This window comes from Microcaecilia unicolor, chromosome 3 (genome assembly GCF_901765095.1).
Source record: "Microcaecilia unicolor chromosome 3, aMicUni1.1, whole genome shotgun sequence".
NCBI classification, from domain to species: domain Eukaryota; kingdom Metazoa; phylum Chordata; class Amphibia; order Gymnophiona; family Siphonopidae; genus Microcaecilia; species Microcaecilia unicolor.
In genome coordinates, this window is record NC_044033.1 from 199108212 (window position 1) to 199180300 (window position 72089).

The 72089-nt window shown below is 46.1% G+C and overlaps 2 protein-coding genes across 2 annotated transcripts in view; both read right to left on the reverse strand.

The window, feature by feature from the left end:
- Positions 1 to 503: 503 nt before the first annotated feature.
- TYK2 (tyrosine kinase 2) lies at positions 504 to 47489 on the reverse strand. The gene is given in 39 exon segments (XM_030197078.1): positions 504 to 2778; positions 5166 to 5276; positions 8276 to 8393; positions 9378 to 9550; positions 10679 to 10797; positions 12858 to 13050; positions 13290 to 13387; positions 13669 to 13699; positions 13701 to 13820; positions 14096 to 14250; positions 14422 to 14523; positions 14526 to 14556; positions 16184 to 16311; positions 16847 to 16934; positions 19170 to 19223; positions 19225 to 19290; positions 19292 to 19342; positions 20287 to 20403; positions 20867 to 21079; positions 21355 to 21471; positions 22562 to 22653; positions 22656 to 22740; positions 23748 to 23764; positions 23767 to 23850; positions 23853 to 23934; positions 24930 to 25025; positions 25061 to 25173; positions 25176 to 25254; positions 25256 to 25303; positions 25305 to 25320; positions 27400 to 27563; positions 28613 to 28627; positions 28629 to 28755; positions 37019 to 37030; positions 37690 to 37813; positions 39335 to 39340; positions 40681 to 40702; positions 40704 to 40879; positions 47401 to 47489. Coding segments are annotated over 39 exon segments (3639 nt in total). The 5' UTR covers positions 47462 to 47489; the 3' UTR covers positions 504 to 2643.
- Positions 47490 to 69479: 21990 nt separating this feature from the next.
- CDC37 (cell division cycle 37) overlaps positions 69480 to 72089 on the reverse strand; it is a 15134-nt gene continuing 12524 nt past the window's right edge. Inside the window, exons 6-8 of the mRNA XM_030197079.1 lie at positions 71942 to 72089; positions 71319 to 71390; positions 69480 to 70334 (exon numbers count right to left, since the gene is read on the reverse strand). The exon at positions 71942 to 72089 is cut by the window's right edge and continues 35 nt beyond it. Coding sequence (XP_030052939.1) covers positions 70182 to 70334; positions 71319 to 71390; positions 71942 to 72089 — 373 coding nt within the window. The 3' untranslated portion in view covers positions 69480 to 70181. The remainder of the gene's footprint in view (positions 70335 to 71318; positions 71391 to 71941) is intronic.

The window sequence follows — 72089 nt, forward strand, 5'->3', positions numbered from 1 at the left end:
TTTTGGTTGGTGGGGGGAGAGGGGGGGAGTTACTATATTACAGCAGCTTTACAGAACCCAGTCCACACAAGGTCACATGTTTTCAAAAGACTTCCACATCTGGGGACAGCACCCAACAAGAAATCATCCCAGCTGAATCATTTCACACCATGCAAGGGAAGTGGGAAACATTTTTGGCGTTTCAGCAAATAGAAAGCGTGGACAGCCTCGGTTGCCCCCCCCCCCCCAGGGATCTTTTGGAAAAGTACCATATTGTCCCCTGCCTGCCTCTCCCCAACTAAATGTCTAGTTACTCCCTCCACAAACACTGATCACCATACAAGGGACATTCATTTCAAAGTTGTAAACATGGGGGAACAGACAGCTTGCCCCCCCCCCCCCCCCCCCTTCACATCACTCATCAAGTCTGAAAAATGGAAACGTCTATCTTGTACTGCAGGATTACATAGGTTATTTCTATGGGGGAGGAGGCAGAAAGGAGAGAACTTTTTTTTTTTTTGGGGGGGGGGGGGGGTTGGCAAGCAGGATTTTAACAACAAAGAGCTGTAGTAACTTCTACAATGTCCTGAAGAAATTCAGATTGTTTGATGATCACAGTAATTTTCATTGAAGCAGTGCGAGAATTAGCCAAAGGATACAAGCTTTCACTACCGTACACGTTTAACCAAGGGTGTAATGTGATCTTTGGAAAATGTTTATATTGATTGAGTCTTGTGTTATTACAGCCCAAAGAGCAGCTCACAGACCATAATGCAATATAAAGCACCCTGCGATAACGTCAGGGGACACACGGTTACAGGTCTGACCAGGTGACTTATGATCCCACACCCTCAGACGAAGCACTAAAATGGGACTCAGGTAACACAGGACCTGCTGGCGAAGGACTTGCTCTATTTAATAAAAGAGGCAGAAATCTTTAAAAACATTTGTGGTGGGAAAGCAAACTGGTTTTCGATCCCCACCGTCCCTTGCTGCTGCCTACTGCTCAGAGTGATAGGCTGCAAACCAGGGAAGCCCTAGTTCAAATCCTGCCTCTAACACTCCTTGAGGAAGACCCAGTGCCTTTAGTACCTTCAGACGGTAAGCTCTTCTGGGCAAGATCACACTGTACTTGAATATTTATCACTGCAGTATAGTGATGTAGCACTGTAAAACAGATTAAGTATGGATCTTATCCCGCCCTCAGCAGCGCTCTATCTGAAAATGACTCCTCTTTTGAGGATGACACCTGTGCCAAGTGTGCACATGAGAAGTCTCACAGTGAACGGCAAGACCGAAAGGCAGATGGGAGATTCCTGTGTTTATCCAGCTCCTATTGGCTTAGCAGCATTTCTTGCTCTGCAGCAGAGTTCAGAAAGGTCACTTAACTTTCTACTGTCATGGCTAGCTGTCCCTTGGCGGCAGACAAACCTGTAAATTGTTTTAACTTATTCAAGATGCCCTCCACATCCAAAGCCTGGGATGTTCACAGCATCCCCTTCTTCCCCCCCTCCCCCCCCCCCCCCCCCCCCCCCCGCCCCAGTCAAAAAATATTTGCAGACGGAGGTCTGGTAGTAATATGGGACAGAGACTACAGGCAAATTGCATCTTTACTCCTCAAGACACGAGATTTTTCAATGATAAAAGCGGCCAGAGGAGTTGCATTTCTCAGTCCTGCGGGCTGTGAGCTGGGTGTCCGTTCTTTGGATTATGTCTTAATACTAAAGGCCATTGCTGGTGAACATTTCACTCAGTCACTTAATACACACACGTTATTCTCGCTCTATACAATCCTATCTACACGGACGGATCAGGCCAGAACTTTATATACAAACACACTGCCTCTTCCCGTACAAAAATGAACACAGAAGGTAGCTGATGGCTAAACCTTTCCACATTCGCACTGTCTTCCACAGGGCACACAACGTATGAGATCAGGGAAGATATGGTGACGGCAAAAGGCAATGCTGCCTTCCTGGGGTGGGGGGGCAAGGGAGTCTCTATTCTAAGAACTGCAAGGCAGCCCCTCACTAATATTATATATATTTCCCTCCCTCCTTGTTCTCTTCCACACTATGGCAGCCTGTTGACCCTGTTTGTGGTGGTGGTGGGGGTTCTCCAATAGTGTGACCGCAGGCTTCAGCAGCGGCCTGTCCCTCATTTTCTCACGTTGCAGCCTTCAGTGAAAGTATCACAGCAAAATCTGCGAGGCCAGAATGAGCAAGCAGTCAGGCACCAGGACTGGTACCCTCCCACTGAAGAGAATTCACATTTATAAACAAATAAAATTGTCCAATAAATACAGTCCCAAAATTGTTACTCATTCAAGAAAAAAAGGAAGTTTCAGACGTCCAGCAGGAAAAAATCGATCAAAGTCATTTTAGCAGCCTTCAGCGTCTTACTCCACCTGCAGACCGCTCTTCATTTGAAATGTGGAACAGCTGAAACAGATCGAAGACAAACCAATGTACATGGTGACAACCACACAGGTTACAGCAACGCAACAGTGTATGAGCAGCAAGTAACCGAACAACCGTGGCGAGGCCTAGCCCCCGGCATCTCGAGTGCCTGACACCAGTGATTCCCGGTCAGAAGCATAGAGGTCGTCGTCAGAGAGGCGACCCCAAAATCAGGAGGATCCACTCTTCCCCCCCCCCCCCCCACCTAGCACACGTTGAACACAGACGGGGCCTGGTTTTGGTACTTCTCATGGAACGCCTTCAGGATGGGAATGAGGTTCTGAAAGGTGGGCCGAAAAGAGGCCTCCGACTCCCAGCAGTTCTTCAATAAAAGATAAATCTGAGGAATGAAACAAACAGAAAGGCAGGGGAATTAGAGATTCTGGATAAAATCAGTCCAGCTCAAGAGACCAGCCCTCTGTGGCAGACAGCTCACTTGCAGCATCATCTTAGGCTAATCTGATAAAGTTATTCCAGCCTATAAGAAGGGTCGGTTTGAAGGAAATGCCAGCTGGTCTGTGCCAGGCATTACATAACACTGCAAACTCACTTCAAGCTCATATATTTAGCACAAGTCCATCAAATAGTACCTTTCAAATTTTATAGTTCTGGGCTTGTGATGCTAGGAACTAAAGAAACTTTTTTCAGAAGACCTCAGCTTGGCGGAGTCATGGAGCACTCTTCACTCGTCTTCAAGCATATTTTTATGTCTTTGTGTTTTATATATATTTTTTGTACTTTTAGGTATTCTTTTAGAATTCAAAACCTCAATTGCGTGCAACATTTAAAGAAAAAAGGGGTTTTCTTTGGTCAACATAGCAAATTAATGTCTCAGTAGCCCTTAACTTAGATAAATCACTTCTCAAGGGCCATCTTACATTGGTAAAGAATGGTATAATACCGAGACGGGGACATAACGAAGCAGCCAAACGGTGAAACATGATGTCGTGTCAGCCAACAACATCCCCTTGAGAAGTGATTTATCTAAGTTAAGGGCTACTGAGGCATTAATTTGTTATAAGTTGACAAAAAAAAACCTTTTTTGTTTAAATGTTGCATGCAATTGAGGTTTTGAATTCTAAAAGAAACTACCTAAAAGTACAAAAAATTTATATAAAACACAAAGACATAACAATATGCTTGAAGACCAGTGACGAATGGAGAGTGGAGGCTAAAACCAAAGATTGCCCCGTGACTCCGCCAAGCTGAGGTCTTCTGAAAATGTTTCTTTAGTTTCCAGCATCACAAGCCCAGAACTATAAAGTTTGAAAGGCGTTACATAACTGCACAGCCCCTGCTTTCTTGTAGCAGAGTTTTCAAGATTCAAAGGCAAGAGTTTGCAAATTCTGCAACAACCGCAGGACACGTTTCCCTCCCTTCCCGCAACCTCTTCACGCACTCTTTCGGCCTTCAGTCATGCCCCATCCGCTCGTCAGCAGGAGAGATAGTGGGAGGGCAGTGTTTCAGGCCGCATCCTCCCCTTCTTATGCCTGATGCCAGCGATACACCATAAATCACAAGTGCTGGCTGCGGCAGAAGGAGGAAGAGGCGGAGGATACATCCCGAGCTGTCGTCTCTGCTCCCACCCCTTCTCACAGGTAAAGATTCACTGCTGCTATTGCAGACACTCTGACCCCCTTTTTGCTGGCCTAGAATTGCAGGAGACAAATCCCCCGATCCTCTGCCCCTCTTCTCTTACCCCTCCCTCTGAAGCCGGTTTCCAGCAATTTTCTTCCCTCCCCACCTTCAAACACAAATTGGAAAGCCTTGAAGACTTGGTGATCAAAAAGCTTTTTTAGGAGCTTCTTCTGGAGGAAAGCAAAGGGGTATTTAGATTGAGACGTTTAATGCAATTAACGTGCTAGTCTGGTAACCGTTACACGTTCGTAGCTTGAATGTTTTACTGTAACTCGCCTCGAGCTATTTGGTGACCAGAGCGATCACATCTTGTGTAATGAATATAGAGTTAAAACAGGAGAAGGGGGAAAGGCAACACATCGGTCAGCGTCCCTCCTCCAGCATCTGCGGCCATCTGTGGCAACGAGCCCCAAGGTTCAAAGAATCAGCCGTGGCAGAGGAAGGCAACGCGGCCTGATGTGCTACCATATTCCTCCTCCTCCTCCCCCCACCCAATCAGCATGGGAAGCAGAGGAAGTAGAACACGGCAAGAGCACCGGTCGTTCCTCAGTCCGGCTCAGATAGTGCAACAGAAGGCTCATTCTGCAGCCCAACCCATGGCATCGTAGGAGAAAGAACAGCAGTAACACTCACCCAAACAGTTTTCAATATCACCTAGGGCTATTTTGCATTTTTGAAAGTACCTACTAAACAGCAGCTTGCTGTCCAAATAATGCATGATAGCCATGAAATCCTAGACCCTGATTGAGTGGGTGCAATGCTGCCTGTCTCATTTGTGCCAGCCAGGCATGTAGACCCCAGAGAACATGAGAGATGGAATGATGAAAGAAATCTTCAAAAGCGATGATAGTACTGTGAAACGCTCAGGATGTGTGTGGTGGGGTGGGGCTTGGCTTATAGAGGAAGGTAAAATTAGGTCTTACCTGATTATTTTCTTTCCATTAGTCCTTCCCACTATTCCAGAACCTGTGGGATAATTGTGTCCATCACCTGCTGGTTGAGGGACACAATATCCCACAGGTTTTGAAATAACGGGAAGCTAGCTACATAATGGAAGGAGAGCTTCAATCTGTTCAGGGGGGGCCTCACCTCTCGTGGGCAGTCCTTTGGGCACGGTAACCTCTGGGCCCTGTCCAGTAACTCTATCAACCTCAACACTGTCATCTGACCTTGGGTGACCCCGATCATCTCGAGAAATTTCTGTAGGGATTAAAAAAAAACAAAACAGACAGACAGAAAAAATGAATTGAGGCCAGAATGGAAGGCTCCATGTGCCCAGTACGGTTTATATTACTGTTTTGTGTAGCGGTCAACCGAATTTTTGGTTTCAGCTTCGGTATTTGGCCTTGTTTCATTTTCTGCTGAAACTAAAAAAACTTTGTGTTGTTACCCCATAGTGTCGTTCCCCCCCCCCCCAAACAAAAGAAGCCTCCCCTCCCTCCCCAAAACAGAACTATGCCCCACTCCCTCTCTTCCCCAGGTCTTACCTTACTGGTGGTCTAGTCAGTTCTACCTATGCTGGCTCTAATCTCAAAATGGCTGCCATGAGACCGTTGCTGGAGATCATGGCAGCCATTTTGACAGCGGAAGACTACTCTTGTTTGAGGGGGAGGGGGGGGGAGAGAGAGGAACGGGCTGGATCTGGCCATAGGCCATACGCCATAGCACTGACTCGAGGTAGTAGTAGGCAGTTTTAGTTTCAGCCAAAATCGAGAAGCGAATTTAAGCCACAGATTCGGTTCCGGCAGAAAATGTAAAACGCGCTTTTGGTCACTCTCTAGTTTTTCTTTGCAGTTCTCTGAGACACACCCTGAAAACCTCGCAAAACGCCCCCCCCCCCCCCCTTCAAGCAGTCAAGTGTATTACTATTGGTACAATCTCCAGTTCTACCCATCTTATCTGCCCCCACAAAACCTTGCATTAAAAAATATTTCTTTATGGTGTATTTTCAGAATTGTCTGATAATGTGCTTTCCTAACAGTAGAAACGGGATGAAGTGGTTTGAAAATACAGGCTGCCCTAGTGTTTATCAAATTGCACAGGCTAGGCTTGGCCTACTAGGGGAGTCTGCTCTGTACTACAGAATGGCATGGAGATGGGGACGGGGCAGGGATGGAGACAGAGCCTGTGGGGATGGGGACAAACTTTGTTCCTGTATTTTTATTTGTAGCATTTGTATCCCACATTTTCCCACCTATTTGCAGGCTCAATGTGGCTTACAATTGTTCCGTTATGGTGATCACCAATTCCGGAAAAGAGAAATACATAGTTAAAATATGGAGGTGGCAAAGTGGAATTAGGTAGTCAAATAAATAAAGTTCATTTTCCTAATAAGAAATAAAAGGTAATTGGATAAAACGTCAATCATAGTAGACTAGCTTGAAGAATCAGGAATAAAGAGTTACGTTTTGTGTAGTTCTGGTGTAAATTTTGATAAACCTTTCACAAACAGTGAACAACAAAACAGGAGATAATCATTTTACACTGTTATTAAACGGAATAGCCAAGGGCCATCCTATTTATCAAGAGCACATTTAGTTTTTTTGTTTTTTTGGGGGGGGGAAAGAAAAGCCCAAGAATTTAAAATGCATTTTCTGCTTGCAGCCTGTTAATGAACTGGACTGTTATTTATGTTTGAGTGATGCAGACAACAATATTTTGATTTTTGTTTGGGAAAAACAAGCAAACATGCTGGCCACAACTAGCAAAATTTGCATGGGGGACCCTGTATATTCCTGCACAACTTCTAAGAAGACGAGTTGCTTATTTTTATTATTGTTTTCTATTTGTGATTTAGAACAACAGTTGCACAGCATATTGTTCCTTTTTATACTTGAATAAAAAGATATATAATCATACGTGTTCAAAGAACTGGGGATTAAAATAACTGCTACAATGATCCGGGAGCACCTCCTGGGATATCGCAGGAACACAGACCAAGCAAACTATTGGGAATTACAATTTAAGTTTGTGCTAAGAGCATACATACCGCCCCGGAGGGCATTCCATATGGGGGCCTCACTGGACCGAGCATGCCCCAGATGCTCAGCGGAGGGAGCGACCCTGGGACATATGTTTTGGGGCTGCCCACGCATTAAGAAGTTTTGGAAAGACGTGAGTGGACAGATAAGTGCCATTTGGTTCTCGAGCTGGATTTTAGATGCTAAGCTCCTTTTTGGGCACCTAAGGTTTTCGGGGCCCCCAGTTAGGGGACGCCAAGCATTTGTACTGCGCACAGTAATGGTGGCTAAGAAAACAATCTTGAGGACGTGGCTGTCGGAGGAGGGCCCCACAGTAGCTCAGTGGAGAGGGCAGATGATCTACTTGCTGCATACTGAGAGAACGAGATTGAGAACTCAACGGCCCCCTGTTGTTCGGATGTTTTTGGCCTGTTAGACCCCGTTTTGGCTTACGCTGACATCCCAGGCCAAGGGGCAAATAATGAACATGTGACTATGGCTCTAGAGCACTTAGAGTATGGGATCTGCAAAATAAGAGACTGTGACAGCGAATGGGCAGGGGGGGAAGGGTGGGAGAGGGGGGAGGAGGGAGGGAAGGGGATTAAAATGTAAAAGTTACTGGAGAGATAAGTGGATCCATAGACATCACCAATGTGCTTGCTAGTGAAGATATGTTAACTATATTACAAGACAGAGAGGAAGTTAAGCACTGTTTAGATTTGTTTATTGTGATCTCCCTAATAAAAATTATTGAAACATAATCATATGTGTTCAAGGCTTCTGCAGATGAGGACAGAGCCCACGGGGATGTGGTGGGAACAGAACCTGCGGGCACGGAGACAGGGCCCGCAGGGATGGGACGGGGATGGAAACAGGACCTGCGGGGACGGGACGGGAACAAACTTTGTCCCTGTGTCATTCTCTACTCCGTACAGTCATCTGAGTGAGGGGTAGTGGTCGGTCTATCCAAATACAGGCATCGGAAATGACCTGTGAGCTCCAGGCCTGCACAAGGTACACACAAGCAGCGATGTGCTCTCTTGAGGGGCTCTTACCTGCTCTGCTCCACTCAAGTGTCATAAAATGATTTTAACAACGGGTTCCTGAGGTTCCCCCAACTTAACTTTCATATGCTGTATCGTGGGCCATTGGCACTAAACCACAAAATGGGTAATACCCCTCAATCGTGGTCTGTCTGTTTTGAAGGATGCTGCAGGACCGTGCAGCTGAGAGACTCACCGTAGGGGGGCTGAGATAGGAATCACAGCGAGTGAGGAGTTCATACATTGTCACCCCGAAGGACCAGACATCAGAAGCATAAAAAAACTTGCATTCCTTCAGACACTCCACCGCGTACCTACACAGGACACAAGAAAGAGAGAAAAACCATAAGAGGGACAAGAGGCACAGCCCAGCCCCCACCCCAAACCCCACCCAGCATTGCAGCAGGGCCACCGAAAGACTGAGCTGGGCCAGGGGCAGGGCCGCTGCCCCCACCCCCAGGATCACCGCCGCTGCTGCCTGCCGGAACTGCAAATTCCTTGGCTGGCGGGGATCCCGAGGGGGTCTTTCTTCCTCCAGCGCTCCTTCCTCTGCCGCACTGCCTGCCCCTGCGGCTGCTTTTTCTCTTACGTCGCACATGCTCGGTTTCAAAAGCGAGCATGTGCGGCCTGAAGGGAAAAGCAGCCGCTTGGCAGGCAATGCAGCGAAGAGCAGCACTGGAGGAAGACCTCTTCTGCTGGCGGGGCCTGGGGTGGACCCCCGCCTGCCAAACCAGAGGTCCTGCAGTGTTTGCTCCTCCGGGTCCTCCCCAGCCTCCAAGGGGGGCCCAGTCCTGGAGTTTTCTCTCTCCTGCTCCTGTCGGGATGTAAACACCTGGGTCCCGCCAGGAGCCGGAGAGAGAGAGAAACCCCGGCGCCGGGCCCAAGTAATTTTGCCCCCTCCCCGCCCCCCCTCTCGGTGGCCCTGCATTGCAGTACAAAGGAATAAAAGAGGGCAACACAGCCTGGCATATGTGCCCACACTCCCTGGAGGGTTTGTTCCCTTCTCCCCCCTCTCTATAACACTGCAGGTTCCTGTGCTCTCTCTCCCTCCCTTTCTCCCCTTCCATTCATTGACAATGAAATGTGTGTGCTGGATGAAAAGAAAGTTTAAAATCAGGTAAGTGGGATCAGGCAAAGGGGGTTTAAAGAGAATCAACAAGCAGGATTATAAATCCAGAGCTCACAGCAACCCAACCTAACCCCCTCTCACCCAAAGGAACAGCCCAGGATTTTCTCAGCAAAATAATGTGCATTCACGTGTTCAGAGATACCCTGAAGCTAGAGCACCATGTCCTTACCAGAAGACAGGGCTGTCTCCATCCTCCCGGACTCGGTAGTATTCGTGGCCCTCGGGGATGGCTTTGGCCAGGCCAAAGTCTCCGATCTTCACCGTGTTCTCATTCTCCACCAGCACGTTTCTGGCAGCCAGATCTCGATGGATATAGTGCTGAGAATGCAGGTAGGCCATGCCCTACAGAGAATCCACAAATCTGTTACTCGGACCTCCAGCGCTGGGCGTTTTCTTTTTTTTTTTTTCTGTACAGGTCTTTTTAATATTACAAAATATGAAAGAACAATCTAGTGTTTTATGCCATTATTTCAAAAACTGGAGACTTTGCGGAAATAACTCTGCTCATTGTTTGAGAGTTTATAGATTTTCTGGAAGCAGTGGCCCAGTTTTTTGGATTGCATTGGTAGCCAAGCTCAACATTCAAGAACCAAATAATACTACCATAACAAAATATCATAAAAATATTCCAGAGTGCGATGAAACTTCAAAAATATCTCAGGCTCAATAGAAATTCTCTGATGTTGTCACCTGTAGTTGGTTCTCGAGATTCGTCTCCAAACCCCTGAGTGTCCTTCCTTTTTTAGTTTAAAATTTAAGACGCTGGGCGTTTCTGACCCTGCGATTCCTCCAGCTCAGATTGGCTAGAACTGGGATCCGGTGCTATAACCCTTCATTCCCAGCTGACCTGAAGATTCCCACCCCCCCATCTCCCTCCTCCTTCCGACTCACTTTAGTCTGGTCACGTGCCAGGGCTTTTTCCAGAATTGCAATCACAGGCCTTAAATTCTTACCAGTGTGTGTCTCCATTGTAAAAATGAGTGTGTGACCCCACCCCAACCCCCACTCTGACAAGCTGTGAACTCCGGCCGCCCAGTGAGCAGAAAATCACCCCTAGATCCCTTCAGTGCAAAAAAAACTCAGGTTAATCCAATCAGCAATCGCCAAAGAGGCCCACGGAAGAAAGCGCCATGCAAACATATAACACAGTGACACTTGGAATGACTCAAACCACTGCACAATGGAGGCCTTGAAATCTTTTTGATAGAAAAAAAATATATACCCATAAGAGCAATGCAACTTAAACACAGAACTGAGCCTAACAGAGGGCGTCAGAGAGGTGCACTGGAAAACTTTCTGGGACTCATTGCAGACTACGGTGCAGCGCGGTTCACGTGGATAAAGGTGAGCACATTCCAAGATGTAATACAGGGAAGGCGTGTGCGCTGGGATTCCTTTACACGTGTTTGGGATGCCAGGCAGAGGTAGGAAGAGCGCCGTGCGGCTGGCGCACTGCAGAGAAGCCGTTACCTCACAGATCTGCTGCGCAAAGAGGAGAATGTGTGCCAGGCTGACGTTGTGCTTCGGTAAATAATCCCGCAGGCTTCCCAGGGGCACATACTCCATGATCAGCTGTACCATCTTTTCACCTGCATAAACCAGAGAGCATTAAGACAGAACATAAAAGACACCAGACAATCTCTCTCTCAGGACAGCACCAGGGAAAGATGCACAAACATCACACAGAGAATGATATTAATGGTGTGTGCAGAGACAATCCCCTGTCCCAGAAGGTTTACAATCTAGCCAAGACAGAAAAGTCAAACAAGGGATTCTAAGAACATAAGAATAGCCAAACTGGGTCAGACCAATGGTCCATCTGGCCCAGTATCCTGCTTCCAGCAGTTGTCAACCCAGGTCACAAGTACCTGACAGAAACCCAATTAGTAGCAACATTAGGAATCTGTTTCCACCCATATGTTGAAAAAGGTCAATGTGTCTATGTGAATTACAGTTCAAGGTTTGAAAGTGGCATGAGGGGGAGCACAGTGAGAGCACACGCTCAGGAAGGATAATCTAGCTTCTGCCGACGAATGCCGTAACTCCAGAGTGAATGCATTTGTACCGCGGCCAGTACAGAAACGGCGTGGAAGTCGCTGGAGAAAAGGGGTTATAGGGCTGTGATAATGGAGGCAGATAAGTCGCCCAGACTGATCGTTTCGTGCCAGATTCAAGAGAAAATGGGCTGCAGCATTCTAAGCGGGAGGCGAAGCTAGTTTACGACTCTGGCTTCAGTATAATGTGCGCTATCCCACTAGCCTGATTCAGTTCCCTGTCACGTATGCCCTTTGCTCACTGGTCCCAGCCTCTGCCCACCTTTCGGAGTGCTGTGAGGAGAGAGACAGCGCCCTTTTTCCCTGTGCCCTGCCAGCGAGCTTGTGTCCTCTTCCTTTCTTCACCAATACGTAAGGTCACACAGATATTCATTCAGATATACAGATAAATACAATAAATGAGGTAAACTTGAAAAAAGTAGATTGAAACCTAATAATAGAACTACTGTGAAACAGTATCAAAAATCATTCCACAGTGTGACCTCACCTCGAATATTGTGTTCAGTTCTGGTCACCGTATCTCAAAAAAAGATATAGCGGAATTAGAAAAGGTTCAGAAAAAGAGCAGCCAAAATGAGAAAGGGGATGGAATTCCTTTCGTATGAGGAAAGGCTAAAGAGGTTAGGGCTCTTCAGTTTGGAAAAGAGACGGATGAAGGGAGATATGATTGAGGTCTACAAAATTCTGAGTAGTATAGAGCAAGTAGAAGTGAATTGATTATTTTACTTGTTCCAAAAGTACAAAGACTAGGGGACACTCACTCGAGGAAGTTATATGGAAATACTTTTAAAACAAATAGAAGGAAATATTTTTTTCACTCAACGAATAGTTAAGCTCTGGAACTATTTGCCGGAGGACGTGGTAACAGTGGTTAGCATATCTGGGTTTTAAAAAAGGTTTGGACAAATTCCTGGAGGAAAAGTCCATAGTCTACTATTGAGATAGACATGGGAAGTCACTGCTTGCCATGGGATTTGTAGTATGGAGTGTTGCCACAATTTGGGTTTCTGTCAGGTACTGTTTGGAAACAGGATACTGCGCTAGATGGACCATTGGTTTGACCCAGTATGGCTACTCTTATGTAATTCCCTGAAAGTCTCTTCACACACATTATTACAGAGGCACCAAGAGAACCAGGATTAGAACTCATGACCTCAAACTTTCAGCATTAACATAGTAACATACATATTAACATAGTAGATGAAGGCAGAAAAAGACCTGCATGGTCCATCCAGTCTGCCCAACAAGATAAACTCATATGTGCTACTTTTTGTGTATACCTTACCTTGATTTGTACCTGTCCTTTTCAGGGCACAGACCGTGTAAGTCTGTCCAGCACTATCCCCGCCTCCCAACCACCAGCCCCCCGCTTCCCACCACCGGTTCTGGCACCGACCGTATAAGTCTGCCCAGCACTATCCCTGCCTCCCAACCACCAGTCCCGCCTCCCACCACCGGCTCTGGCACACTTTCCTTTCATCTCCATTTGCAAAAGGAGACAGATAACATCAGTCCTATGCAAATGTTGAAAAGTTCAGAGCTTTCGGCATTAATTCCACTGCATTTACAGGTACAAAATCCTTCTCCCCCCTCACCTTGCTCACTGCAACATCCTTTGTATTTAACAATGTTTTCATGATAGAGGGTTTTCAGAATTTCAATCTCTCGTTTCCAGCTGGTTAGGAGCTGCTGGCTGCATCCTGACTTCAAGGACTTCACGGCCACCATCTCCCCGGTGCCGTCATTTGTGGGGTCGTAACAATACAGGCTCACCTTCCCAAAGTGGCCCTAGAAGGAGAAGTGGTGGGATAGAGGTTTAGAATAAGCCAAGCAGCTGTTTTTAAGTCCTGATTACACAGGTGGCTAACTGACAAACTGACAAGACTGCCCAGCATTCTTGACAGCAGCCATTTTAGGTCACTTGGAAGTACCCGGCAGATCCCAGACAGGAATTCTGGACTGGTCTGGAGAGGACGTTAAGGAACAGATAATTGTTATTTTGCATCTCCCAGGACGCTTTCAGTTACCTCTCCAAGATCACGGATCTTCTTCAAGTAACGCTTCTGAAAAACCGTGGGATCCACATCAGAAAAGTCAGGGTTCACAGAGGTCATTTCTGAAAGATCTTTAAATAAATAACAATCATCACTAAAGTTTTCTCCAGCTCATGAGGAAAAAGATTCAGTGAATTGGTCCCAAAGAGTGAAACAGACCTCCCTCCCTCCCCCACAAAATAAAAATCACATCTGCTGACGACAAATATGTGAAAGTAAACCCTGCAAAGCATTCTGCCATAATGCATCAGACGGCGGCAGAATAAAGCCTGGCCCTGCGGGGGTGAGCGCAGGGATGCCCACTTCTCCAACTGAGCAGCCCTAGGAAAGCGCGAGAGAAGCCCGCACGTACTCTGTGGCTGCAGCTGAGTCAGCTCACGTAGGGACTGTCCGGAAGGAAGGCCTCTCGCCAGTGCTGTAATTCAAACACTGGCTGATCAGGTGTGCTAGCTCCTTACACGAGGGCTCCGGCAGTTTCAGTTTCTTCTCGTAAAACCGCTCCTTCTGTAACCAAAAGAAAAGGCTCACTTCGTATTAAACTCTGCTCTCTACTGGCTAAAGAAATGCATAAGAAGTTTAGATTAGAGCGCCTTTTTCGGATGCTATCTAGGTACTGGACCTGTCTATCACCAACGTCTCGCAGGATTCATGGCAAACGCAATCTGTTCAATCTCACCACAGCTAACCACAGTCATGCTGTGACAGCTACGGCTCTGAGCCAGAGATAAAGCCTGAAAACAGACTCGGCGCAGAACGCCGGACGGCGATGGCAAACATACCTCAGAGGGCGTGCGCTCTTTAAGAGGTACATCTCCGTTTTTAAAGCAGATTTCCACCAGTGTTGTGCCGACGCTCCACTTATCCGCCGCTGTGCTGAGGTTTCTAACGTCATGGACACACTCGGGAGCGATCCAGGGAATCCTCTCTACACGCTCTGTCCATTCAGGGGGGGGGGGGGGGGGAGGGAATATAATTTAAAAAAAAAAACAACAACCCCCGAGTTAACTCATGGATGCTTTGCAACAAAACAAGCACTGAGATTATCCAGAAACTAAGAGAATCCTCCTCTCTCACAAGTACCACCAAGCGGAGAAAAACCAGTTACCTTCTCTGGAAAGGACAGTGAAGCTGATCCCCGGGTTTCGCTCAGTTTAATAACGGGCAAAGCCATCCTCCAGACCTCTCCTGGCAAGTAAGATGTTTTTGCACAGACATTCCCATGTACCAAGTTCTTATCCTCCTGTTCAAATAACATTTGTGTACATAAGCATGAGTATACACAAAGAATATGAGATAGACAGAGAGAGGAGAAAATGAGGCAACCCCTTCTCTTCAGCTTTTACCGCTATGACCCCTCCTCGCCACAGCTGAGATCAGGAAGATTTTGGGTGTAAGGGGGCAGAGGTCACCAACAGAGCAAAACCTGGTATCGTTCTCCTCTCTCGGCCGAGATCACTGGCTCAGCAGCTTCCTCGCCTCGGCCCACCTGAGCCCAAATGTATGTGTGAAAAGCTCGTATGGCATGTAGCCAAACTGATCTCTCTTACACAGCTGCGCCAAGATGGGTGACATACCAGCCACAACACACCATACATACATTGTCTGTTCATTGACTTCAGCAAAGATTGGCTAACCTACAATCAATTCTAAACACAGCTGATCTTTCAGGAATTCTAACAATTTCTCCAGGTAAAGCCTTTGAAAAATCAGGTTTTCGCACCACGCCATATAACCAGGTCTGGACATGCACTGGCTACGGCAGATGAAAGCCTGCCTGGAGGCAGCCCAACCAAGCTGTTGTGATGTACGTGGGATAGAGAGGGCCAGAGAAAATTACTGGTGAACCTTTCTATGGAAACGTGCAGCCTTTCAAAACATTACAAAACTAACTAGGCCTTGGGGTTATATTAAAAATGTTCCACTCAATGTGGAAACTCAAACGCGTGAAGCATTTCTTCCCGAGGGAAACAATTTCACAATCTGATACAAATCAATAGTACTAAGCCACTTAGATTACTGCAATGGAATTTATGCGGGATGTAAAGAACAAACCTTAAAGAAACTTCAGACTGCTCAAAACACGGCAGCTAGGTTTATATTTGGTAAAACGCGATTTGAAAGCGCAAAACCCCTCCGTGAAAAACTACACTGGCTCCCAATCAAAGAATGCATCGCCTTCAAACTCTGCACACTGGTCACAAATCATCTACAGAGAAGCCCCGAGTTGCATGACAGACTTGATCGACTTACCAAGTAGAACTACATCCGAATCAACACGAACCTATCTAAATCTGCACTACCCAAGCTGCAAAAGACAAATACAAAACAACTTACGCATCTAGTTTTTCTTACATAAGCACACACCTGTGGAACGCATTACCAAAGGCCCTGAAACGACATACGACCACCTAACTTCTGGAAAGCACTAAAAACTAACCTGTTTAAAAAGGCATACCCCCACTGATCCAACTTAAATGCCTAATCTCTGCAAACACAACCAAATTAAAGCACGTAATGGACATAACACAACTCTTCAGTTCTCCGATTCCCTAATGTGGCTGTGCCACATGAACTTGATCTTACCACTCACCTTGTATTTGTTCACACCGGAGCTGCAAAGGCCTCTCGGTACTATGTTAAGCCACACTAAGCCTACAAATAGGTGGGAAATGTGGGATACAAATGTAACAAATAAATAAATAGTAAATAACACATACTAAGAAATGTGGCAGAGGCCTGTAGCAAAAAAAATCAAAGACCTGAAGAGTCTGGGTTCAGAACCACTGACGTCCTATTGATTTACTTACATCTAGAGAGAAGGGGGTGTAGGGTTTCTGCTACTGGAGAAAATGGACATAAATGCTTACCAGATAGCTCAGAGCACTGGCCAGCTGCTTGGCCACTGTGGACTTCCATCCCGGAGTCACCTGACCCTTGTTCTTCCGCAGCGCAACATCCAATGGGCCGTGCTCAATAAACTCCTCCACCATTATATCTGGCAAGGAGGAACAGAGTGGGAAAAGTTATGTTAGATTGTCCAGGACACAGCTACTGACGATGGTGCCAAGGGTGGGGTGAGGGGACATCTTTGGAACAGTGTTGCAATGATATCCCTCCTTGAACGTGGGTGGAGAGAGTGTGGCATAAGCTGCAAGACTGATCGTGAGGCACCAAACACCACAGTAGAATCACGACTTTAACAAAAATAGTGAAATGATACAAGTAGGTTATTTTTCAGGCATAAAATAATACACAACACAGCCTAACTGCTTACAAGTCCCCTTTATCCATATCACAAGAATCTCTTTCTCTGTCTTTATCTGGTGGTCGATGGATATAACCCACTAGTTCTGGACTGATCTGACTGATCTGGTACTGACACTAAGGAAATACTTTTGCACAGGGCAGGGGTACAGATGCAGGCCTTAACCACAGCATGGAGTAAACCAACTTGACTGTCTGAGAGGTCGCACTGAAAAAGAAGCAACTCTGTCAAGTGGAAAATGGGACGAATTCTACAGCCACTCCACTTTCAGATCCCCGCACGCAGACTCCATGGACAAAAGCCAGGTGAATGTGAGAAACCTGGTTCATCAGACTCGCTGTTTCGAAAAAAGCCTGGAAGACAGAGAAATCAAGGCACACATTCAAGAAATGTACACAAGGAGAAACTGCAAGCGATGGACAACATACTGGAATGGAGAGGTATCCGAATATTTAACTCCAGAGGCCTGCTCACTGGGGAGGTCTTCCGACAGCCAAGGCAAAGGGGTGAAAACCAGGCTTAATCATGAGCTGGGGTCATATCAGGCATCAGAGGAACTACCAGGATTTAGTGGCAGAGAGTGCAAGGTAAGGGCTTCCAATCAGCACACTGCCTTACTTCTGTCCTCCTGTGACTTGATCTGCACAGGGAGCCTCTGGCTTTGGATAGCTTTGGATATCAAGGGTCAGCCCACCATTGGCGATCTGGGTTCTCCCAAACCCGGCTTCTGGCTCTTGAGGTCAGCAATGAAGGGGGCGGAGAGGGAGACGGATGGGAGAGGACAGAGACTAAGATTTTATAACAGGACAATTATGTACCTTTAAAAATAGGCATACGTGGAGGGGCATTTTCAATATGACATCTAAGTCCAACTTTAGACGTTTTGCAAAAAAAACATCAAAAATATGAATAAGAAAGAAGTTCATTTTCCAAAAAGAAAAACATCTATCTTTTGTTTTTGAAAATACTGTTTCTAACAAGGTTTTGTGCTTTGGCCGTTTTTTTTTTTGGTCCATTTAAAAAAAAAAAAAAAAACATCCAAGTGAAAAACGTAGAAAATCAAGCCATTGGGATGTAGGAGGGGCCAACATTTTTAGTAGGCTGGTCCCCCAGACATCCCAAGAGATAAATGGGGCACCCTAAGTGGACTTTGAAAACATGCTCCCAGGTACACATCTCACCATTGCTCCCTTATCTTGTCTGCTGAGCCCTCCAAAACCCATCCAAACCCTACTGCTCACAGCTGTACACAATAGCCCTTATGAGTGAAGGGGGCACCTATATGTGGGTACAGTGGGTCTCTGGTGAGTTTTGGAGGGCTCACAGTTTCCACCACAAATGTGACAGGTAGAGGGAGATAAGGACCAGAGTCCCCCATGCCATGGTGCACTGCACTGACCATACACTACTCCAGGGACCTGCATGCTGCTCTAATAGACCTGGCTCTAACATCTGAGGCTGTCATAGAAGTTGCTAAATCATATTTGTATTCACATTTGTGTGTGGGGGGGGGGGGTCACTCCTGATTCCCTCCAGTGGTCATCTGGTCATTTAGGGCAACCTTTTGTGCCTTATTCGTTACAAAGACAGGTTTAGCTCAAAACTTCTTAGTTTTAGCCCTGGACAGTCAACAGAATTAACAATCAGCAAGTTCAGTATACAGCCATTTGTCACAAAACAAGCAGAGTAAAAACAATGTAATAATTCCACCATCAATGTTTAACTTCCCACCCCCCTTTCCCCTCCCCTATTCCCTAAAGTTTTCAAACGTTCATTGAAGTTGTGCAGAAGAAAGCAACATAGAATGGTGTCATCCATCAACAACCACCACCAGCAGGCCTGTAAATCTGAAATCCTCTTTTAGTAAGAATTACACTGAACTTCGATAATGCGATGCCAAGTAGGCCAAGTAGGCTCACCCTTCTAACAGCGTCGCCTATTGGTTACTATTCTACAAAATTCAAATTTCAACAGTGATTGATGTCTCCACAGCAACAACCAAAGAGTGGATAGCAAAAAGGGGAGGAGGGGGGTCTCCAACTGTCCCGTGCTAATCCAAGAAGGGACTTCAAGTATTACCAATTCCTTGCTTTAACCTCACCAACCTTGCCTAAATGGAGACCCCTCAACCCCACCCCCCTAGCCCCCACAGTCCTATCTCCACCTTTAAAACCCCAAAACCAACTTCAACCTATCAACCTAGGCTCGGAGAACTCACCCAACCTCTCCCCCCCCCCCCCCCCCCCCGAAGAACCCATAGCCCTACCCCACTCTGTCCCTACCTCAAAATAAACCCCACAGGCTTGTACTCCGATAGCCCCTAAGGTCTAGCGTAAGTACTTAATACCCACATCTGCGACCATGCTTTTTATAAAAGCTGCTTCTGTATATGAAACACATCTTAGACATGGAAAATGTTTCATGAAATAAGCCCTTGAAATGGCTAAACTCGGGATGCCTGATTCTGGAGGGAACCATAGGCTGCTGTGTATTGAGCAACTGGGCTAAATATTGGGCATCTAAAGAATTGGGAAAGCCTTCGGCCCACCCCAAGGTGAATGCAAGTTAACGGCTGAGAATCTGCTCACCAGTGCAATGTCTATGTGGCTGGGGTCCAGCACCTTCAGCACCACACGCAGGTCCCCGACAGTTGTTGTTCAGCTCAGCAGAGAGATGATCCATCTCGAGGTCGCTGCCCTCGGCACACATGGAGGATGCCGTCATAAATGTTCGTGCGAGTGCCCTGGCCCAAGTGAGCAATCTGCAAGTTCACACAACCCACCAGGATGGAGGGGTGGGAAGAAATATTCTGTCAACTCAGGTACCGGAATACATCTACATGTCACCCTCCACAATATTATATGCACTGCAGAGAAAGCCCCAGTATATGGGTCCACACACTGGTGTCAGTGGGAAGGAAATTTCAATAGCCTATGCCACATGAGGAGGGGCCCACCTAATCCCATTGCTGCCCTAACTCGCCATGTGATAGGGCACAGCTGGGAAACCTGAAAATCTTGGATCTAATCCCACCGCTGACACAAACTTGCCATGTGATAGGGCACAGCTGGGAAAACCTGAAAATCTAGGGTCTGATCCCACCACTGCCACAAACTTGCCATGTGATAGGGCACAGCTGGGAAACCTGAAAATCTTGGATCTAATCCCACCGCTACCACAAACTTGCCATGTGATAGGGCACAGCTGGGAAACCTGAAATCTAGGGTCTGATCCCACCACTGCCACAAACTTGCCATTGTGATAGGGCACAGCTGGGAACCTGAAATCTTGGATCTAATCCCACCGCTACCACAAACTTGCCATGTGATAGGGCACAGCTGGGAAACCTGAAAATCTAGGGTCTGATCCCTCCGCTGACACAAACTCACCATGTAACAGCACACAGCTGGGAAACCTTCAGTCTGATCTTATCACCGTTACAAATTCACCATGGGACAGCAAGCTGAGAAACCTGCAAATCTAGGTTCTAATCCCACTGCTGCTACAAACTTGCCGCATGACAGCACACAGCTCAGAAATCTGCAAAATCTAAGCTTTAATCCCACTTATGCAACCTTGAAAATACCATTTAATCTCTCTGGGTTCAAATTTCCTACTGCAGCAGATACCGATATACTTTAGAAACTGCAAGTCCCAGCATGATTTTGAATACCACACTTAATCAGGCTATTATCAGACTCGAACCTGGGCGATTTCGTCCTTCCGGATCTGGTGGAAACTTAGCTGGCTCAGATTCAGAGTCTTGGATTCTGGCCTCACTTTGCTGTCCTTTGGTTCCTTGTTATTATCAAGTGGACATTTCTATAAAAAAGAAGAACCCCCCCACCCCCGACATAAATATAAACAATTGTGCTTTTACAGTAACTATACATTTTATTTATATACATGTTTGCAGCCTACCCTGGGGGGTGGCGGGGTCTATCAGCATTTTCCTGAAATATGACTTCATGTCAGGTTTTAAGCATGTGAGGGGTTTCAGGGTGGGGGGAATGTTCCATAGAAGAAATGTAATAGCTAAATCTTGGGATCTCCGCACAGACAACGTCCCTCTCAAACTGACAAGATAAGTTGTGGGCTGTAACCAGTTGGCAAACTGCCCCTGATAGAATATGACCATCTGCTGCTGTGACAAACATCACAGTACTCAGACATCCCTTTTACTCTTTCAGTTTTGTAGCCTGGGAAATTTTGTCAGCGTGACGCCTTTTTACAAGCGTTAACAGGGTGTGCGGTATCTGTGCAGCGGTGTGAGTGGACCCAGGACCGTCTTTGTCCCATCTGTACCTCCTGATCTGGGGAGGCAGCACTTTCTGACAGCAAAGCTCTCCTCTCCCGACCTCACTGTGTATCCTTTCAGGCCCTCCGTCAGCTCTTTCACGCTGGCGAACTCTTTCTCCCAGCCCTCCAGGACAAAGCTCTTCTCTTTCTTCTGGATCCGGAACTGCTTGTAGCACAGGTCGTTGCCTGCTCCCTTCCCCTGGGGGACCGACCACAGCGATGAGACAGGGAAAAACTGAACAGACACCACGTAGAGGTATCGTGGTATCAGATGCACATAGCAAGTAAAATCAGTTTCTAAAAACCATTAAATTATTTCAGAGGCAATTCAAATACCAGAAAAGTACCAACTGGTCCCTGGCGGTTCAGAAAATGCTTCTCTCCTAGGTGCTGAGGGTAGTAGTGAGCTGCCCTTTCCAGAAAGGGCGTTTGGGCCTGCGGGTCACTGACCCTTCAAGCCATGCTGCGACTTACCTCAGCTCTCTCTTTCTTCATCACCGACATGATCAACCGGTTGAAATCAAAGGCGCTCCATCGAATAATGTACAATCCATCTTCTTCCTCTTCTTTTTTTAATTTGGCTATGATGTACTCTTCCCTGAAACAGCAAATGGATGGGTTTCAGTATGCTGTTGCCTCCCCCCCCCCCCCCCCCACCATCACCAGCTCTTATCAACCCCCACTTTTCAATAAGATCCAATCCTGCCATGAGCTTAATGGGTATATATTATGCCTATAATTGGTGAGGTTGCCTGATTTTCTCCAAATCAGACTGAGATAGTTCTGTTTTGGAACTGCTGTGAGAGTAATCTGAAAAATATTACACTATATTCAGATATTCCTGATCTTTCTAAGGCTACCCAGAAAAGAAGGCAGGAATTCTTGACAGTTTAAATCAAATCAAGAGTTCTAGCTCTTGAAGCCATTTTTTTAATTAAAATTTCCCTGTAATCGTTTAGTTATGATGGAAGGTAACATCATGGACAGGGATCTGAAGACTTCCAGATATGACTCTGCAGACTCAAGCCCCCCACAAAGCTCAATTGGCGACCAGTTGACCAACCGGACCAGAAGCAAATCATTCAGAACCATAGGCTGAGAAGTGTGTCCATCCACCTGCTGGAGATAGAGAATACTGAGGAACTGGACTGGATGCCCGAGAGAGAGATGTCTCAGTTCAGTTTTCAGTTCTCTGTCTTCACCTGCTGGTTGATAGACACAACTATCCCACAAGTTCTGGAACAATGGGAAGCTATGTACTGGATAGCCTAACACAGGGATGTCCCAAACTGGAAGGCCACAAACCAGTCAAATTTTCAGTATATTCCAAATGATATTCATTATAGATATTTGCATACAAATATATCTGATGAATATTCATGAGGGATTATCCTGAAAACCTGACTGGTTTTGTGGCCCTCCAGGACTGCAGTTTGACACCCCTTGTCTATGTCAAGCTTGTTTTCTTTAGATTTGTATTTTTGGCTAAATACATAACCACAATCAATCAATTAATAAGAAGGGTAATGAGCTATGCATAATTCCATCTCTGGTGATGAGGAGGGGGTAGAGGACATCAGCAGCTGTACAGAGCAGCAACAGAAATCTCAGAGCTATCGACCCCCTTCCCAACCTCTCAACCCCCACCCTGTTAATTCTGTAAACTCTTGGCCAGGATCACCTGCAATATTTCCAGGACTTCATGTATGGGCCCGTGGATCCCGTTCAGGATACTCATCACTAGACGAGGGGGGACCACCTCGTGGCACAGGTATGATTGGAATCCACCGTTAGCCTGTAATATCCATCCACTAAGGAGACGAAGGACAATGCCACCTCAGAGGAGGGTAGCAGCAGCTCCTGCAAGACACACGCTCAGTAAGGTCCTTCGCTCACATGCCTACATCGCTTTCCCAATGTGCCCACCCTTTCAGATCTATTCCATGACAGGTTTCATGTTATCCACAAGCAGGCCTACTCTTTCTTCTAACCAGAGCCAACATCAGACACACGAGAGCAGATATAAAGACGTGTGTTCTAGCCAGCCCGAGTAGCAGCAGAGGAGTGGGAACAGAATCAGGGTCTTCTCAAGAAACAGTCTGAGGACGTCCAATATAAAAATAAAACTTATTGAAACAAGACTCTGCAATGGTACCATGTTTCGGCACTGGGAGTGCCTTCTTCAGGAGTCTTGGATAGAGTGTCCAAAAAATTCTTGTGGACAAACTCTTCAGTAGGTGATCTTTTTATGAAATGGTGTGGTCTTTTAAAAGACTGGGAGTGCCTTCTTCAGGAGTCTCGGTTAGAGACTGGTTAATCTTTAAAAAGACCTCGATAAGGTGTACGTAGAGTATGACTTCTAGATGTCACTGGTTTGTAGGAAAGACGTGCCTACAAACCAGTAGCATCTAGAAGCCATTGTCAACAGTACAACTTATTGAGGTCTTTTTAAAGACTAACCAAGTCTCTAAAGAGGCTCATGGTACCATGTAGAGTCTTCTCTCAATAATTTTATTTTATATTGGACGTCCTCGGTCTGTTTCTTGAAGAGCCTGATTCTGTTCCCACTCCTCTCCTGCTCCCTGTGACTTTACGTGGGACATTGTTGCTCTTTCCACTCCGGTGGTTTTTGTTGCTTTAGCCAGCCCCAGTACCATCAACCAGCTTTACCTAGGGCCTGTTGTGGTATCGAAGTCTCTTCCAACCCTTCCCCACTGTTACTTTTAAAGACACGGAAGGAGACAGGGTTACCTCTGTACTGATCTGAAAACATCCCTTCAGTGACATAGGTGTTTCCCTCTCTATTACAAGAAACATTCTTGACTATCAGAGCCAGGAAACAGCGGAAAGAAAAGAGGGGCTCACACCAGACACTTGTTATCTGCCGGTAGATGCCAACTCGACAGCCGCTGATAACCGCGTGAGTTATTTCTTGAAAGTCGCAGAAAGGGCTCCACTTGGACTCATTCTCTCCGTCAGCTGCATTCTTTTCTTCTCACCTTTCAGTCTCGTCTTTTTCCCCAAATAACTTTTATGTTTGCTGTTTTCTGTGTTCTAGAAAAAAGGGAAAGAGAAAGGAACAGTGAATGCACAGGATCGGGCTGAGCGCCTTGAGCAGACCTAGAAAGGGACAGGGGTCACATGTGGGCAGGGATATAAGACCATGAAGTTTCTCCATTCCGATCTGTGGACTTTATGGACTGAAAATCATGCTAAAATCTGTTGTTTCTTTCTCTATAATATCACCAAAATTCACCTTTTCTTTCTGAGCACACTACCAGAACCATTATCCACACTCTTACACCTCTCGCGTAGACTATTGCAACTTGCTTCTCACAGGTCTCCCACTAAGCCATCTCTCTCCCCTTCATTCTGTTCAAAATTCTGCTGCCAACTTATATTCCACCAGTGTCACTATGATCATATTAGCCCTCTCCTCAAGTCACTTCACTGGCTTCCTATCCCTTTCCGCATACAGTTCAAACTCCTCTTATTGACCTATAGTGCATTCACTCTGCAGTTCCTCAGTACCTCTCCACTCTCATCTCTCCCTACAGCAAAAGGATGTCTGGATATCAGGCTGAATATCACTTCCATCTGGATAGTGCCAGCGGTCAGCTGTGAATCCAGATATTCAATGTCAGCATTAAAAAAACAAACAAACAAGCTGACTACCCTGGCTGAATATCAGCTGTAAAATTTATTGTGGCTAATATATAAGCTTAAGTTGTCACATTTTTGGCTTGCTGCCTGCAGATGTCCCCAGGTCATATGCCAGCAGAAGAATACTGTGTCCAGTGCTGGCTCCATACTGACAGAAGGCTGTAAATACAGCACCAGGAGGTAAATGTCTTTTTATGTACTTTACCCTTTTTAATCTCTGCTTCCGAGGGAAAGGAAGGAGAAATTGATTACCTGACAATATTCTGTTACTCTTTAGTCCTAACAGATCAATTCCAGAAACTCTCATGTTCTGGACTGGTCTGTACTGCTTGCTAAGGAAGCAACGGTTTCAATTGGAAGGCCCCCAAACGCCTACAGACTCTTACCACTGTCTGACTTTTCTCCCACTGGATACCCTCCATTCCTGTCACTAGGATCCTTCGTGTGTGGCCAGGCCCTCCCTCCATCGTTGGCACTGGCTCCTCCATGGCCGGGGGTGCGCCAGCCTTTGATGTACAGGTTCCCTCTTTCACTTCTCTGATGGGAAGTCTAGGACAGGACGGGAAGTTCTCATTCCCAAGCGAGGCGCCAGGTTCTCCAGGGTGGCCACATATCTTGTAATAATGTCCAGCCGTTCAGCTTGCCCGGGATGACTGTGTGCGTGTGATGACACCTGCAGACAAACTTCCTGAAGACTGTACGCATGCGGTACCTTTGTCAGGAAGTTGTTCTGTTGGATCTTATGGCAGAAGGATCTGGGGGATGCAGTCTTTGAAACTGGGGAAAAAAAGAACACAAACCCTATGATTGCCCTTTGACCAAAGGAGCCTCAATTCTTAAAAAGACGTGTACTGGTCACGGCGAAACTTGCAGCTGTGATAGTGGCCTGATTAAAACACACTCCACAGGCCGAAACTACAGAATCAGTCTCACGGCCAGTGAAAGGGTGTTAGCCACCTACGTTCAGCCTTGCACTCCTCCAATTAACTTTTACACCCCTTCCACCCACCCCCACCACCTTTCCCAGATAATCTATGCAAATGGCGCTGTCTGAACTGCCCACCTTCTCTGCTGCTAAAAATGCCTCCGGTTATTTCTTTGGGTTTGTATGGCTGTCGGATTTGATGCTTGCTTTGATTTCAGCCGCTCTTTGTCACCCTCTAGAACCTACCGCCCTAGGCAATTGCCTAGCCTTGCCCAATGATTGGACCAACTCTAAATTAGACCACAGCAGCTCTCTGCCGCCCTCTAGAACCTTCCAGCCTAGGCAATTGCCTAATCTGTCCAATGATGGTACCAACTCTAAATTAGACCACAGCTGCTCTCTGCCGCCCCTTAGAACCTTCCACCCTAGGCGATTGCTAATCTTGCCCAATGATTGGACCAACTCTAAATTAGACCACAACTGCTCTCTGCCACCCTCTAGAACCTTCCACTCTAGGCGACTGCCTAGTCTTGCCCAATGATTGGACCAACTCTAAATCAGAACATACAGAGACCTTCTGTGAACATCACTACATCTCCTCTTTAATCTCCAACACTTATTAAACATACAAGATTTTCTTTATAAGAAAATGATCAGGTTTAAAACAGAAAAAGCGACTGAAACTTCCTTCCCTGTAGTTTAATTTTAAGCCATGCCTGACCATGGCATCAGAGCCTGCCTGACCATTAGCAACACTAGGCAGCCAACTAGGGCAGCTGCTTCTGGTGTGGTGGAAAAGAACAGCTGCGGACAGCCCCACAAACTCAAAAAACCATCAGCACATCCTTTAACCTGCTCTTGTTATAGGCTATTTTCTGTGATCATCATGATTGTAGAGGTTAAATATGTTAAATCTAGGGGGGGAGGAGGGGAATTCCTCAGACCCTGAAAGTTAATTAAGAAAGCAGCGCAAGGCTGAAGGATCACCTAGACTACCCATTACCCTTCCACCAGATCTGCATAGCATCACTGCTGATGGAACCAACCCTTCGCGCAGATCACAACAAGCAGGCAAAACAGCGAAGGAGACAGAAAAGATGATGAAAAACAACCACCGGACATCTAAGAGTTCACATCAGACGTTTGATTCCACGATAAGTACTGGACTGGAAACGAATCGTGTTTCGGCCGCAGAGCGCCTGCCTCAGGAGTCCCTGTAGTTTGCAAATGTTTGAAACATCTGCATAGGGTGAACCAAACAGAAATCTGAACCACCTCGGATATGCAGACACCCAGGGGCATAGCTAGGTGGGGCCACGGGGGCATGAGCCCCCACAAGATTAAGCCCTGGCCCCCGCTACTTTTGACCCCCCCCCACCGCAGACCCTCCTCCGCCGCCGCCAGATACCTTTGCTGGAGGGGGTCCCAAACCCCCGCCCAGCCAAAGTCTTCTTCAGCGCCAGTCGACTCCGGTGCCTTTGCTGATGATCTGTTTCTAACTCCTGACGTCCTGCGTGCAGTCCTGTATGTAGCCCCCTGCAGGACGTCAGGAATCAGAAACAGATCATCAGCGAAGGTGCCGGAGTCGACCGGAGCTGAAGAAAGAAGACTTCGACTGGCGGGTGTTGGGGACCCCCGCCAGCCAAGGTATCTGGCGGCGACAGAGGAGGGGCGGCGGCAACGGGGTTGGCAGCTGGGGGAGGCGGGCTAACTGTGCCCCCCCACCTCGGGCTCTGGACCCCCCTCCTGCCGAAGTCTGGCTACGCCCATGGCAAAAATAGTATACAGATGTAACACAGCAAACATGTGACATGTTTTGTGTCTCCTTCACTGTTTTGCCTGCTTCCTGGTCGCTGCCTGATGGCCCAGCGCCTTCCTTGCAGCCTGAGACCCCAAAGGCAGCAGTGCCGGCTTTCCCTCGGAGGCCTCACCTGATCTTTTTGGCCACCTCCTCCAAGGACACCCTGTTCTTGAGGGCGATGTGCGAGAGGTGCAACACAGCCATGCCCAAGCTCTCGTTCTTGAATCGGTGGAGCTCCTGGTCCGTCAGGAGGTCTTTAAGGGATGCCACGTCATCCACAAAGTCAAATTTCCCCTGAGGAGGAAGAGGAGAGAATTACAGGATGCAAAAAGCGTGGCGATGTTACTGCTTTTAGTTATAGCTCCTCTAATAATTAGCAACAGCGGCTTAAGAGCAATCTATCTGGTTGGAGCAATATACTTTTTAGTTTCTGTTACGGTGGATGCTGATACATTAGAGGTGTTACCAACATTATTAATTATTTTGGGGCACTTTTAATGCGCTGACAGCATTAGCGCAGGCAAACTTGTGGATTCTATATAGGTTGCTCAAATTTCAGCACTGGAGGTCAGATGCATGCGCAAATTAAACAACCAATTAGTAACATTAACTGGGAGTTAATTGACACTAATTTAGATTTCTGCGCACATCTGCCTACGTGCTATTCTATAACACCGCACGCCTAAAATGTCTCACATGCAAACCCAAAAGGGGGCATCAGCGGGTCAGGGATGTCCCACATATTTAGGTGCAGTGTTATACAATACCAAGTTTACGCACTTTAACTTACACGCTAGTATTCAATAAGTCCTTACGCCCAAAGTTAGGTGCTTGAATCCTCTCTAAGTTCTACTCTTCAAAGATAGCACTTCCTTGTCATCCACACCAGACCAGTCCAGACATATGGGCTGTGTCTGTCCACCAGCAGGACGAGACAGAGGAAACAGTTCCAAGTAATTCACCCTTTAAGGGCATTGCACAGTAGTAGCCTGGAACATTGCAGTATTTTCTCCATCTCCTAGCAGATGGTGGAAGGATTGTGCAGCTCCTCTTGGTACTTTGATGTTAGCTACTGTCCCAACCTGTTCTGGGTGACAGTTGAGAAATGGGATTCTCTGGTCACCAGGTTCTGGTTTAATTCAGGATGTCACCCAGTAGTGCTGGGTCCCTCCCCTCCCTTCCTCGCCTGTGGGCCTCTGACGTTTACAGAAGGTTTCCTCAACCCTAAAGCCCTGTCAGAAATCTTTGTTTGCAGTACACAGAGGAAGTGGCTTTCTACTCACGATAGCCCGCCAGACACAAAGGGGGAACAGAGCCTGTAAGCTGGGCGTCACATCTCGTACCTGTTCATAGAGGTACCTCAAAGGAAGAGGGATCCAGGAGGGCACCTCCATGCTCAGCTCTCAGCTTGTCTTCACTCGAATCACTGGGCTTCAGGATGTTCCGGTAGATGGTTGGCTCCTTGTCGTTCAGTCCGTGCCAGTTCCTGCAAGTAATACCTGTATGAAATAGGGAGAGACGTGGAAAGACACAAACATAACTAAAACCCATTACATATAATCTTGTGTCTGGTTATCAATGAGCGAAGGAGTAGCCTCATGGATATAACAGAACAAAGACACCCATCACAACATGCTTACGGCAACTGTCTCCAGAAAGAAGTATTCATTCAATATTTCTCAAGGACATTGTGAGCGCAGGGTGAGAGCCAGCGAGTGACAGGGAGAGAGGGACCCTCAAAGGGGTTCACAGCAAGCAAAGCTGATGGAATAATGCCCAGGACTTGATCAATCACCACTCCATATATGCCATATCAATACGGAGATAAATCCGCCCCGACCCCAAGCCAACCTTGGCAGCTACTGAACAAAGGCAGAAACACTGGTTTTTCTTCCGTCACTTTTTCTACATTTTTTTTTACACCACTCAGCTGCCAATCATCTCTCTGCTTGATCAGCATATGCAAATCAGCAGCATTCTGAACTTCATAAGTTGGTGTGCTTTTTTGGTGTGGACGTCTCAAACCTGACGGGGATTGCAGGGTAATGAAAACATTTTGGGAGGAGATGCTAAAGAATTTATTTATTATTTAGATTTGCTCACAACCGTGTTCAATAGTAGCTCAAGGTGAGTTAGATTCAGGTACGCTGGATATTGCTCTGTCCCAAGAGGGCTCACAATCTAAGTTTGTACCTGAGGCAATGGAAGGTTAAGTGATGTACAAATATCTTCAGTGACTTGCCCAAGATCACAAGGAGCAGCAGTGGGGTTTGACTGGCCACCTCTGGATTGCAAGACCAGTGCTCTAACCACTAGGCCACTCCTCCACTCCACTGAAAGATGAACACAGGTAGAGACACCAAAGGATGATGTTAGCCTGGAGACGGAAGGGACAGAAAAGCTTGCGGAGGGCAAGTCCGATCTGGGATTTGCTCCTGTCAGCTAGGATGGTGACTGCCCGAAAACGGAGGACCTGTGATCTGCCAAGTGAAAAGAATAGATGCGGTGCTGGGAGGAAACTAATGAGATATGAAAAAACTGACGTGAACACTGAGGGGAAACCCAGAGGTGTTTCACAACGTCTTGTCCTCTGACAGTGGGAGTCAGACGTCCTTTAGAACCAGAGGTTTTCAACCCAGTCCTCAATCCAGCCAGTCAGAGGTTTCGGGATATCCCTATTGAATTCATCCCGAAAACCCCTTTAGAGGGGAGTGAGATATAGTGAGTGATGCAACGAGGGTGGGATTCAGAAAGTATAATAAACTATCTGAAAGATGTATTCCTGCTGTTGTGGGCAGAAGGGGGAGGGGGGTTGGTGGGTTCAGTTACTGTTTATTTTTCTCAGTGCGCTAGATAAAAGCAGGCTTGTATGCTGGGTGGAAAAATGTGCATGACCTTCTCTGGTTGTGGTCAAATCCTGTCATTGTTCTGACTTTAAATGCAATAAAGATTAAAGTAAAAAAAATACTCAATTCAAAGAAGAGGAAACTGTGGTCTGGGACAAGACTCTAGGGCAGCCTCAACAGAATAAGAGTCTCTGCTTGATTTTATGGAAGGAATTAAAGCAGGGCTGCAAGGTTCTAGTAATGGGATTTATTTGTAGGTTTTGAGACCTTTTATAGAACCAACAGAAGAATGACCCATAAGATGCTGTCCAGAAGCTCGTTCCTTCTCCAAACACAACTGTATCCTATATTTACAGCAAATCACTCTGCCAAGCTTCCGCAGCATTCCAGATGAAGCAGATCATGCACATAAGCTCTGGCTTCCCAGGATGCCAGTGCAACAGAGATGCTCAAGCGCTCCCATCCCAAAAAAACATGGATACAGTCAAACTTTCTGAAGAATCGTAAGAGTTTGTGCACTGTCATAACAGGAAAAGTAATACCAAGACATGTCACTTTACAGAGGGCTGAAAAGTTTTATACATTCAATAACGCTACAGGTTATCAATAAAAATCAAACAAAATAAAACATGGAAAAGAAAATAAGATGATACCTTTTTTATTGGACATAACGTAATACATTTCTTGATTTGCTTATTTCCGATCTGACGAAGAAGGGCAACCTTCAAAAGCTAATCAAGAAATGTAGTACGTTATGTCCAATAAAAAAGTAATATCTTATTTTCTTTTCCATGTTTTATTTTGTTTGATTTCTATAACCTTTAAGAATGGACTAACACAGCTACCACACCTCTCTATTTAATAACACTACAGAAATGGTGGTACCAGCAAAAAGTTCAATTTAAAGAGATCTGCTGACCTTGGGGCAAAATTGGGGTCCCACGCCTGTTCAAAGCCTGTGCAGACTATACAAATCAAGACACTTTTCTTGGAATGGGTACAAAGTGATGGGGTGAGACAATTAACTTTTACACCCCTTCCACCCACCCCCACCCCCTTTCCCAGAATAATCTATGCAAATGGCGCTGTCTGAAAACTGCCCACCCTCTCTGCTGCTAAAAATGCCTCCGGTTATTTCAGTTTATTTCACAGAATACAAGACCCAGGGGAAGAGGGTTCAAACAACACTGTAGGTTCTCCAGACTTGGTGATCACAGTGCATAGGAGGTGGGGTGATGCTTGCAGCTTTGCTCTAGGGGCCTTTGCCAGTGCTACATCAGAATGTACTGTGCTTTCAAAAGTCCCTGTCCCGAAGAGCTTCATCAGAAAGCCTCAACCTAAGCCCGAAACCTGGGGTGCTTTCAAGGAGGGTAAATCCCATCTTATACAATTAAGGATTAAGTTTCTTCCGTTCACAAGGACTTCCATTTTTATCCTTTCAAAAACTGACCTACAACAAATGACAACTGAATATATACCCACCCCTGACGTTCATAGGCTGACGACAAGTGTTTAAATGGGCCTATCAGGGGTTATGACTTTCTTCCTTTGACTGTCAAATCACTCCACCGCTGGCACTTATTCAGCTGGAAAACTTTATTTACAGAGAGCAGGCAGAGGATTTCATTTTTCAGTCAATGGATTTAATGTTTTAAGAGCTGTGACCTGGATCTCACTATAAATGTTAAAATTGGCAAGCTCTGCCTCTTACAAACCCCCTATCAGGCACAGAGCCATGTGCTTTAGGCTTGTGGCTGGATGGAGTCTTACGCTGCCTTGGCCGCCATGATGAAAACCCGGCAGTAACACTCAGTTTAAAAGATAAAATGACCCACACATTTACAAGCTGAATAGGCAGGATCAGTCTAGTTATCCTACTGCAGGTTGGATAACAGCCAGGGACAGAGTGACAGGCTGGGTAACGTCATCCCGTATCACCCAATCCGGACTGGCAGCTCTCTTCCAAGCTCAGAAAAATCCCTCAGAGCGCGTGGAGATTCCTTACTGGTAACTGCTACCTCTTCTCCTCAGTTTTTTGTCATCCGTTAGTCTCACTATGTGTCGCTCAGCTCTCCAAGCAGTGGAAAGAATACAGAGAACCAATGAGGTGAGTAGAGTCAAAACACAAGAATGGGAACCGGATCAGAATCTTTGAAAACAGACTTAGGACACCAAAGCAAAATTATCGATGTTTATTAAATCTGACTTGACATGGTACCATGTTTTGCCACTCGCTAGTAGCCATCTATTTTCATTTGTATTTCACTTATTACATCTGTAAGTTTGATTGTATCTCTGCACATACATTTTTTTCATACTTTTTTCATATTTTTATTATTATTGTTTTTAATATTATGTATTATTTTATGATTATTTATCTATTTTATTTGCACTTTACCTATCACATCTGTAATTTGATTGTTTCTTTGCATATTACATTTTTTTCATGTTTTATATGTTTTTTTTTATTATTATGTTTGCTTTTACCATTATGTAACATTTTATGATTATTTATCTATGTATTTATCCTTACACTTATTTGTTTTATTTGTATAGATTCCTGAGGCAGGCAAGCATGTGCCGAAACATGGGACCGGGTCGAGTCGATTTATAAACATCTATAATTTAGCTTGGCATCCTGAGTCCTGTTTTCGAAGAGCCTGATCCAGTTCCCACTCCTCGCTCAACTCTCCGACAGCACAGAAGGGAAGGAAGAAAGGTCCTTGCAGAAATACAGATGAATAAAAAAGCAGCAGCGATGACCGAGGGGAAGAATAACAACTCAGGATTTCTGCTATGAGCCATCGCACAGACGTATTTATTCTAAGAATATCGTCTAGGAGCGTGCTAAGATCTTCTATCATTAAGGAAAAATGATAGACCATCAGGCTTATTTTCAAAAGAGAAGGGCGCCATCTTTTGACACAAATCACAAGATGGGCATACTTCTCACAGGTCGCCCAAATCGGCATAATCGAAAGCCAATTTTGGGCGTCCTCAACTGCTTTCCGTCGCGGGGACGACCAAAGTTCACGGGGGCATGTCAGAAGCGTAGCGAAGGCGGGACTGGGGCGTGCCTAACACATGGATATCCTCAACCCATAATGGAAAAAAGAAGGGCGCCCCTGACGAACACTTGGATGACTTTACCTGGTCCTTTTTTTCTTACGACCAAGCCACAAAAATGTGCCCTAAATGACCAGATGACCACCGGAGGGAATCGGGGATGACCTCCCCTTACTCCCCCAGTGGTCACTAACCCCCTCCCACCCTCAAAAAAAATGTTTTTTAAATATTTTTTCCAGCCTTTATGCCAGCTTCAAATATCATACCCAGCTCCATGACAGCAGTATGAAGGTCCCTGGAGCAGTTTTAGTGTGTGCAGTGCACTTCAGGCAGGCGGACCCCGGCCCCCCCCCCACACCCCCGACCTGTTACACTTGTGCTGGTAAATGTGAGCCCTTCAAAACCCACCAGAAATCCACTGTACCCACAAGTAGGTGCCCCCTCTTCAGCCATAAGGGCTATGGTAGTGGTGCAAAGTTGTGGGGAGTGGGTTTTCGGGGGCTCAGCACACAAGGTAAGGGAGCTATGCACCTGGGAGCAATTTCTGAAGTCCACTGCAGTGCCCCTAGGGTGCTCGGTTGGTGTCTTGGCATGTGAGGGGGACCAGTGCACTATGAATGATGGCTCCTCCCATGACCAAAGCGCTTGGATTTGGTCGTTTCTGAGATGGGTGTCCTCGGTTTCCATTATCGCCAAAAATCGGGGACCACCATCTCTAAGGTCGACCTAAATTTCGCGATTTGAGTGTCCCCGACTGTATTATCAAAATGAAAGCTGGACGCCCATCTTGTTTCTATAATATGGGTTTCCCCACCCCTTCGCCATGACGTCCTGCAAGGACGTCCTCAGGAAAACTTGGACGCCCCTTTCAATTATGCCCCTCCATGTAAACCACTTTGAATGTAGCTGCAAAAAAACACAGAAAGGTGGTATATCAAGTCCCAGTTCCGTTTCCCTTAATTAAAATGTACGCTCTTATTTTTAAGCACCAGGATCCGTGAATAAGTTTTACAGGTGGTTCCGAAAAGGGGGCGCAACCATCGGAGGGGCATGAGTGCTATTTCCCCTAGACTGGATCTATTATCATGAATCGAGGAGAGGAGGTAACTTATCAGCACAGGAACCCTCACACATGCTCAGAAGGGTCTAAATGGCTCCTCCAAGTCAGCTGCCAATTCAGACTATATGACGTCACCCAGCCTGTGGTTCCACAGAGAACCCCCTCTACAGGTAAGCAATCCCACTTTCTCTAGTAACACACAGCCTGCAGTCCACTCCACCTTTCCCTCAAACACCATCCACATTTTTCTACAACCTTTTGTAACAGTTCATGTTAATGAGTTTTTCTCAGTAATGGTTTCTGAGTTATTTGTTACTGTCTTGTTTTGATTTGTATATTTGTGAGGCTTCTTTTTTATTATTTTATTTATTTTTACTTCTTATATACTGCCTGAAAGCTATTGAAGCAGTGTACATTCGGGGACAGCAGGTATTATGTACATGTTCTGTTGGATTGTAAGTTACTTAGAATTAGTTTGGGTGGGTGGGTGAGCTATAAATATTAATGGAAAATCTGACTCCAAAAAAAAAAAAAAGGAAATCTGCTACAGGTTTTCTCAGCTACTAGCTTGCAGAATGAATCAATTGCATATCCTAAGATTACAGAAAAGGAACTCCTTCAAAAACCCACAATCACCAGATAAAACTAGAAAGGTACCCTCTGGACGCTGAGGGGAAAAAAATGCAGACGTCTCTTCATTTTAAGGAAAATTATTGACCATAGAAAGGAGAGCAAGGCGATGAATTACAACATGCCAAAGTCATCAGAAAAAGTCAATAAACAAATTAATTTTGGATCATGGAACCTCCTAAATTATTCACGGATGGTCCCTGGTGAGAATTATTTACAAGATGCATCTTGGTTCAACCGAAGAGAAGAAAAGAAAAAAGGGGGTGGGAAGAGGGGAGCGTGTGAGACCGACAGACCTGATCAGAGAAAACCCTGAAGACACAGGAGAAACATTGAGAAGAGAAATTGCCAGCCGAGGAAACCCGCCACAAACTTCATGAATTGGCAGCAGAGATTGGGTGGCAGCACCAGTGGTTGGAGGCGGGAGCTAGTGGTTGGGGAGGTTGGGCAGACTTCTACGGTCTGTGCCCTAAAAATGGCAGGGACAAATCAAGGTCAGGTATACATATAAAGTAGCACATATGAGTTTATCTTGTTGGGCAGACTGGATGGACTGTACAGGTCTTTCTCTAGGGTTTCTCAACCTAGTCCTTGTGGAACCCCAAGCTACTCTGGTTTTCAAGATATCCCAATGAGTATGCATGAGATAAATAAATCTGCATGCCCTGCCTCCACTGTATGCAAATATCCACAATGAATATGCATGAGATATATTTGCATACAATGGAGGCAGGGCATGCAAATGTATCTCATGCATACTCATTGTGGATATCCCAGAGGCCTGGGTTGAGAAACCTTGCTTTCGACTATAGAAGATTGCCTATTTGGGACAAAATAGCATGCCCCTCTCCACTGGTAAGAATTTAGGGGTCCTTCTACTAAGCCGCATAAGCACCTATGCACACCCAACGCACCAAATTGGACTTACCGCTCGGTTACCGCGTGGCCCTTGCGATAATTTCAATTTTGGCGCACGTCCGCTATGCGTGTCTGAAAAATATTTCGTATTTTCTGGCGCACGTAGCAGACGCGCACCAAGTGGCATCTGACGTGCGTACATCATTACTGCCCAAATTCTTTCCGCTAGGTCTAGGCTGGCGATAAGGTCTCAGACCCAAAATGGGGGGCGCGGCAATTTTGATTTTGATTCAGGTGAGCTGAAAAATGATTCTGCGCAAGCCCAAAACCCGCGCCTACACTACCCCAGGCCATTTTTCAGTGCGCCTTTGAATTAAGGGACCCCTTAAAAATAAAAAGCACATTTCTACCGGTAAACTTCTCTCTCAAGTCTAGGGTAGTGTTTGGTTCAAGTCCCATAAAGAGTTAAATAATGTACATTTAAAAGCCCCTCCTGGTGCAGTTGACAGCACAGGGGTGCAGACGGGCTCCCATGGGCAGGCTAGGTTGAAGGACTGATGGGGAAGAACAGAGAATTGTAAAACCCCAAATTTGGGAAGAAACAATTTTGTTCTGTCCTGTTCCAGGAAATGACATTGTGAATCTTCACCTATTTCGCAGCCCCTGGCCCAGAGGCCAATCACATGGGCTCCTTCCTGGAACCTTGAATCCAGACATTATGTATCTCTATTCCAACTCCCCCCCCCCCCCCCCACAACATACACACCCCAAGAAGCCCAGCCAATCTGGGACCAGAAGACCAGAGCCAGGAACTGAACCCCCAGCCCTTGAAGAAACAACACTCAAAGACAGACACATTTTGCTGTGTCTAGCACTAGCCAAGCACTAAAAATACCACATACAGAAGGGTTGATATTGAGCATGGGTTAAGCACAACATAAGAATATAAGCATTGCCATATTGGGGCAGACCGAAGGTCCATCAAGTCTAGTATCCAGAGAATGTGATAAAGGCGGTTAGCTTAGCGGGGTTTAAAAAAGGTTTGGATAACTTCCTAAAAGAAAAGTCCATAAGCCATTATTAAGATGGACTTGGGGAAAATCCACTGCTTATTTCTAGGATAAGCAGCATAAAATGTATTGTACTGTTTTGGGATCTTACCAGATACTTGTGACCTGGATTAGCCACTGCTGGAAACAGGATGCTGGATTTGATGGACCTTCGGTCTGTCCCAGAATGACAATACTTATGTACTTATCCTGTGTCCAAAAGTGGCCAATCCAGATCACAAGTACCAGTATCTGCCTATTGAATTATTGGAAGAAGACAAAAGTTTTGTTAATGATGATTATTTGTCTAATACGTTTTTATTGCTAACTAGTAAAAAAAGGCCCGCTTCTGGAGCCAATGAAACGGGCGCTAGCAAGGCTTTCCTGGGGCTCCCCCCCCCCCACCCGTCGTCGATGTGGGTGAATTGCTCCGCCTCCGCCCTCAACGTCATAACGTTTGACGCGAGGGCGGTGAATTGCTCCGCCGTCAACGTCATAACGTTTGACGCGAGGGCGGTGAATTGCTCCGCCGTCAACGTCATAACGTTTGACGTGAGGGCGGGGCAGACAGACTGTGATTTTCGAGGCTTCAGAGCTTCTAACATACGAACCTTGGCTTCAGTGACATCAGCAGCCAATAGAACGTTGAGGGTGAGTTTTATATATATAGATTTGTCGGTTTGTACACCGCACAGAATGGTAGATACTGCTGTATATAAGTTTTGTAAATAAATAAATAACCTCCAGGTCAGTGGCTGACTCCACATAGTCAATGCCGATGCCTGGACACGGTCTGGCACTGCGTGTCCAGCCTTAACTCTGCCCACCACCGTCAGCAGTTTAAAAATCACTGACCGCCATGTGCTGAGCACTGACCCCACAACTTTCTTTCCTCTGCTCTTTGATCCTACCTCATGCGGAAATGCAGAACCAAGCTCAGATCTTTGCACGTTTTGAAGACGTGGTTGGGGGGGATCCAGTATTTCGCTTGCGTGTCATACAGCGCAAACAGAGTGTAGCAAAGTGGCGTGATTCCTGCAAGGAACAGAAGAGAGAAAGGGATTTACAGGAGAATACAGGCTGGTTTGTCTAACGGATCATAGTTATAGCGCCTGCAGAACGAGAGCTGAATGAAGCAACAGGGTCACTCTCAGAAACAGATTACAAAACGGAGGTGATGGGCATTTTACCGGAGCCGGGTCAGTGCTGTCAACCCGATTCCCCGGTGCCTTGGACCAGGGACGATGCCTCCAATGCTGGGACACAGAAAGAGGACTTGAAGAGGTGAGCTCTTCATTCTCAATTAAACTTCAAAATAGAGAATGACACAGGGAGAGGGACCCGCGCTAACCGCAGGGACGGGGACAGAGCCCTCAGGGACGGGGTGGGGACAGGGACAAACTTTGTCCCTGTGTCTCTTTCTACTTTGAAGCCTGTTAATAAACTGGACTGTTATTTATGTTTGAGTGATGCAGACAGCAATATTTTGATTTTTTGGAAAAACAAGCAACCATGCTGACCACTAGCAAAATTTGCATGGGGGATCCTGTACATCCTGCTACCATCACATCTTCTGAGAAGACATCTTCTATTGCAGGAGGAAGACAGGAGAGCTAGACTCAATCCTGAGATTGTTGATGACTTATTCATCCACAGATTTAAAAATCTTAACAGTGCTTCACAGGGCATATTTCTCCCCTCTAAGGCATACAGAACAAGTTGTATTTTGAACCCCTGGACATTTTAACAGGGTGGATTAGGATTCCTTGGGGTAGTAGAAATCAGCTATTGTTGGGGTTGGAAGGGTAGAGGGTGGGGGGGGGGGGTTATTATAGTTGCTGGTTGTTTATAAATCACAAAGAGAGAACAATAATAACAACAGTTGAACAGCATATTGTTACTTTTTATACTTCAATAAAAAGATTTAAATATAAAATCATAAGTGTTCGAGCCTTCTGCAGATGAGGATAGAGCCCATGGAGATGGGGCGGGGACAGGGACAGAGACAGAACCCCCCAGTTTGTCCCCATGCCATTCTCTACTTCAAAAGACAGAAAGCAAATTAAAGTTACATCATCGTTGTGTAGCTTGTTAAAGAGAGGCAACGGCTGGACTTTTGCCCCTTTGGCTCAAGGGTTTCACCTGGGGATGGGAGGAGCTGGTAAATACACAAACCGTTACCGGACACTGTCTTCCAGTACAAGCTGCAAAGCCCCAGGGGACGCAGCCTCTAAAACACATCGCCTGCTAATTCTGGTCTGCCGTTAGCTCCCTCTCCCCCCTCCCTCCATGCGCATTATATGTTTTTACACACCGCGCATGTCCCCTGCACGCTATACCAGTGTATTTTTACTAAGACATGCTATTCCTCCGTTCACAGGATAAATCCCTCCTCTCAGTACCCTTCTCCACCACCGCCAACTCCAGGCTCCGCTCATTCTGCCTCGCCTCACCCTATGCTTGGAACAACCTTCCTGAACCCTTACGCCAAGCCCCCTCCCTGCCCGTCTTCAAGTCTTTGCTTAAAGCCCACCTCTTCAATGCTGCGTTCGGCACCTAACCCTTACCACTCAGTGAATCCAGACTGCCCCAATTTGACTGCCCCTATCGGACCGACCGTTCACTTGTCTATTAGATTGTAAGCTCTTTGAGCAGGGACTGTCTCTCTTTGTTAAATTGTACAGCGCTGCGTAACCCTAGTAGCGCTCTAGAAATGTTAAGTAGTAGTAGTAGTATTCCAAAATTAGCGCAGTTCTGTTTAAGGCCTTTTCTTTCTCTTTTGATTTTTTTTTTTTTGCAGGTTTCATGTGTTAATAATCTCTGTAAGAACCTTAAAAAGAAAAGCCCTTTTATTTTTCTAAGGTGCCAGTTGCAAAATTACTGGTACATGCGCATTATATGCATAAAAAAATATTCACACACACTTCACTCACGAGGTTACATCCTTGGGTATACCCCGAGCTGGTTACCTGTTTATTATTATTATTATTTATTTGTTGCATTTGTATCCCACATTTTCCCACCTCTTTGCAGGCTCAATGTGGCTTACAATCCTTTCACAAACCATCCGGTGCCAGCCTGTTAACCCTTTTCCACGCGTCTCCAGCACCAGTTCATCTGCTAAGCAGATTAGTGGCCACCTAGGGGGGAACAATTTAGAGGGAAGGGGGTGGCAACACATTGGCACTTGGTCTTCAGGTTTCCTCTCTGTCAGGCCTCACCATCCTTTCTTCGGAGCAGCAACGCAAGTCGTCAAGATATAGAGAACGCACGACGGCCAGCACAGGGTCTTCAGCGTCAGCACATGCTCTAAGCCTGCTGGCTCCTGCCCCCTCTGAAACAGGAAGTTCAGGGAGGGAGGGAGCTGACAAGATTTGATGCATGTTCGGATGCTTGAGGCCCAAGCAGGCCATGACACATCTTCTGTAGTTGCCGACTGCCACATGGCAGCCTTAAGGCTCAAGTATTCACATCCCTAGAGCTGCAACCAAGGCTTCCTGTCGCCTCTTTCCACATAAAAGCCCCGGGGTGGGGGTGCGGGTCAAAGGAACAGAGGCCGAGCTCCCTGACTCTGCCCTTTTTACCCACACCAGCTGGCCCTCTGACTTTGTCCTGGCCCAAACTTCTCCCATCTTCAGAAACGGACCACCATTCAGCCATGGGGACACAGACTCCTCCTCCTCTCTCCTCGGAGCTGCAACAGCACCAGGGACCCTCAACAAGTCTGCAGTAAGGATAAGGATCTGCGGACTTCCAGAGGAGTCCCCGCATGGGGCCGACAAAATCCTTTTTCTGGGAAGTCCTCAGTTATTAAAGTGACAGCTTATCTTTGCCTAACCCTGTAGTATTTAAATCACCAGCACAGAAGCTGTCAGCTATCACCCTTTCACATGCTTACCGACTTCTGGCGATTTCGATGCATATTTTCCTCAGCGGTGGGAGAGCCCTGGGTGTAGCAGACATACTGTGCTCCCCCGCTACTCCAGTAGAGATAAACTTTCACCCCACCACCAGCCAGAAAGTGGCAGCCCTCCGTTGCAGACTCGCTGTGTTTGGCAGGACACTGGCAAAGGGACATCTTTATTTCATTGGCAGCAAGACCTGAAGGAAGAGAAGACACAGAGATGGTTTAGAAGAGAGAATTCAAAGGTTTTCTCAAAAGAGAAGCAAGCAGCAGCAGCAGATGAGAGAACTCATACCTGAAAGTTAGAACCTGTGTGTTCTAATCCTCCATCATTAACTGTGATTCAGCAAGTCATTTCTCCCTACCGTGCCTCAGTTCTAATCCCCGCCTCTATCACTGCCTCTCTGGGTGTGACTGCAGGGCAAGTCACTTTCTCCCCTCTCTCCCCCCTCCCATATCTCAGTTCTAATCCCCGCCTCTATCACTGCCTCTCTGGGTGTGACTCTGGGGCGAGTTGCTTTCTCCCTCCTGTGCCTCTCAGGGCCAGACGCACTAAACTTTAAGAGCCAATAACGAGCCATTAACGAACAAGTAGTAAACCCTGGCATGAACTAAATACTTTTTTCCCGACTACGGTAGCAGCTAACGCAAACGGAATGCAGATGAGCAAATTGTGTAGAAACCCTATTGAAATGAGATGCACTAAGCTTCTCAGCTTGCCCTAACGCTGGAAAATCTAACAAGAGGTCTGTACCTCTGGTTGGGGCTGCGCGGGCTTTGAAAACGTATAAAATGTAAAAAGAAAAAAAAATCGGGAGGGGGCAAAAGCGACCAAGTACTCGTCAGGAGCGTCCTTTATAGACGACCTTGCCCCCCCCCCGCCCGAGGTCGCCGCCGCCGCAGCTCCCCCCTCTACCCGCCCCCCTTCCCTCTTTTCCTCCCTGGCCTGCCCTCGTCTGACATAAATTTACGTCACACGAGGGCAGGCCAGGGAGGAAAGGGGGGAAGTCCGGAGAGGCGATCAGCTGTTGCTGCCGGTGCAGTGCCTTCACACGGAGGTGAGAGGCGCTCTGAGGGCCCAGTGGCAGAAGGAGGGGGGCGGGGGAGCGGCGGCGGCGACGACCTCAGGGGGGGGGGCGGCAGGGGCGGGAAGGATGGCGGGGAAGCTGTCATTTCAAGGAAGGAAGGAAGGAAAGGAGGGAGGGGGACCGGGGCTGTTGTAAGTTCTGATTTCAATGCAGGGGGAGGGGGAGCGGCGGCCGCGACCTCGGGGGGGGGCAAGGCTGTCCATAAAGGACGTGTTGTTTTTTTTACGTCTTGGCATGCGCAGAGCAGCCAGCATAACGCTTGGCTGCTCTGCACACGCTCTACCAGCCGATTATCCGACGGTTTTACGAAGGATTAGAGAATGCAAGTGAGCTGCAACGAACAGCTCATTTGCATTCCCTTCCTTGATGCATAGCCGTTCCCTACCGATTCGCTATGGAATTCGGTACGGAACGGCTCTAACGACGACTTTAGTGCATCCCCCTGTCAGTTCTATTCCCTGCTCTGTCACTGTCTCTATGTGTGCACCTTGGAGTGAATAGCATTCTTTCCCCCCCTTCCTCTGTCCTAATCCCTGCTCAGAGGCAGATGCACTAAACTTAACGAGCCAGCAACGTGGTTTTTAAATCAGTTCTAGCCAGTCTAGCCAGCAAGTAGTAAAACAAGACATGCACAAAAGGGTTTCTCCAAGCCATTTTCCTGTCACGGTAGCAGCTAATGAAAATGGAATGCAAATGATCTACAGGTTATTATAATGAGCTAACTAGTATTATAATGCGCAGGCAAGGCAGATGCGCAGCCGTTTTCCGACCCCATGCACCGTGGAAAACCTAACGGGAGGTCTGCACCTCTTGTTGGGGCTGCGCGGGACCCATGCAGAGGAGGACGCCCATTGCAAAAATCGGAAGAAAAAAGGGGAAAGGGAAATGGGACTGATATACCGACTTTCTGAGGTTTTTTGCAACTACGTTCAAAGCAGTTACATATAGTCAGGTACTTATTTTGTACCAGGGGGAATGGAGGGTTAAGTGACTTGCCCAGAGTCACAAGGAGCTGCAGTGGCAATTGAACTCAGTTCCCCAGGATCAAAGTCCACTGCACTAACCACAAGGCTACTCCTCCACTCCGATTCGCTAAGGGATCGAGAAGGGCTCTTTCCGTGGAGTTAGTGTATCTGGGCCTCAGTCATTGTCTCTATATGTGAGAGTCATTGCTGAAGGGTTAGAATGCTTTTTTGCAGATGACACAAAGAATGCCAATAGAGTGGATACCCCGGAGGGAGTAGCAACCATGAGAAGAAATCTCCAAAAATTATAACAATGGTCAAAGGTCTGGCAGTTAAAATTTAATGCAAAGAAGTGCAGAGTGATGCACTTGGGGTGCAGAAATCCAAAGGAGATGTACTAGATAGGAGGGGAGAGATTGGTAAGCTCGGCTCAGGAGAGAGACCTTGGGGTTTTGGTGTCTGAGGATCTCAAGGTGAAGAAACAATGTGACAAGATGGCAGCCGTGGCCAGGAGGATGCTAGGCTGCATAGAGAGGGGCATAGCCAGCAGAAGAAAGGAGGTGTTGATGCCCTGCTACAAGTTGTTAGTGAGGCCCCACTTGGAGTATTGTGTTCAGTTTTGGAGGCCGTATCTTGCTAAGGACATAAAAAGACTTGAAGCAGTTCAGAGAAAAGCGATGAAAACGGTATTGGCAGCGGCGTACCAAGGGCGGGGCAGTGGGGGGGGGCGGTGTGCCCCAGGCGCACGCCGCTGGAGGGGTGCAGAAAGCAGCCGCGCACCTGTCGGCTCTGCTGGTTCCCTGCTCCCTCTGCCCTGGAACAGGTTACTTCCTGTTCCGGGACAGAGGGAGCAGGGAGCCAGCGGAGTCGAGAGCCGCGCAGCTGCCCCCAGCAGCCAAGAATGCACCGGGGGGGGGGGGGGTTGATGTGCCTGGGGGGGGGTTCATTGCGCCATGGGGGGTGGTCGTGCTGCACCCGGGGGGGGGGGGCGCATCGGCGATCCGCCCTGAGTGGCAGCCGACCTAGGATCGTCACTGGATATTGGGTTTGCACCAGGAAGTCGTATGAGGAGAGACTTGATGACCTGAAATGTACACCCTGGAGGAACAGGGATGATATGATACAGACATTAAAATATTGAAAGGTATTAATCTACAACAAACTTTTTCCAGAGATGAGAAGATGGTAGAAACTAGAGGACATGAATTGAGGTTGCAGGGGGGCCAACTCGGGAATAATGTCAGGAAGTATTTTTTCAGAGAGAGTGGTAGATGTCTGGAATGCCCTCCCACAGGAGGAGGTAGAGATGAAAATACGGAATTCAAACTATGTGAGGTAAACACAAAAGAATCGTGTATGGAAGGCATGGAACCAAACAAGCTTAGAAGTGATTAGATGCAACACCAGTAATTGGGAAGCAAAGCCAGTGCTGGGCAGACTTCTACGGTCTGAGCCCCAATTGTGACTAGAGAGATTTGGATGGGCTGGAGTGGGGCTTCAATGACAGCAATTAGAGGCTCATGGCTGTCAGGTTCGAAAGCGAGCCAGGTTACAAGGGCTCACCTAAAGCAATGTACTTGGGGACGTAGGATAGGAACGGGGGGGGGGGGCGGGGAATCCACAGCTACTGCAAATGAAGGCTCCAGATCCCATGAGAAGGAGAGAACAGCAGCAGGTAAGAAGCACTGCTCTCGCTGACATCAGCTGGAGATCAAGCATGAGAGTTGGGGGTAGGGGTGGAGAGGAGAAAGACTTCCATGGATGGAGGCATCTCTGGTCTGTCTCCACTCTTCTCTCTGCTGGGCAGCAGCTGATGTACTGGGGTAAAAATCCGATGGTGCACCTTAGCACAACAGCTGGCAACTGCTGAATAAGGAGCCTTCAAAAAAAGGGAGCAAAACCTTTAATCATGTGTTTTGATGAAACAATCCTTGAATGGATCCGACATGGTCCGTGTTTCGGCGCTCAGCGCCTGCGTAAGGGGTCACAAAGTGTTGCAGAAAAATGTACGGCTGTATAATAAAATTCAATACATTTGCTGGAAGCGATGTACTGCATGCCGTGTAGTACCTTCGCACAGGATTAAGCAGAGAATATTCTCATAAACAAACACGCTCCTTTAGTCACGAATCAGTGAAGTAAACTCGTGACTAAAGGAGCGGGTTTGTTTATGAGAATATCTCTCTGCTTAATCCTGTGCGAAGGGACTACACGACATTGCAGTATATCGCTTCCAGCAAATGTACTGAATTTTATAATACAGCCGTACGTTTTCTGCTACACTTCATGACCCCTGACGCAGGCACTGAGGGCCGAAATAAGGACCATGTCGGGTCCATTCAAGGATTGTTTCATCAAAACACACGAGTAAAGGTTTTACTCCCCTTTTTTTGAAGGCTCCTGGTACTTTTTGTTTTGTTCTTTGGATTTTTGTTTGTACTTTGCTCCCTCTCTTTGCTACACAACTGCTGAATCAGCACATCTGCAGACAGGGCCCCCCCTCCCCCAAATTAGGCCCTATGCATGCACCTAGTTTGCCTTTTTTTTTTTTTTTTTTGTTACATTTGTACCCCGCGCTTTCCCACACATGGCAGGCTAAATGCGGCTTACATGGGGCAATGGAGGGTTAAGTGACTTGCCCAGAGTCACAAGGAGCTGCCTGTGCCTGAAGTGGGAATCGAACTCAGTTCCTCAGGACCAAAGTCCACCACCCTAACCTCTAGGCCACTCCTCCACTTTGCCTCCATCCCCCCCTGCCCACAGGTATGGGACAGGATCAGATTCCTGGCAGATACTTCCTGTAATTTGGGGGTTTAGCCCCCTCACTCCTCTAGCTATTGAAAGAAACAACACCCCCCCCCCCAACTGGTGCATTGGGATTAGACCATTTTTAAAGGAAGGAAAATGGACTCATGAATAAACAGCAGGAGACATGTGTTCACCAAGAGGGTGGTGATGCACAACGAGACCCCCCCAGGGAAGATGCATGAGCCGGATTAAACGACTCTTGGACCACTCGCAGCCACTAACACAGCCTACAGTCCTAATCCAACTGAACTACTGTAATATGGTACTGTTGGGTTTGCCGGGTAGACAAATACGTAGACTTCAAACTGAACAATCGCAGCAGCTAAACTGATTTTAGAAGTAAATCCACAGACCACGCTATCTCCGTTTTGTTAAAACTGCACCGGCTCCTTATAAAAGCCAGAGCCAAGTTTAAATTCCCAACCATCACTTTTTTAAAATGTTTGTACGGACTGGTGCCAGATATCTTACTACTTTGACTATACCCCAAGTAAAATTTTACGTTCATCTCAGGAAATCCGACTGGTTGTTCCATCTGATTTACTTGTTGGAAAACAACGATGAGAAATAAACTGTGGAACAAGTTACCAAAACCTTGAGATCTGTAGATCGTTATCACCCCTCTAGGCATTGCTTGAAAACATGTTTCTTTTATCTATAACTTATAGGCATGTTTTGGAGCTTTCTCTCGATAGTAATTGCATATTTGTTATTCTTTTGTGAATTATGTTGTCTTGAGATTCTAGACCAATAATCATCCTCCTGAGCCATATTTGGTTACGTAGACTATAAGTGCCTCGACTAGATTAGATTAGCAGGTCCTCTGATGAGAAGGCTGCAAGGACAGGCAGGGATCAGCTGGCGTCTCCGGAACTGCACCAGAAATGAGACCGAGGCAGGGACTGGATGGGACTTAATGTCTTCATCAGCCATCCAACCCCGTTTGGGAAAGGGCACAGATGAACAGTGGGGGTGAAGCGTTGATGAGCGACGTTTCTGCTCACAAATTTCAGATGTGTTCCAAGGTAGCCACTGGGCCTGCATCGATTTCTGTACAATTTTGCAAAATAAACAAAGAATCTTATCCTATAAGAGGTCGTCTTTTATTCAACATGGCTTCTACATTAAAAAATCAAAAAAAGTACATAATCCCTGGAAAACCTAAGGGACGGAAGCCCCTTTAGAGACATTGCGATAAGTTGGAAACCTCCAATGCTTGGATTTGAGATGGAGGCAGAAATTTAGAGGCGGTTCAGAAGGTTAAATCTTTCAACCACTGACCGACTAATACATTACTTTATTTTTCTTAGAAACCCATTAGACAAGCCCCCAGCACTGACTGTCCTACAGAGGAAAAACTGATCAGTTGCTTCCAATTCCTCTTTTTCAAAAAACCACCTAAAAACCTGAGTACCAGCTGCATCTTCAAAGTGAGGTCTCATGTACCAGAACTGCCCTCCCTTCCATATGACCCTACAGAAAATCAAGCAGCAGGGCTCCCCATAGCTGTCATTAGTTCTACTGTGGCAAAACAATCCTTTCACCCCAAGAGTATCATAGAAAGGAAACACAGTGTGCCGGCAGCATACAGGAAGGAGAGAGACCCCCCAGGACCCCAACACACCTAGCGGAAACCCCATTAGAGATTCACTGCCCAGATTCAATGGTGAGCTGGAGAGATGGTGACCAGCTCACGTGCAGACAGCAAAACACACACAGAGAAGCTCAAATAAACAGACAGGATCCAGAGCTTCAGGAGGGAGAAGGGAAGGCAGCTGAAAGGCAAAGAGGCACAGACAGAGACCACCAAGCACACTGCAGATAAGAGCAACCATGTCTCCAGCCACCGGACAGTACCACCAAGGCCCTTCAAGCCTTCCATCTTCCTTTTCCTCAAAGCTGCAGAGCAGTTCCTCATTCTCTCACAGCCCTTCCTGGTTCCAGTGACCTCGGGCAGACATTTTGGCAGATTAAAATAGTCACTAAGTGCTACGTTGAGAGGAAGGGGGAGGAGGAGGAGGTGATCCTTCATTATGTACTATCAAAACAAACACTGCCAGCCTCCCTTTGCCTAACCTATGCAAACTGTGTACAGTTTGGACAGACAAAAGCAAACACCATCAGCAACCCTGCCCTGCAAAATTCAAAGGGGAAAAATACTCCAGCACTGACAGGAAGCTGGGAAAATTAGTGTTAAAAGATAATAAACAGAAATAAAACAACACAGCAGAAAAGAAACTAACGTCATAACCTTTTTTAGTTTGTCCAATAAAAAATCACCTTCTTTTCTACTTCTTAAGCTGGAAGTGTCTGCAATCACTTTTACCCAAAGGATGTTTTTATTAGACTGAACAGTGCTGGTTCTATCCTACACCTAAGATACATAACAAGAGACCCAGACCTTAACCTCTACCTGTAAGACAGAGAGAGATTAAGGTATAGCTAAGCCTGAAGACCAAAATAAAACCAAGCTTGGTCAAATGCTGGAGCAGACCTGTGGCTTGAGGGTCAGGAGGAGGAAAGAGCTGCATGGTTTGAGAATATTTACTGACAGATCTTATCTCAGAGAGGACAGAGTTTGAAGTCCAGTCTTCCGTACCTGCTGGCAGCCACCCAGTGCAGCGCCTTGTTCATAAGAAAAGCCAGAGCGACAGAAAAGAGAAGGTAGTTAATAAAGGTACCTTACCTGACCTCTAGGAGATGGGGGGTGGGGCCCAGCGGGTTAAGATACAAAATACAGGTGGGAGAGGGTTAAGATGCAGTAACCTGATTTCGCTGAATGAAATAAGGGGGGAGGAGAGAAGACACCCTTTACCTCTCCCAAGGTGAGCTGGGAGGATAAGGTACCGGCAAGTCAAGAGGAGAGAGGGAAGTGCTGGAGGAACAGGAAGTGAGGTGAAGGGGGTTAAGTGAGATGGAAAGATGGGAGATCAGTATCAGGGAATGTGGGTAAGGACTGGGCAGAGTTTTACTTGGGTGGGTGGGGGGGGATTAGTGTCCGGGATGTGGGTGTGGTCAGAGGTGAGTTTGGGGAAGGAATTGGGATAATAAGCAGAGATTTACAGAAAGAAGATTAGTGTCAGGAAGTGTGATCAGAGGTGCACGCGAGTGGGATTGGGGTACAATAAGCAGAGATTTACAGGGATGGGGAGATCAGTAAAGGGATCTGGATGTGGGATTGGGGTACAATAAGCATACATTTTTGAGGGGAAATCAGTGTCAGAGGTAGTGTATGCAGGATTGGGGTACTATAGGTAGAGATTTATAGGGGGGATCAGTATTAGAGGATGTGAGTGTGGTCAGAGGTGAATGTGTGCAGGATTGGGGTAAAGGGTACAATTAATCAGGGATCTGAAGGGGAAGTGTGGAGGCGTGGCCTAGTGGTTAGGGCGGTGGACTTTGGTCCTGGGGAACTGAGGAACTGAGTTTGATTCCCACTTCAGGCACAGGCAGCTCCTTGTGACTCGGGCAAAGTCACTTAACCCTCCATTGCCCCATGTAAGCCGCATTGAGCCTGCCATGAGTGGGAAAGCGCGGGATACAAATGTAACAAAAAAAAAAAAGTGAGGAGACAGGGTATGAGAAAGATTTACTGGGGGGGAGGGAGATTAGTGTCAGATCACGTGGGTGGGTGGGGGTATAATTAGCCAGCAATTAGCTGGGGGATGGGGACTGGAATGTAATGAATCCTAGTGATGCTGGAATTGGGGTATAATGAACAAAGATTTACTGGGGGTGGGGGGGATCAGATTATGATAGGGTGAGGTTAACTGCATGTATGCTGGATCTATGGGCCTTTGTAGAATTAGATGGACAGACTCACAGACAGGATATATGACCCTGTGGGTTCTTCTCTAGAAGGAAGGGGGGACTTAGACACCCAGCTCACTGAGAACTGGGTTAAATGGGCAGTACTTCACAATGGGAAGGGTAGTTAGTGGAGTTCCTCAGGGGTCTGTGCTAGGACCACTGCTTCTTAATATATTTATAAATGATTTAGAGATGGGAGTAACTAGCAAGGTAATTAAATTTGCTGATGACACAAAGTTATTCAAAGTCGTTACTCGCGACAGGATTGTGAAAACTTACAGAGGAATTACGAGACTGGAGGCTAGATGGCAGATGACGTTTAATGTGAGCAAGTCAAGGTGATGCGTGGGAAAAAAGACCCAAATTATAGCTGTGTCATGCAAGGTTCCACGTTAGGAGTTACGGACCAAGAAAGGGGATCTGGGTGTCATCGTTGATAATACACTGAACCTTCTGCTCAGTGTGCGAATAGAATTTTGGGTATTATTAGGAAAAGGTATGGAAAACATGTGTAAGGATGTTATATGATGTATTGTAAGCCACATTGAGCCTGCAAAGAGGTGGGGAAAAGTGGGATACAAATGCAATAAATAAATAAATAAATAAAATAATGCCGTTGTACGCTCCATGTGCGACCGCACCTTGAGTATTGTGTTCAATTCTGGTCGCCGCATCTCAAGAAATATAGTGGAACTGGAAAAGGTGCAGCGAAGGGTGACTAAAATGATAGCGGGGATGGGACGACTTCCCTATGAAAAAGACTAAGGAGGCTAGGGCCTTTTCAGCTTGGAGAAGAGACGGCTGAAGGGGAGACTGATAGAGGTATATAAAATAATGAGTGGAGTGGAACAGGTGGATGTGAAGCGTCTGTTCACGGTTTTCAAAAATACGAGGACTAGGGGGCATGCGATGAAACTACAGTGTAGTAAATTTAAAACAAATCGGAGAATTTTTTCTTTCACCCAACGCATAATCAAACTCTGGAATTCGTGTGCCGGAGAACGTGGTGAAGGCGGTTAGCTTGACAGAGTTTAAAAAGAGGTTAGAACGGTTTTCCTAAAGGACAAGTCCATAAACCATTACTAAATGGACTTGGAAAAATCCACAATTCCAAGAATAACATGTATAGAATGTTTGTACGTTTGGGAAGCTTGCCAGTGCCCTTGGCCGGGATTGGCCGCTGTCGTGGACAGGATGCTGGCTCGATGGACCCTTGGTCTTTTCCCAGTGGTGGCATTACTTATGTACTTTGTAACTCAGGAAAGGTTATTACCATGGTACGCCAACAACTGGGAGACTTCCAGGAAGTCAACAATTCTGGGTTTCACCATTTTAAGAGCACCAAGTCACTAATGATAGACTTAGCAGAGGACATTCAAAGGTTCAGAGGGGAAGCGTTATTACCCGATGCTTCTGCTCGTTCAGACAATCTGTCAGAGGTAAACTGCATGGTTTTCATTCTACAGTGCCGTAGCGAGGGCGGCTGACAACCCCGGGGCAGGTAGCCGCTGCGCACCCCCCCCGGGGTGGCAGCACGGCGCCCCCCCCCCCCTCGGCGAGCAAGCCCTCCCCCCCCCCGGGAGCGTATTCTTACTTGCATTAGGAAGCGAGGGGCGGGCGATAGGGCCGATGCGCCCCCGAGTGCACGTCGCTGGGAGCTGCATCGGCTCCGTTGGTTTCCTTGCTCTCTCTGCCCCGGAACAGGAAGTAACCTGCTCCGGGGCAGAGGGAGCATGGAACCGGCGGAGCCGACACCCCCCCAGCGGCGTGCACCCGGGGCGGAACGCCCCACCCCTTACTACGCAACTGATTCATATCTATCATGGGGGAGAATTCTTTGCTGCTTTTTTTGTCAAGTTATGGGGAAAGCAGATTTAATGGTTCCATAAACACAGAGGATGTCAGTTTTATGAATTATGCAGTTTAAAAAATTGTGCAAGACTAAATAACTTGGCTGCAGGGCTGACTTAAAACTGGAGTCTAATGTTATTTATTTATTTTTACATTTATACACCACATTATCCCAAACAACCGAGTTCACTGTAGCTTACAATAAATAAAAGGAAGGCAAGGTTTACGATACCATAAACAAATATCAAGTAAGAGCAGAGTAGAACAAATAAGATACAAACAAGAACTAAATAATAAACCACTGATAGACAGTTACAATGTAACACACTCCATCAATGAGTAGAAACCTCTCAAAGAGGAGAGTTTTCAGTCTTTTGCAAAATACCAAGTATCAGCGACCCTTGTTGCCACTGGCAGTGAGTTCCACGCTGAGCACCTTGGTATCTAAAGTCTGCGGAGTAAACTGACTTAAAACGTACTCTCTTGCAATCTGAAAGATGAAGTCTAAGGTAGTCCCTAGAACTGGAGGTTATATTGCGTAGGGGATCGTTATTAAGAGCTTAATATAATCCCGGTGTCATGCCATATAATATTTGAAAGAGAAAAACACATAATTTAAAAATAATCCTGGCTTTAATAGCAGCCAGTGCAGCTTGCTATAATGGAGTGGCTCTATCAAAATGCGATACCTTGAGGACAATTTTATCACTACGAGTACTACCTTCGAAAGCTAATCAAAACAAAATGTATAAGTTAGTCCAATAAAAAAGGTATCATCTTATTTTCTTTTCTCTGTTTTATTTTATGTTGTTTCTATTGTTTACCTCACTACTGAGGAAACCTGAGGCTCGAACATGAGGTGACTATCAATTAATACCCAGTACCCTGAGCATAGAGTCTAGGTTGTAGGATGCCTTGTCAATGGTAAAATTATTATATGTGGTAAGGTCCAAGGGTTGGTTACCACAAGAAATTTAGTCTTATCTCTATTTAACTTAGATTAATTCGGAAGCCCAGGATTCCAACAAATCCTACCAAGCCTAATCTTAGGAAGACCAGTCTTGAAAGGAATATAGATGGCAACATCGTCCACATAACAGAAAGTGCAGAACCCCGCTACCTCTGGTCTTTCACCTAATGGAGCCATCATAACATTGAACAGGATTGGTGATAGTGGCATGCCCTGTGGCACCTCGACGTCAGGAGACCAGGATGGCGAAAGAGAATCCAATAACTTTAACCTGATACAATATAAATGTTAGGAGAACCGCGGAACCACTGGAACCTTCCCCCACAGTCCAACTCAGTCCAACAGGCCTAAGAGCAACTCAAGATCAATGAGGTCAAAGGCACTTGACATATCGAATTCCATCACTAAAAACTTAAAGCCTTGACAAATCCCATCACTAAAATCTTAAAGCCTAGACTGACTGCGTTCCTAAAATCAGATACTAAGGTAGTCAAGACTGTCTCAGTAACGTAGCAAGGCCTAAAGCCTGACTGGGATTTATGCAAGAAAGAGGAAAGGTGATTCAGAAGCTGAGTACCAACTATTCCTTCTATTACCTTAGTCAACAATGAGATAGAAGGGCCAGGCTTGTAATTAGTAATGTCTCCCAAATAAAACCAAGCTGCTCTTAGGGATTGGGGAAAGTATTATGGAACCTTTCCGCTGAGGAAAAGCCCCTGTGTTGGGGTGAATTTGAACTGAATATAGTTAAAAGAATTATTGTGGTTGTTGGAGAGGGTTCCAGCTAAAGAATGACACAGTCCCCACCTTGTCTCCGTGGGTTGTCTCCGTTCCCACCCCATCCCCACAATTTCTTTCTCCATCCCCGTCCTGTCCCCGCAGGCTCTGCCCCATCACCGTAGATTCTGTCCCCGTCGGCTCTGTCCTCATCTGAAGTAGCCTCGAACGCTTATTATTTTATATTTAAATTTTTTTATTTAAATATGTTTAACAACTGTTGTTTATAAATCACATATAGAAAACAATAATAACAAGCAACTATAATAAACCCCTCTCCACTACCCTTCCAACCCCAATAGCCGAATTCTACTACCCCAAGGAACCCTAATCCACCCTGTTAAAATGTCCAGAGGTACAAAATACAAACCATTCTGCATGCCCTAGCGGGGGAGAAATAGGCCCACAGTCATGATTTTTTAATCTGTGGATGAATAAGTCACACCTCTCCTCAAAAAACCATCACTTGACCCTACCTGCCCCTCCAACTACCGCCCCATCTCCCTCCTACCCTTCCTCTCCAAAATACTTGAGCACGCCGTTCACAGCCGCTGCCTTGATTTTCTCTCCTCTCAGGCCATCCTTGTTCTGCTTCAATCCGGTTTTTCGCCCTCTACACTCAACAGAAACAGCACTCTCTAAAGTCTGCAATGACCTGTTCCTTGCCAAATCCAGAGGTCACTACTCCATCCTCATTCTCCTCGATCTATCCGCCGCTTTTGACACTGTCAATCATGATTTACTTCTTCCCACACTGTCCTCATTTGGGTTCCAGGGCTCTGTCCTCTCCTGGTTCTCCTCCTATCTCTCCCACCGAACCTTCAGAGTACACTCTCATGGATCTTCCTCCACCCCCATCCCGCTCTCTGTTGGAGTTCCCCAAGGATCTGTCCTTGGACCCCTTCTTTTTTCAATCTACACCTCTTCCCTGGGCTCACTAATCTCATCTCATAGTTTCCAGTATCATCTTTACGCTGATGACACCCAGCTGTATCTCTCCACACCAGACATCACCGCGGAGACCCAGGCCAAGGTTTCGGCCTGCTTATCCGACATTGCTGCCTAGATGTCCAACCGCCACCTGAAGCTGAACATGTCCAAAACCGAGCTCCTCGTCTTTCCACCTAAACCCACTTCTCCTCTTCCTCCGCTCTCGATCTCAGTAAATAACACCCTCATCCTCCCCGTCTCATCCGCCCGCAACCTCGGAGTCATCTTTGACTCCTCCCTCTCTTTCTCTGTGCATATCCAGCAGACAGCCAAGACCTGTCGCTTCTTCCTCTTTAACATCAGCAAAATTCGCCCTTTCCTCTCTGAGCACACCACCTGAACTCTCATCCACGCTCTCATTACCTCTCGCCTTGACTACTGCAACCTATTCCTTACTGGCCTCCCACTTAACCATCTATCCCCCCTTCAATCCATTCAGAACTCTGCTGCACATCTTATATCCCGCCTGAACTGATATACTCATATCAACCCTCTCCTCAGGTCACTTCACTGGCTTCCGATCAGATACCGCATACAGTTCAAGCTTCTCTCCTCTTACCTACAAATGCACTCAGTCTGCAGCCCCTCATTACCTCTCTAACCCTCATCTCCCCTTATGTTCCCGCCCGAAACCTCCGCTCACAGGACAAATCCCTCCTCTCAGTACCCTTCTCCACCACCGCCCATTCTGCCTTGCCTCACCCTATGCTTGGAATAAACTTCCTGAGTCCTTACGCCAAGCCCCCTCCCTACCATCTTCAAATCCCTACTCAAAACCCACCTCTTCAATGTTGCTTTCGGCACCTAACCTTTATACCTTTCAGGAAATCTAGACTGACCCAGTTGACGACCCCTTCTTGTCTGGCTGTACATTTGTCCTTTAGATTGTAAGCTCTTTGAGCAGGGACTGTCCTTCTATGTTAATTGTACAGCGCTGCGTAACCCTAGTAGCGCTTTAGAAATGTTAAATAGTAGTAGTAGTAGGATTCAGTCTAGCTCTCCTGTCTTTCACAGTCCTTCCTACAATAGAAAATGTGTTCTCAGAAGATGTGCTGGTAGCAGGAATGTACAGAATCCCCTATGCAAATGTTGATAGTTGTGGCCAGCACGTTTGCTTGTTTTTCCAAAAAAATTAAAATATCGTAACCTGCATCACTCAAACATAAATAACTATCCAATTCATTAACAGCCTTCAAAGTACAGAATGACACGGGGACAAGGTTTGAACCTGTCCCCAAGCACTCTGTCCCCATCCCCACCCTGTCCCCTCAGGCTCTGCCCCTGCCCCCATCTCCATGGTTACCATAGGTCCCCGTCCCCGTGTCATTCTCTAGTTCCAGCAAAGGATGGGGGAATCCAGGTGGGACTTGTCTATTAGATTGTAAGCTCTTTGAGCAGGGACTGTCTCTCTTTGTTAAATTGTACAGCGCTGCGTAACCCTAGTAGCGCTCTAGAAATGTTAAGTAGTAGTAGTAGTAGACTAAGAGAGTATGCCACACTCTGGGTATTTGGATGGATTCTAGATTGAGCACGAAGGGATCATATAGCTCAGATGGTACAAGGAACATTTTTGGTTCAGCACCTACAATAACTAGTGCAGAACGCTGAGAGAGCTGTAGCACATGAAACGAGCACGTCAAGGAGTAATTGAAATATCACGCTAATGTAGTCAATCGCATGTAAATGTGGCCATTTGTTTTTCCTCCCCAATGCTCAGAAAATAGATCCTCTACATCTCGATTATTATAACACCCTGTTAATAGCATTACCGCAGAGGGACATCCAGCCTTTCAGACAGCCCAGAACACAGCAATAACTTAATAAGATATCACATCACATTACACCTATTTCGATCCAGCTGCAATGGCTGTAAGTACAATTTTGGATCCATTTCAGAGAGATTCTGATGACTTTTCAAGATCTAAACAGTATTTATTTATAACATTTATATCCCACATCATCCCAAAGAATCTTGAGTTCAACGTGGCTTACAACAATTTATCAATGTAGTATTGGAAGTTAATAACAACTGTTACAATATGAGGCTTATTTTCAAAGCACTTTGGGAGGCTAAGTTCCATAGGTTTCTATGGAACTTTGGGAGGCTAAGTGCTTTGAAAATGAGCCCCTATGTGTCACCCACTTGTGAGAATATGCAGCCTGCTGTCTTCGGAGAACACCTGCTACAGGTCTAGTAGCGCTATAGAAATGCTAAGTAGTAGTAGTAGTAATTAACAATGCATTAATTATTATCCTGAATAATAGAGTTAAGTTGATACACAGAATTTGATAATTGGTACAACACACAGCAGTAATCGATGAGATGCTAAAAATGTAAATAAGTATATCACACTCATAACAGAAATTAGAGACATGCAAATTAGTTTTCTGTTGGTAAAAATGTATTAAAGAGATGCGATTTTAGGAATTTGTGGAATAGTCGATAATTATATTGACGTATAATTGGATTTGTTAGTAAATTCCACCATTTTGTGCCTAGGTTTGAAAAGTCAGCTGATAAGAAGATTTATAAACAATCTTTCTACAATTGGGGAAGTGTAATGTAAGATAATCTCCTGCTCCGATGACTGCGTTGCTCCAGTCAGGTTTTCAGGACATCCACAATCAATACACAAGAGAGAAATTTACATACAATGGAGGTAGTACACATGCAAATCTCTCTCATGCATATTTATTAGGGAATCCCGAAAACCTAACTGGCTAGGTGTGTCCCGAGGCCCAGGTTAAGAAACTCTGCCTTAATTCAAAATCCATTTATAGATCCCAGGTAGGGGGTGTGCTATCAGACAACGTTACCGTGGAGAGAAGGTTTTAGCCATGCAAACTCCCTTGCTGTGCAATGTTCTGCCTTTGCAATTTGGGTGGAAAGAGATTTGGGAATGTTTAGTAGGGCTCTTAAAATGTACCTGTTTAAGTAAACCTATCAGAGAGGATGATTTTGAAGAAGAGGATAAAAAGAAAGCTAAGGTCTACAGTTGTAACCAATATATTTATTTGTGGGGGATGCCTTTGTATTATAATATAACCTTTATTTTAAAAAATGTAATCTTCTTAAATTCCACTCAACACAGAGACCAAGATTTTTAAACAAATAACTCAGAAATGTGTTGTGGGGATTGTGGTATAATGAATCTGGGCTTTATTGAGGGGAAGAGACTACAGCAAGTCTGGGATTTGTTGGGGCTGGGGTATATTAATTGGGGATTTGTTGGGGTTTAGCTGTATTGGGGTATACTAAATCTAGGATTTTTGGGGGGTTAGGAGGGTTGGGGTATAGGGAGTGTGGATTTTGATGGGGGTTAGGGGGATTGGGGTATAGTGAATGTGGGATTTGGTGGGGTTTGAGGTAGAGTGAGAGTCTGTGATTTGTTGGGGGTTAGGGGGATTGAGGTACAGTGTGGGATTTGTTGACGGTTAGGGGGATTGAGATACAGTGAGTGTACGATTTGTTGAGGGTTAGGGGGATTAAAATAGAGTGAGTCTGGCATTTGTTGGGAATTGGAGTGTGGGATTTGTTTGAGGGTTAGGAGAATTGAGGTAATAAATGTGGGATTCGTTGGGGATTGGGGTACAGCGAGAGATATCCAGTCACATGAATGTCACCGTCTCACACACCAAACACCCCTCATCACACCCATTCGGTGGCCATAGCTTTTACCCCTCTCCATCTTCCACCCACCTGAAGCCCGAAACTCCTACCTGAGCTCAGCTCACTCGCCTCCAGAGTGTCCAGCCCCACCGTCTTCCTTCCTCAGCGCCCCGCCCCCTCTGACGCAATCCCTGTCGCGTTCCGCCCTGCCGGAGAAACCGGAAGGTACGTCAGAGAAGGTGGAGCGCCGGAGAAGGGAAGACATTGCGTCAGAGGAGGGCGGAACTCCGGTAACGGAAGCAGCTGTGGCCGGCGACTTTAAAGAGTAGTTGGGAGGAGGTGCTGGCTGGACTGGGGTTTTGATAGAGACATATATTAAGTGGAGAGGAGGGGATGCTGGGCTGGAGGTTTGAGTCACATATACTAAATGGAGGGGAGGGGATGCTGGACTGGGGCTGGCGTTTGAGATAGACACACATACTAAATGGTACCGGGAGATGCAGGACTGGGGCTGGAGATTTTGACAGCGAGATACACATTCTCAATGGAGCAGGGAGAAAGAGATGCTGTACCGGGTCTAGGGGTTTGAGAGAGACATATATCAAATGGAACAGGGAGGAGAAAATGCTGGACTGGGGGGTAGGGATTGGGAAGAAAGAGGGAAGAGATGCTAGACTGGGGTTTTGAGAACGAGACATATATTAAGTGGAGGGGCGGGGATCCTGGACTGGGGCTGGCGTGTAAGGTAGGACACACACATACTAAATGCGGGAGGAGATGCTGGACTGGGGCTGGAGTTTTTGATAGCGAGACACATACTAAATGCTGGAGGAGATGCTATACCAGGGCTAGTGGTTTGACACATACTAAATGGAGCGGGGAGGAGGTGCTGGACTGGGGGGGGGGGGGGCTAGGGGTTGGAGAGAAAGGAGATGCTGGACTGGGGGTTGGGGATTGGAGAGACATACACACACATACTAAATGGAGGGGGATGCTGCACTTTGGATTTGGGAGAGAAAAACCAAAGGGGCAGGGGGATCGCATGTGAATTGGTAAGGGTCTGCTTCTGCTTCACCTTTTACCACAGTAGACCTTGATACCTCATGCCAACTTCGACCTCGAGCCCGTTGTTTGGGAGCTGCCTGGAGGAAGAATGCAGGAAATCTCCAAAGGGGGCCCCTGTCCCGTCTCATGCAGTGATCAAAAAAACAAGCAGCCCAGCAGTGCTGAAGCTTGCTTTTTGATGCCTCTTTTACCACTGGCTTTGCGTGTGTCTGCTAAAGGGCATCCCCTGGACTCCTGGGTTGCACTCAGGTTTACTCATGTATGTACAGACTTGCACATGCAGCGAACGTTCCTCCATTTAACGGCTATTGTTCGATGCTGGGCGCCAGCCCATAACCCAAAGGCAATGCCAAAACGTAGCAATCGTATGCAAATGATATGCAAGGTCCAGTCGGACTAACAAACCAAAAGGAAGGGGAGCCCCACGTCTGGCATATGCACACAGTGTCGTGGTAAGCATGGCTCTGATCTGAATACCCAGATGTGCAAACACACAGCAGTACTGTTCATTACTTTGAAGTAGGCGCCTTTCCAAAATTTGGAAAGGCTCATCTCTAAACACAGAAAACCGGGCACTGGTGTGTGCTTTCGTTTTCAGTTTTGCTCAGACTCACACACGTTAGTTACTAAAAAAAAAAAGATGACACAACCCACAGTTCAGTGTGAAAATTTGATTTTATTAGCCCACTGTTGTAAAATCACTTTCCCTATGTATTAATTTGGCAACACATTAGGCCAATAAAAGTTATCTGACTCTGTAAAGGATGTTACTATTGCTTCCAGACAGAAATCTACATTAAAGTCCTATGAATCAAAGTGGCGACGGTTCACTCTGTGGTACTCCTCTCGCCACTTCATTCCACAAACAGTATCCATTTTGCATGTTTTGGAATATCTTCTGCATCTTGCGAAATCTTGTCTGTCTTACTCATCCATTAGAGTTCATTTGGCAGCTCTATCAGTGATGCATGATACTGTTGACAACCGCACGCTTATGCAGCATCCACTGTCAAAGCGGTTTCTTAAAGGAGTCCTGCACCTGTACCTCCCGCTTCGTCCACCAGCTAGGTGAACTAGGTGAACAGACTCTTAAAGTTCTGTTTTCTAGTAGCCATAACTTTTTCTATGAAGTTTTCCTCTTCAAGCAGTGTTTCCCAGTAGCCATTGCAGCAAGTAGATCTATGTGTGGAATACTTCTACGGTTGGTAACTTCTTTTCGGTCTGCTGTAGTTTAAAGTTTTCACCTTTCCTCTCTCTTCCGTTCTTTTATAGATCTAAGAGGATGTTCATTGCGCTCTTAGGGTCATTTCATTCTTACCTAGACGACTGCCTAATTGGAGAAAGTCTTATCAGCAGAGTTCTCAGGTCACGCACCGGGTGTTGCATTTCTTACAGTCTCTAGGTTGGGTGGTGATTGTAGCCAGGCCTCTCATTTGATCTCTCATCAGATATCTCTGATTTTCTCTTTGTTTAGTCAGGTTGGCGCCAGCAGGTGGAGACTGAGAAAAAAACTCTGACTCTAGAGAGCCAATGAGAGCCCTGGTCATGTGACCCTAGTCCCAGTATTTTCTCAGTCTCCCAGCAGGTAGGACGTGAGCCTATTAGTCTCTCTTTTTGGTATTGGTAGATTTTCTTTATTGGTTCTTCTGTGCCCAGGAATTTTATTGAGGTCATTCCTGATACTAAGTGCCTTAGTGTTCAGCCTCTGGGGTGTTAAACTCGGGTGTCCCGAGTCCCTCCCCCCTATTTCCTCCCCATCTCCCTTCTGGTGTATCCCCACACAGCTTTATTAATAACTAAGGGAAGGGCTACCCTTTCATTGAAAGGAGTATTGCCTTTGGGAGAGGCAGCCAGTATTAAAAAAAAAAAAAAAAAAAAAAAGAACTGAAACAGCTGAGTAAGCTATCTGTTCCCCGCTGACTTAACGAGCAGGCAGCTCTGTCAGGCAGCTCTGTTGTGGGTTTTCAGCACCTGTTTTAAAAAAAAAAAGAGCTACGAGATAGGGGAAGCGAACTAAGGCAAGCCAGTGCCTTTTTAGTGTTTTATTGCTCCTGTCAGCCCTCGGGTTTTTAGCTGCTAATTAGGCTGTTAAAAAAGGCGCGAACCGCGTTGCCGCTTTCTCGCGAGTGCTCGCTTGTTGCCGCGATGGCGGAAAAGTTGAAAAGATGTGCAGTGTGTCAGCGTCGGGGAGTTAATGCCGCCGGCGCCTGTAAATTTTGTACGGCGCTTGACATGCCCGCCGTTCCTCTTCCTCCGCCGGTTTTGTCTTCGGTTCCATCGGGGGTTTCGATTTCGCCGTCGCGCTCCCTCGCTCCTAGTTCGGAGGCCTCTGGCTTAGTTCTTGAAGCGCCCGCGGCGAAAGTGGCGCGAACGGCGGCCATTTTGTCTCCTGCTCCTTCAACGTCGGGTGCCGCGTCTGGCCCTTTAAACTCCGCGATTTTGGGAGATTTAAATACGGAGGTCCTGGCACACTCGACAACCACTCAGGGAGGAGGTTTTCCCCCTGAGTTTGTTGTTCAGATGTACCAGGCCTTCCTGATGCAGCGAGAAGTGCCAGCAGCGGGGCTGGCAGGGGCTACAGCGGGGCTGTCAGGGGCTATGGGCAGTTCAGTTCCTACTGCAGCTAAGCCTAGGACATGTGAGTTTCCTTCAGATCTGATACCAGAGCATAGTTCAGACATGCCTTTTTTGGAGGAAGAGGAAGATTTAGGACCGGCACTTAATGAGCTGGCTTGGGAGGATCCTTCCTCTTTAGATCCTGACACTGTTCCTTTGGGCCAGGGGGAAGATCCCTCGGTGGCTAGAGTGTTTCACAAGGAAGATTTACAGGATCTTATTGTTATGGTGGCTACTACTTTAAATTTTGATGATCAGCCTCCAGCTTCACAAGTCCGTAAAGTTGATTTGTTGGTTAAGGGCTCTAGGGCTTCTAGCAAGACCTTTCCTATGCATGAGGACATTTGGGATGTCATTAAAGCGCAGTGGGAGGTCCCGGATGCTGCTTTTCGGCCTACTAGATCTATGTCTCGTTTATATCCAGTGCCCGAAGCTGATAAAGCACTTCTTAAGCTCCCAGTGGTTGATGCTGTGGTCTCTGCGGTTACTAAACGCAACACAGTCCCAGTAGATGGAGGAACGGCGCTTAAAGATACTCAAGACAGGCGTTTGGACTCTCTTTTGAAGCATAATTTTGAAGTTTCCTCCCTGGCAGTGCAGGCGGCCATTTGCGGATCTTTAGTGGCCAGGGCCTGCTTTCGGTGGGCCGAAAGAGTCTTGGATAGATCTTCCGATGATCTTGCAGCTATAGATGTCGAAGTGGCAAAGATTGAAACAGGCTCTGCTTTTTTAGCCGATGCACTATATGACCTGTTGAGGGCTTCTTCTAAATCTTTGGCCCTGGGAGTTGCAGCTCGCCGCTCTCTTTGGTTGAAAGGTTGGTCGGCAGATGCAGCCTCCAAATCTAAGTTGAGTAAATTTCCCTTTAGGGGTTCATTTTTGTTTGGAGACGATTTGGACAAATTGGTTCACTCCCTAGGAGACTCTAAGGTGCCTCGTCTCCCTGAAGATCGGCCTCGACATTTGAGCTTCCCCAGAATGGCAAAACTTATGTACCTATGCCCATTAGATATGAATGCTGGACTTGATGGACTTGAGGCCTTACCCAGCATAACCATACTTATGTACCTATGGCATAAATACACAGGAAGTGAGTGAATCCCCTTCCAATTGAAAGAACACTCTGGAGTGAAGGCGCATAGAATGAAAAAGGACAAACTTGGAAATTACCTGTAACGAAAAAAGTGAAGTTGTGCCACAGCCACTTGGTGAAGGCAGTGTAGACAAGACTGTATCTGAATTCAAGAAAGCTTGATATAACATCAGGTCTCTAAGGAAGAGGAAGAGTTAGCAGATGGTATGTATAGGCATACTGGACCAAACCAGGATGTTTATAATCTGCCAATGCTGAACTGATAGAGTAGAGACAAACACGAGTAGATGGTTTGAGGACCGTCCACTATCTTTAAGTGAAAGGATGACTTTTATTCTATAAGTGACCATATGTCCTGTAAAAACCAGAAGAAAGCTAAAATGAAATATGAGAGGCTTCAAGGCAGTTGGAAAAGAAGGGAAGACATGAATAAAGCATGCCTGCTAAGGCAGCTGAGTGATTGGGAGCTTGGTAGACAGGACTGTCCCTCAGAGAATATGAAAGAGCTGATATATCCCCATGGCATCTGAACAATATACTGTATGCCTCTAGAGAAGGCTTCTTAAAGTCGGAAAAAGAAAACACTGTATAACACTACAGCCATTGAGAGTGATTGTCTGTTAAGTTCTTAAAACACTATATAACATCATAGGCATGGAGTAAAATGCTTGAAAGGAACTAAGATATTATGGTCAGAATTGCAAAGTATCAATCAATTGACTCTTAGACAATGTAGTCCTATTCACCAGGGAATGAGAAAGACAGAAATTTACTCTATGCCTATAGAGAAAGTTTCTAAAGTTCTTAAAACACTGTATAATACTACAGCTATTGAGGAAAATGCTTGAAATGAATTATGATATTATGATAAGATGTAGATTTTCCAGCAGGCAATGAAAAATGACTGAGCACCAGAAAAAACTAATGTTAACAGCCCCGTGATACATAGAAATTTAAAAGAAGAAAAGCTTGTTATATATCCATATATGAAAGGAGCCCCCTTTCAACCAAATATTGCCTGCTGATGTGAAGAGCATTTTAGAATACGCCGTTCAGCACATACAAAAGTGTACACATCTTGGAGCCGAACTGCTCTATGAACTGCAGCCTTACGTTCAGCAGAGAGATCCCTGACTGATAAGATGGAGGGAGAAACAAAATGGCCGCCGTTCGCTCCACTGGCCCCGTGGCGATCGTCGACAGCGCGCCCGACACCTCCGAACAAGCGGAGCCCAGTGGAACGGCGAAGAAACAACAGCCGGCGGAAAAGGCCCCGAAAAAACCGGAGGCAGCACCGGACCAGAAGAAACCTTGAAGGGAGAGCAAAATTTACACGTTCCGGCTGCGTGAACTGCGCGACGCTGACCGACAGCAGCTGTTTGAACTTTTAAGCCATATCGGAAAAAACAGGTGGCCGCGCTTACGCGGTTCGCACCTTTCTTTTTTTTTTTTTTTTTTTTCATTTGTTTAAACTGCCGCCGCCAAAACGCAAGAAAATGGAGGAAATTAAATCTGACGAGAAAAATCGCTGTTTAAAGTCACAGACACTGAATTATTTTCTTCTGTTTTTTTTTTTTTTTTATAACCCCTCAATCATAATAAAACACTGGAGCTGCCTGCTCGTTAGAAGTCTGGGGAAAGAAAGGCTGCTTCTTTGAATTTCCTTTTATTTGATTTAATTCTTTTAAAGCAGCTGCCTGTTAAAAGTGGCTGCCTCTCCCAAAGACGGTACACCTTTCCAGAGAAAGGGACGGCCCTTCCCTGCTAAGCCAGGGAGATGGGGAGGAAGGGGGGTGGACTCGAGACACCCGAGTTTAACACCCCCGAGGCTGTCAAAGAAAGAAGAGAAAGGAAACCCTGTCAAGCCTCTAAATAAGATTCCAGGCACAGAAGAATTATCACAAATATCTGTAATATCTAAAGAGAAAAGGAGAGAGACTAATGGGCTCACTTCCTACCTGCTGGGAGACTGAGAAAATACTGAGGCTAAGGTCACATGGCCAGGGCTCCTATTGGCTCTTTTTTTTTTTTCTTTTCTTTAATGCTGTTCTGGCTGTAGAAAGGTGGACATTTGAGCTTCCCCAGAATGGCAAAACTTATGTACCTATGCCCATTAGATATGAATGCTGGACTTGATGGACTTTAGGCCTTACCCAGCATAACCATACTTATGTACCTATGGTATAAATACACAGGAAGTGAGTGAATCCCCTTCCAATTGAAAGAACACTCTGGAGTGAAGGCGCATAGAATGAAAATGAAAAAGGACAAACTTGGAAATTACCTGTAACGAAAAAAGTGAAGTTGTGCCACAGCCACTTGGTGAAGGCAGTGTAGACAAGACTGTATCTGAATTCAAGAAAGCTTGATATAACATCAGGTCTCTAAGGAAGAGGAAGAGATAGCAGATGGTATGTATAGGCATACTGGACCAAACCAGGATGTTTATAATCTGCCAATGCTGCACTGATAGAGTAGAGACAAACACGAGTAGATGGTTTGAGGACCGTCCACTATCTTTAAGTGAAAGGATGACTTTATTCTCTAAGTGACCATATGTCCTGTAAAAACCAGAAGAAAGCTAAAATGAAAAATGAGAGGCTTCAAGGCAGTTGGAAAAGAAGGGAAGACATGAATAAAGCATGCCTGCTAAGGCAGCTGAGTGATTGGGAGCTTGGTAGACAGGACTGTCCCTCAGAGAATATGAAAGAGCTGATATATCCCCATGGCATCTGAACAATATACTGTATGCCTCTAGAGAAGGCTTCTTAAAGTCAGAAAAAGAAAACACTGTATAACACTACAGCCATTGAGAGTGTCTGTTAAGTTCTTAAAACACTATATAACATCATAGGCATGGAGTAAAATGCTTGAACGGAACTAATATATTATGGTCAGAATTGCAAAGTACCAATCAATTGACTCTTAGACAATGTAGTCCTATTCACCAGGGAATGAGAAAGACAGAAATTTACTCTATGCCTATAGAGAAAGTTTCTAAAGTTCTTAAAACACTGTATAATACTACAGCTATTGAGGAAAATGCTTGAAATGAATTATGATATTATGATAAGATGTAGATTTTCCACCAGGCAATGAAAAATGATTGAGCACCAGAAAAAACTAGTGTTAACAGCCCCGTGATACATAGAAATTTAAAAGAAGAAAAGCTTGTTATATATTCATATATGAAAGGAGCCCCCTTTCAACCAAATATTGCCTGCTGATGTGAAGAGCATTTTAGAATACGTCGTTCAGCACATACAAAAGTGTACACATCTTGGAGCCGAACTGCTCTATGAACTGCAGCCTTACCTTCAGCAGAGAGATCCCCGACTGATAAGATGGAGGGAGAAACAAAATGGCCGCCGTTCGCTCCACTGGCCCTGTGGCGATCGTCGACAGCGCGCCCGACACCTCCGAACAAGCGGAGCCCAGTGGAACGGCGAAGAAACAACAGCCGGCGAAAAAGGCCCCGAAAAAACTGGAGGCAGCACCGGACCCGAAGAAACCTTGAAGGGAGAGCAAAATTTACACGTTCCGGCTGCGTGAACTGCGCGACGCTGACCGACAGCAGCTGTTTGAACTTTTAAGCCATATCGGAAAAAACAGGTGGCCGCGCTTACGCGGTTTGCACATTTCTTTTTTTTTTTTTTTCTTCATTTGTTTAAACTGCCGCCGCCAAAACGCAAGAAAATGGAGGAAATTAAATCTGATGAGAAAAATCGCTGTTTAAAGTCACAGATACTGAATTATTTTCTTCTGTTTGTTTTTTTTTTTTTTTTTTTATAACCCCTCAATCATAATAAAACACTGGAGCTGCCTGCTCGTTAGAAGTCTGGGGAAAGAAAGGCTGCTTCTTTGAATTTCCTTTTATTTGATTTAATTCTTTTAAAGCAGCTACCTGTTAAAAGTGGCTGCCTCTCCCAAAGACGGTACACCTTTCCAGAGAAAGGGACGGCCCTTCCCTGCTAAGCCAGGGAGATGGGGAGGAAGGGGGGTGGACTCGAGACACCCGAGTTTAACACCCCCGAGGCTGTCAAAGAAAGAAGAGAAAGGAAACCCTGTCAAGCCTCTAAATAAGATTCCAGGCACAGAAGAATTATCACAAATATCTGTAATATCTAAAGAGAAAAGGAGAGAGACTAATGGGCTCACTTCCTACCTGCTGGGAGACTGAGAAAATACTGAGGCTAAGGTCACATGGCCAGGGCTCCTATTGGCTCTCTAGAGTCAGAGTTTTTTCTCAGTCTCCACCTGCTGGTAGGCGAGCACAACCCATCAGTCCAATCCTGGTCCGGAGGGACGCTAAGGAAAGGATGTTACTCCCTGCTTGAGGAACAGTTTAATAGAACTAGGCAAAATGTCTGAACCTTAAATAACAGTTATACTGCACCGGTTAGGTTGCTGAAGTGTTAATGTCACTTTGGTTCTGTGTTATTTATGATGTTTCCCTTGTTTGCAATAACAAGTGTGGTTTGTTTTTTAAACAGTGGTAAGCGTTTCCCAAGAAGGTTACTATATCAGCTTTTCAGACACCATCCTTACTCATGAAAAGAACTGAATTCAGTTTTATTTTAATAGCTCTTTTGAATTTCTAATTTTCAGAACAGGTTTCTCAAGAGGGAAAGGGTAAGTTGCATCCTCTAGAACACAATAGCAAGATGAACTGTCACTCAGAAGTGCCGGAGATGTCAGGGAAACAAAGCAGACTTTGCTTCACCCTCATCCTCTTCCACTACAAAAGGAACTTATTCCGTTAGAATAAGAACACAAGACATGGACTAGGACTTCAAGTTACAGCCTGAGCAAAACTGGCTACCTGGTTTCAGCCAAAACAACCTGTCCCTAGCCCCAGCTGACTAAAAAGTGCCCCCTCGTGGACCCACCCATGGGCAGCGGCCCCTTTGGCTTGCTCCTGTCTCAAAACAGCTGCCGTGACCTCTTGCAAGGCTTTTTGAGACAGGAGTGAGTGGAGATCGCTCCTGCCCCTATTAGCCACCAATGACAAGGGAGGGGCAGGTCTGGAGGGAGTGGGGACTGCACAGCAGTGTTTCATTTTCAGCCAAACCTGAAACCAGGCTGAACCGGGGGTTTGATGCTGAAACCAAAATTCAGTTGGCCTCCATTTTGAGTTGACTTATGTGAATGTGAGCTGCTGAAGTTGACAGCACTTTAAGAGAGGCTCTGGGAGATTAACCCATTAGTGTCCAACATTCCCATATAGCTTATTAGGGGAACATTGGGCACTAATGGGTTAAGGTAAAGAAGAGTTTCCCATGCTCTCAAAGGAAACCAACAGTAATTGGAAAAGGGCCCAGGAAATGTCTAAACAGTTTGTCAAAATATAATAAAAAAATGTAACAGGAAGAAGTGTTTCTTTTAAACATACTTGTTGCAACACTGTTACCCAAAGAGAAAGAAAAGTAAAAGGAACAAGGGGGATAGAGAGTTTGCCAAGAGCTGTTCTGTTAAACTTCTTAGTAGGCAAATACTCGAGACAAGTTAGTTCCCAACACCAGTACCAGCATGATCTGACTCGCTGCCTGTGGAACACATACCTACAGCCTCCCAGCCCTAGTTCCAACCTGTCATGATCAAGGGATCTCCCTTCCACCAGTTTCTGTAACAGCTTATACTCCAAATGGAATACAATTGCTGTAAATCTGTTTATTACAGGAATCCCTGTAGCAGTTCATTTCAGTCTTATGCTACCTTCTCTCCTATATCTAGATTTCTGATAAATGGTCCTTTGTTATGGCCAGGACATGGAGACAATCTGAATAAGGTTTGGATGATTTACAAAATGGAAAAATTGACATCTGAACTGAAAAATAAGGCAACATTTGCTAAGGACTGGACTATTGGACAACAAACACATCGCATTTAATTTGTGCCCCCATTCCTTTTAAATATGATCTCATTTTCTGTTCATGTTTTGCAATGTTCTGGACTCAAGAGAGTTGCACCTGTGAAAGACTGAATAAAAAGGATTTGGAAAAGATGTCTGCATATATTTGCCCAAGTATCTGATTGTCTAAAGCTTTCCAGGGAAAATATTATAAAGTACCTCTTAGACATTTGCCCACCCCCACCCCCCCAAAAAAAAAAAAACAAAAAACAGCTGAGACTGGTTTAATTGACCTGCCTTCCTCCTGAGGACATTCCACACCTTCTCAGGATTTTTTTTTTTCGGGGGGGGGGGGGTGTCCCAGACTGTAGAAGAGTTTATTTGCATACTCCACTGGACATCTTTTCAATGAATGGGTCCTCCTGGCCCCTGGTAAAATTATTAGTCAAACTAGTAGTAACGTCTACAAGTTTCCACAGCCCAGCTCTCATCTCCCCATGTGCCACCAGGCAGGCTTTGCTCTGTATCTGGTCTACTCTATCCACAGCCTGCATCCTCTCTTCCCATTCAAGAAGCTTCTCTTTTACAGATCAGAAAGGTAATAAAAACAATTCACACCATCAGTGTACACATACTTCCTACAGCAGTAATTCCCCCTAAAATAATTTTTTTTCTACACCAATATATGTAAACATATATATGTTCATACAAACAGATTCTATAATCCAATCTCTTGCGGAACCCTAGGGTTCCCTGGAACTCAGTTTGGGAGTCACATCCTAGGGCAAAACAGAGAAAAGCTCCCCTCCATTTCACCCCGCTCAACCCATCGACTCTGACAGTTTCAGCAGCAACCCTTCAACCTGCTGTCCGACCTGGGCTACTGGTGAACAGGGTACAACCCGGCCAAATTCTTCACTACTAACAGTCTTTACCTCTCCCTCCCGTTGCTCCTATCACTAACTCTCCCATCCTACAAACGCTGTATACAAGACTCCTCCCCGCCCCTGTCCTCTTGTTCCGATTGCTAGGCTGGAGTTGTATGCTTTTATTTTTTAGATTAACTCTTTATTATTCACTATATATAAACCTTAACAGCACATAGAAGTAAGTGGCTAGTGAAGGCCAACCTGAGTTTGCCCTAGTCATGATCCTAAATTTTGGCCTGACCACTACTTACATCACACACACAAAGGCCAAAGTAATACTTGACCTGAGGTATCTTGCTATAGCCAATCACACAAATTAAAGTGATCCCTCCCTTCCGGCCCTTGCGCGTTCCCCCCAAAAAGAAGCTCAAGGAACTGTGTCCGCTGCTGTTTATTTTGCTAGAATTGTTTTTCCATGAACAAGAAAGCAGGGGCAATAAAGATGAAAATGGAGAACTGCATCCCCCATCCTGAGAATTTAAGTGTCACAAATAACAGAGAAACAAGGAAGGAGAAATGAGACAGAACTTTCCTAGTCCTGAATTCTTCTCACACAAAAGCGTGTGTGTGTGCCAGACAGAGGATCCTCCCAGAAACACCACAATCCAAAAAATAAAAAAATAAAGCAGTTTATAAAACCACATCATGCCAACAATTACATAGCAATTTGAGCATTTGACTTCCTTTCAGTGGAGCCTGTATTAGTTTTGAGAGTGAGCACTGTGCATATGGGTGAAAGGGGTGGGGGAGAGGGGGTGAAATAGGGATTCCAGACCTGAAAGCACAAGAGACCCCCTTTTCCACAGAATCTCCTAAAGCCAGGCTCCAAGACACTTCAAAAGCTCTTTGCCCAGACCACGAGCAGTTAATACCAGCTGCCACCTGATGCACAGAAATCACACATGGTCTTCTAGTATGGGAGGGGGTGGGCTGCAGAGAAACAACTGTGAATACCCCCCTCTCCCCAACCAAACCATAAACCCTCACAAGATGTAGTAACTGTTTTTGGCTTCTGTTGATATTTTCAAGGGAAGGGACCGAACGAGGAGAAGTCCGAGATTGAGCCTGTGATGCACTTAGGGTTTTTCTGAACACTCTTTACCCTCTTGCTCTACTTCCTCATAGACCTGCTCAAGATCGTCAGCTGCTTTTTCAACATCTTCAGCTGTTTTAGAATTCGGGACCCACAATCCAGAATCAATACATTGTTTCATGAAGAACTTGGCTTCCTGGAAAGAAAACACATACGACGTATGAGCTGCAAAAATCACCAAATTGCCTTTTCACTTACCCTGCCTATCGGCAGCTCATGGGGACTTTCTCAACATTAACAGAAGATATTTGGATTCGTGCTATTTCCTCTCCTACTGTAATAGGCTTGAGCAGGAAGGGGTATATTTGGTTCCCTGTACCAGGAGATCCCCGATCACTGCTCAGGGTCAATTCCAAGAGAGACCTTCAGACAGGCTTTAGGACACTAGGAGGCTCATTTTCAAAGCACTTAGCCTCCCAAAGTTCCATAGAAACCTATGGATCTTAGCCTCCCAAAGTGCTTTGAAAATATGCCTCCAAGTAAAAGCAAGTCAGGATGGAATTGGCCAATGAGTGAGGAAAATGCTTCCAATTCACAGCATATGCTGATCACTCCTGTGAACACACCAACTCATCTTTAAATTCAACTCAAGTCATACCTGTGGGTGTTCAGAGTATCCCGGTACATCCAGTAATATAATATTCTGGTAGGAGAAATGGAAGGGTCAGCTCTGTTGCTGCAGGGTGATGCACACACACACCCCTCCTGGAGATTAGCTTTGTGGGGAGGGAGCAGCATCAAAGGAATAGGGGAATGCCCTGGCTTAGGAAAGTATGTGCAAAATAACTGGCCCTGACCGAGGACCTCAGGACTTAACATAGTAGATGACGGCAGAAAAAGACCTGCACGGTCCATCCAGTCTGCCCAACAAGATAAACTCATATGTGCTACTTCTTGTGTATACCTTACCTTGATTTGTATCTGCCATTTTCAGGACACATACTGTAGAAGTCTTGCCCAGAAGTAGCCCCACCACCCAAACACCAGCCCCGCCTCATGATGTAGGGTCATAAAAAATTAAACACACAACTTGCTTTAGCTTTTGGGAGGGAGAAATGGTGATGACAGCAAGAGAACACGTTTTAAACCTGTGAAAAAAAAAAGCAAGCTACCAACTCACCGTGGGATCCATTTTGCTGATGGTGTCTTGCAACATTTGCACATCCTTCACATCAAAACATTTCTGAAGCTCCTACAGAGACGAAAGGCAGACTGCTGAAGTCACATTAGCCCTGAGAAGCCCCATCAATACGCTTCAAAACCCACAAAGCACACACCAAGGAAAACACATTTCAAGCCTTTAAGAAGTGGCAGGATTAACAAGGCTGAGATGTGCCCCTTGGTAGTTTCAGATTGCCCAGTGATTGTATGCTCTCTGTCCACTGAGCGTCAACGTCAAATACTCCTCCACAAGGGACAATGCTCACCACATATGGCCTGGACCTGTCATGACCTCAAAGAGATCTGCCATCTGCTCTTGTAGGGTTCCCTTGTACCCCACTGGAGAAGATGCATCACAGGTCATCTCTGCACACGCCTGCTCCCAAGGGAAGGGAAAAGAATTTAAGAGAAGGCAAAACCCCTAAGTGTTTGCCATCACCAAGCAGCGCTGAATTGGCCATTCAAGTATATGAAGTCATCCCAAAAGATGATAACACAGGCTCAGAGTGAGTTAAGCTTGAACTTGGGCAACCCAGAAGAGAGCGGTCATTCCGGTTACTGCCCCCACCCAGGGATACTTACAGATGGGAGGGTCTCGTACACCTCCACTGGATCCAGGCCACCTGGCCCCAGTCGCTTCTTGCGTTCCTCCTCCTCATACTCTTTCAGTGCCTTTTCTATCCGCACCTTGGCCCGGCCTCTTACCCGCTCCTTGAAGGAGTCCAGCTCA